Raw genomic sequence first — 72,089 nt, forward strand, 5'->3', positions numbered from 1 at the left:
GTCTCTGCCTGATGAATGGCGTGCACTAGTGGACATCCAGTGCCCAGCACCCGCAGATCGGCTCCTGCTGTGAGTATTCACAGCAGAAGGGGGCCACCGGCAGAGCGCTCACACGCCCCATAGGCGGAAGTGCAGAATCGTGTATCTATACGTGATTTTGCACAGGAGGGCCACCCTGTAGCAGTAAATGTGCTATGGGGCAGTTATAACTGTCATTCAGAAAAACTGTGAGTGTTTAACCACATCTCTGAGAGTAGTGGCAATGTCTTATGGATTGTTTGTATAACACTTGATAATCCTTTCTTCTTTTTAGCCTAGTACACATAGGCCGAATTTCAGCTGGTTCAATAGAAACAGGCCAACATTCGGCCCGTGTGTATGGCAGCCGGTCTGACAGAAGCCGGCTGCTTGGCCAGGTTCTGTTAAAGGTTCAAGCCAGCTAAAGGTCTGCCGATCGGCTCACAATCAGCCAGTGGCTGAGAGCGCTGACCGGGCTGTCCCCCTGTCAAATAAAACAAGAGAATAGCAAGGGAGGTCACTGTACTAACATTGGATTGTTAGTACAGCAGCTCTGATCTGAGTTGTCAGGTTTTTTTTGTTCAGCCCCCTAAATTGAATGGAAAAAAAATAGTGGTGTGTACTAGGTTTTAGGCTATGCTTGACATAATAAATTACTTGAAATACCTTACAGTGTGTTTGTAAGTGCTAGGTGAGTGAGGTGTGTCATCTTCAAGTATACAGAGGAATTAACAAAACAATTCAGCGTCTCCTCTTGGAGTAGCACTACAGCTGAAACCTAATTAACTCCTGTTTCTATGCTTTTATAGACAATTGTCAATAACGACTCTGATCTACATATACACAGCTATGAAAAAGTGATATACTGTTTGTTGTGTGAACTACCACTATACTTTATTACAAAAAAAAAAAAAAATCTTTTATCAAAAACTGTGGCATATACAAAATCACATTTGTGGACAAATCAAAATACTGTATTCAGTGGTGTATTTAGGTTTTGTGCTGCCCTAGGCCTATCTAAACTCGTGCACCCCTAATTTAAATATGACCCCCTTCCTGTCAAGGCCACACCCCTTCCTGTTTAAGACCCTTCTTGTCATTTGCAAAACCACATCCCTTCCTCTTTAGGCTCCACCTTTGCCTGCATGTGTGGGAGTGATGTCATCCCGTCCCCCCCAGCCACTTATATAGCCAGAGGCTGCAAATCTGAAAGGAAGACTGTTGGAAGATGTCAGCCGTCTCAGCGAGGCACTGGAGGGCTTAGTTCTAACTCCAGTCTGCCCCATAACATTGGCGCCAGGGCAGCCACCAGAAATTCTGGGACCCCTTACACAACTTTAGGCCAGCCCCCCCCCCCCCCCATGCCTAACCTAAAACATTCTCCAGGGCCTGCCCACTAAATCCACGCACTGACCATCCCACCATGTCCCCCTCCATCCCATGTCTTCCTCCTCCTCCTGTCCCATCTCACCCATCCATGTCCTCCCCCTCCAGTCCCATCTCACCCATCCCATGTCCTCCCCCTCCAGTCCCATCTCACCCATCCCATGTCCTCCCCCTCCAGTCCCATCTCACCCATCCCATGTCCTCCCCCTCCAGTCCCATCTCCCCCACCCCATGTCCTCCCCCTCCAGTCCCATCTCCCCCACCCCATGTCCTCCCCCTCCAGTCCCATCTCCCCCATCCCATGTCCTCCCCCTCCAGTCCCATCTCCCCCATCCATGTCCCCCCCTCCAGTCCCATCTCCCCCATCCATGTCCTCCCCCTCCAGTCCCATCTCCCCCATCCATGTCCTCCCCCTCCAGTCCCATCTCCCCCATCCATGTTCTCCCCCTCCAGTCCCATCTCCCCCATCCCTGTCCTCCCCCTCCAGTCCCATCTCCCCCATCCCATGTCCTCCCCCTCCAGTCCCATCTCCCCCATCCCATGTCCTCCCCCTCCAGTCCCATCTCCCCCATCCCATGTCCTCCCCCTCCAGTCCCATCTCCCCCATCCCATGTCTTCCTCCTCCTCTAGTCCCATCTCCCCCATCCCATGTCTTCCTCCTCCTCTAGTCCCATCTCCCCCATCCCATGTCTTCCTCCTCCTCTAGTCCCATCTCCCCCATCCCATGTCTTCCTCCTCCTCTAGTCCCATCTCCCCCATCCCATGTCTTCCTCCTCCTAGTCCCATCTCCCCCATCCCATGTCCTCCCCCTCCAGTCCCATCTCCCCCTTTCCATGTCTTCCTCCTCCTAGTCCCATCTCCCCCATCCCATGTCCTCCCCCTCCAGTCCCATCTCCCCCATCCCATGTCCTCCCCCTCCAGTCCCATCTCCCCCATCCCATGTCCTCCTCCCCCTCAAGTCCCATCTCCCCCATCCCATGTCTTCCTCTAGTCCCATCTCCCCCATCCCATGTCCTCCCCCTCCAGTCCCATCTCCCCCATCCCATGTCTTCCTCCTCCTCTAGTCCCATCTCCCCCATCCCATGTCCTCCCCCTCCAGTCCCATCTCCCCCATCCCATGTCCTCCCCCTCCAGTCCCATCTCCCCCATCCCATGTCCTCCCCCTCCAGTCCCATCTCCCCCATCCCATGTCTTCCTCCTCCTAGTCCCATCTCCCCCATCCCATGTCCTCCCCCTCCAGTCCCATCTCCCCCATCCCATGTCTTCCTCCTCCTAGTCCCATCTCCCCCATCCCATGTCCTCCCCCTCCAGTCCCATCTCCCCCATCCCATGTCCTCCCCCTCCAGTCCCATCTCCCCCATCCATGTCCTCCCCCTCCAGTCCCATCTCCCCCATCCCATGTCCTCCCCCTCCAGTCCCATCTCCCCCATCCCATGTCCTCCCCCTCCAGTCCCATCTCCCCCATCCCATGTCCTCCCCCTCCAGTCCCATCTCCCCCATCCCATGTCTTCCTCCTCCTCTAGTCCCATCTCCCCCATCCCATGTCCTCCCCCTCCAGTCCCATCTCCCCCATCCCATGTCCTCCCCCTCCAGTCCCATCTCCCCCATCCCATGTCCTCCCCCTCCAGTCCCATCTCCCCCATCCCATGTCCTCCCCCTCCAGTCCCATCTCCCCCATCCCATGTCTTCCTCCTCCTAGTCCCATCTCCCCCATCCCATGTCCTCCCCCTCCAGTCCCATCTCCCCCATCCCATGTCCTCCCCCTCCAGTCCCATCTCCCCCATCCCATGTCCTCCCCCTCCAGTCCCATCTCCCCCATCCCATGTCTTCCTCCTCCTAGTCCCATCTCCCCCATCCATGTCCTCCCCCTCCAGTCCCATCTCCCCCATCCATGTCCTCCCCCTCCAGTCCCATCTCCCCCATCCCATGTCTTCCTCCTCCTCTAGTCCCATCTCCCCCATCCCATGTCCTCCCCCTCCAGTCCCATCTCCCCCATCCCATGTCCTCCCCCTCCAGTCCCATCTCCCCCATCCCATGTCCTCCCCCTCCAGTCCCATCTCCCCCATCCCATGTCCTCCCCCTCCAGTCCCATCTCCCCCATCCCATGTCTTCCTCCTCCTAGTCCCATCTCCCCCATCCCATGTCCTCCCCCTCCAGTCCCATCTCCCCCATCCCATGTCCTCCCCCTCCAGTCCCATCTCCCCCATCCCATGTCTTCCTCCTCCTAGTCCCATCTCCCCCATCCATGTCCTCCCCCTCCAGTCCCATCTCCCCCATCCCATGTCTTCCTCCTCCTAGTCCCATCTCCCCCATCCATGTCCTCCCCCTCCAGTCCCATCTCCCCCATCCCATGTCCTCCCCCTCCAGTCCCATCTCCCCCATCCCATGTCCTCCCCCTCCAGTCCCATCTCCCCCACAGTGTTGGGCCACAAAACAGTAGAGCAGCAGAATGTGACCCCTGGGTCCCCAGAATACAATGTAGGACAGCAGCACAGTGTGGTCCCAGGGGCTACAGCATACTATTAAAATGAGGCAGAAGAATATGGCTGCCTTCCATAGCCTTGTGCATCCCGTGGTTTTTCTTTCAGTTTCCCGCTGACTGAGAAGGACTCACTTACCGGTGGCTCGATCTTCTCTTCCAGTCCAGATGTCAGATGACCTCCACTCCTCTGGAGAGAGACGCTGCGGCCTGCTGAGGTGACTGCCTGGTCGTCCGTCCGTCCGTCCGTCTCCCTGCCGATTCCGGTGTCCGGTCTGCTCTCTCCAAGTCTCCGCTCCGCTCTGCTGTGCCGGCCGTCCACCGCACTGACTCGTGACTGACGTACGCGACGTCAGCGGGGTCACGGGTCAGCATCAGATGTCCTGGATGATGATTGGTCCAGGCTGGAGACTGGACCAATCACAGCCAGGACATTCCGAAAGTGGGGGTTTCCTAGCGCTGTACCCTGCGCCCAGGTTACGCCCCAGAAGGCAGCCAATCGGCGCCTCTTCTGGGTCGTAAATCCCACCCCCCCACAGCCTCCACATAGGCCGGCGAACACAATTTTTTTTTTTGGAAAACTTTATCGATCTTTTTGTAATTTTTTTTTTTTTTTTTTTTTTTTTAATTTTTTTTTTTCCTTTTTTCAGGGGGGGGGCGGCGCCCTGGCGCCCCCTATGCACAGGCCGCCACTGCTAATAAATATATATAAAGGATAAAAATAATATTATCACTATCTCCACAGAACTGGTGATAACCATATAATCCTTGAAAAAGGCTACACAGTAGCCGAAACGCGTTGGATAAACACGCTTTGGACCTATAGTTGGAACTCTGTGAACAGATTTTTCCAAGCAACAAGCCTGGAAAAAACAGAGAACAACGTCCAAAAACAAAAGTCACCCCTTTTTCACCTATGTCACGGATATTTTTCCAAAACTTTACCTTCCTCTAAACACACTTTGGGTCTATAACCCAAACACTTATGCACTGGATATAAGTACAAAAAATTGTATCCTAACATTGTATATAAATAAATATTTCTGATTACTTTTTATAAATTGTATGTAACTCACTTGCCCGTAAAAGTCCCACCCCACTTCTTGGCCCGAGGCACCAAGCAATTTCCCCCATTTTAGCCTTGACAAGGGTAGGGATGACCTCAGAGGAGAGACCCCTGTCCCTCAGGACCTGGGTCTCAACAGCCAGGCCGTTAAAGCCAGCGACTATAAAGCAGGATGGAAGATCGGACCCTGAGACAGGAGATCTTCCCGCATGGGCAGCCGCCACGGAGGCGCCACTGCCAGGTGAACAACGTCGGTGTACCAGGACCGGCGTGGCCAGTCCAGAGCCACCAGAATCACCAGGTGCGGTTCCGAGGCTAACCTGCGGAGAAACCTGGATAGCAACTGGATCGGGGGAAAAGCATACATCAGCTGATACTGATGCCAAGGGGCCACTAACGCATCCGAGGCGTCCGCCAACGGATCGCACGTTCTTGCCACAAACCTTTCCACCTTTTGGTTTAACCGAGATGCGAACAGATCCATGTCCGGGGATCCCCACCTCGCACACAGCATTTGGAAGACCTCCGGGTGCAGGGACTATTCCCCCTGGTCCAGGGTCTGGCGGCTCAGATAGTCGGCCTGCCAATTTTCCACACCCGGAATGTGAACTGCTGAGATCGCCGGGACATGAGTCTCGGCCCAAGACAGAATGTCGGCCACCTCCCGGGCCACCCGAGTACTCTTGGTGCCCCCTTGGTGGTTGATGTAAGCCACCGCGGTAGCATTGTCCGTCTGTACCCAGACAGGACGGCCCCAAAGACGGTCCAACCACTGGAAGAGACAGAGTTTTATCGCTCGCAATTCCAGCACATTTATCGGGAGGGAGGACTCCTCCTCTGACCAAGTGTCCTGGACAGACAGGTTGCCCAGGACTCCACCCCAGCCCGACAGGCCGGGATCCGTGGTAATCACCGTCCACACCAACGGACGGAAGGACTTGCCTTCCGCCACCGACGGGGACTGGAGCCACCACAGAAGAGCCAATCTGGTCTGACGACTCAAGGAGACACTCAAAACCAGAGACTGAGGCAGTCTGTCCCACCGGCGCTAGGATCTCCATCTGGAGAGCCCGCGTGTGAAACTGAGCAAAGGGTATCGCCTCTAAGGCCGATACCATCAACCCCAGGTCCTGAGTGACGAAGACGGGTTGTCCCTGAGGGACCTGATCTTGTCCTGCAAGGTCCGGAGCTTGTCCTCCGGCAAGAACACCTTTGCCTGAGCAGAGTCCAGAATCATTCCCAGATAGGGAAGACAAAGCGATGGAGACAACTTCGATTTCTGAACGTTGATGGTCCATCCGAACTCCTGGAGTGTCTGTACCGTAGTGGACAGATCGCGAACTAGGTCCTGGCTGGCACGCGATCTCAGAAGTAGATCGTCCAGGTAACCCAAGACCGCAATGCCCTGAGCCCTCAGCAGGCCCAGAACCGGCGCCAGCACTTTGGTAAAAACCCTTGGTGCCGAAGCGAGACCGAAAGGTAACGCCATAAACTGGTAGTGGTCCTCTGCGATAGCAAACCGAAGGTACCGCTGATGACCCTCGAAAATGGGGATGTGCAGGTACGCATCCTTGAGATCTATCGAGGCCAGGAATTCCCCTGGGCCCAGGGAGGCCACCACCGAACAGAGAGACTCCATACGGAATTTCCGAACGCGCACAAAGCGGTTCAGCGCTTTCAGGTCCAGAATAGGACGCACTTTGCCCTCCTTTCTGGGCACAGTGAACAGATTGGAATAAAACCCCCGAAACCTGTCCCGATGAGGCACCGGGACAATCACCCCCTGAGCAAGAAGGTCCTGAACCGCTCGGTGCAGGTCCTGCAGATGCCCCGGAGGCAAATGAAGATTTGAAGGAAAGAATCTGTCTGCCGGCCAGGAAAAGAATTCGATCTTGTACCCTGATCTAATGATTTCCTGAACCCACCTGTCCGATATCCGGAGCAGCCAAGGCTGGAGGAAACAGCGCAAACGTCCCCCCACCCCTGAAACGGGTGAGGGCGCCCCTTCAGGCAGAGGCGGACTGACCCGCCGAGCCGGCATTGCCCGACTTCTGCTTACCCGCCCAGGGCTTCTTCTGGCCGCCCTGGGCCTTGAAGGGCTTGCCCTTGGATTGGTTACGAAAGGACCCCTGATTGGATCTAGGCGCAGAACCCCGCTTGCCTCGAAAGGACTTGTTCTTCGGGCAGCATGGTGCTCTTGCCCCCCGTAACGCCTTTTACCAGGGTATCCAACGCCTCGCCAAAAAGGCGAGAGCCAGCTTAGGGAAAATCAGCAACTGTTTTCCGTGAGGACTGGTCAGCCGACCAGCTCTTCAGCCATATCAGTCACCGAGACACTAGACAGGCGTGCTACTAAGGGGGCCTCATTTAAGGCCACATCACACAAATACATGATTCCTTGGTGGATTTGATCCACCATTTCCAGTCGGGCAGGCGGAACATCATCAGCAACGAGGTTGCTCCTAAGCACCTTGGTCCAATTAGCCACCGCCTGCGCCACCAAAACGGACGCGAAAACAGGTTTGAGCAACGAGCCCGCCACCATATAGGAATGGCGGGCCAGAGAATCCAACCGCCGGTCCGTGGGATCCCGGAAAACCGGGGAATCCTCTGTAGGAATCAAGGTAGCCTTGTTTAACACGGCCACAGTGTGATCCACCTGTGGAGGCACACACCACCGTGATTCCGTAGCCGGTGCAAAGGGATAAAGCAATTTGAACCGACTAGGTACCAGGAATGGACGTTTTAAAGTGCGCCACATTTCATTAACAGTGTAATGAAACTCAGCCGGGCAGGGAAACACCTGCGCCGACTTGCGGGTCCTGTGCGTCCCAAATGAGGACACAACGTCCGGAGGACTGGGCTCATCCTCCAAATGCAGTGTTTCCTGCAAAGAAACAATTAATTCATCCATGGTCGCCCCCGTTCTTCAGGCGACACCGGGGAGGAGGTATCAACCCCCTCCACCTCTGCCTCCCCCTCAGACCCCAGTGGGTTTAAGGATGAGCGGGACCCTGAAAAGGGCACGCTCACAGCAGCAGCAGCCATATCACCATCTTAATCAGAGGACAGAGACAATCTGGGCCTCTTTTTAGCAGCACGTTCAGCCATCAGCATTTCCACGTTTGACACCAAGGTCGCCACTACAGCGGCCAAATCAGGTCTCAGAGGGGCCACAGGAGAACTGGGGACCTCCACAAGAGCTGGGGGGAATTTGCTGTCCTGAGAATCCATTGCCCAATGTGACAAAAAAACAACAGTGCAAGGTGCTTGTACTGTCCCTTTAAGAGCGCTGCGGAGTGCGCAGCCCACCTCTACAGCTACAGTGACAAAGACCCCCAAACAGGAGAAGAAAAAAACTGAGCCAGAAGTGACAATACAGAAAGATATTGAGAGCGATAACCTGCAGAGCTCCGCAGAGCGTTGCCACTGCTGTCCAGCATCAGAGGAAAAGGAAGTGCTGCTAAAGTAGGCTGAACATAGAGGCTGCATGACCCAGGGAAAATGGCTGCCCCATAGGAATTGCATGGAAAGCTCCACAAACATGGCCGCCGAACATGAAGCTGGAACGATCGCTCTGCGACTGCAAAATGGTGGCGGATGGCGCCAAAACCAGCATGTAGTTTGCCCATAAAGAAGACAAAACATGCCTGCCCATACTTAAAATGGCGGACTGCACGGATTCGCCCACTGCGGTCGCCACACACTCAGTCTGTACCCCCACAGACACCGAAGTGATACAGGGAAGGGGGCCCCCACAAACACACAGCGCCGCAGCGCATGTACAAGCGATCCCTGCAGGGACCGCATCAGGGAGGCACACAGGCACAGACATGGGGAACACACAGCAACACAGACTGCCACCCCAGACAGAGGCCCCACACAGAAGTACTTACCTGTACCAGATGGCGTGGGGAGCCTCTCAGAACGGAAAGCCGCTGTCCTCATCTGACAGGGAATGCCGTTATCCAGGGACATTGCACTGCAGAATCGCAGATGCGTCCAGTGAGGTAGCCACCTCACGGCTGCATCCCTGCTGCGAGCAGGGATGGGTCATTCATAATGCCAGGGCGAACCATAGCTGAACGCTCGATGGCGGGCTGGGGGTCCATCTGACCCTCTGCCCTGAAGAACCAGGGCGGTCAGTCCGAATCCCAGCACCGCATGATCCATCTTCTTCCGAAGAGTCGACTAAAACTAAAGCTGACAAAATAAACAGCTAGTAAAGTAAGAAAAAAACTGAAATTTTTAAAGAAAATCAAATAAAAGATTTAGGCTGAGACTGTAGCCCCAGCACAGGGAAGCCTAACTACTCCTGACGCTAGGCAGATTAAAACTGAGTTGGGAGTGGTCACTGCAGGGGGGTATTGACCAGATGGGACAGCCCCCATGGGTGTGTATATGCTAATGACTTATGTTTTTGACTAAGTCTATATGCCTAGCTACTCCTGCGGAGCGGAAGTCAATACCCAACAGTGATGACTTAGAGGAGGCGGCGACTGTCGGAGGACGTAAGAGAAATTGGATTTTTGACTTACCGTAAAATCAATTTCTCTGATGTTCATTGATGGACACAGCTCCTCATCTTCTTCCCTGTTGGGTTATGCTGCCCCCTACAGGAGTAGGACACTAGGCAAGAAAAAAAAACTTGACTACGCCTATGGGGCAGCCCCTGGGGGTATACTCCCACTCTGGGCTATAGCCACTCAGTGTTGTTACAAGCAGTGTCAGAAAAAAACCAACTCTATAGAGGGGTGGGTGCTGTGTCCGGATGGATTTTACAGGAAATCAAAAATCCCATTATCTCTTTCGTTCATTGACGGACACAGCTCCTTATCTTCTTCACCGTTGGGACGTCCCAAAGCAGTGTCAAACATGAGGGGTGGGAACAGCAAGAAAAAAATTCCCAAGGCTAAATCATAGCCTACCAGGTAATATGGAGCTCAACCATAAACAACTGGGGCTCACCTGAAAAAAAAACAATACAAACTCAAAGAGGACCAGGTCTTCTAAACAGCAGCCTGCAAAACCTTGCGGCCAAAGCAAGCATCCATGCCAACACATCCACCTTGTAATATTTTGTGAAAGTGTGCACAGACGACCAGGTAGCCGCCTTGCAAACCTGCAGCACTGACGCCTGATGACAAAAGGCCCAAGAGGCACTAAGCCCTGAGTAGAGTGAGCCTTAACAGGGAAAGGAGGAACCTAACCCTTAATTGAATAAGCCTGAACCACTGTCTGTCTGATCCATATGAAAATGGTTGCAGCAGAAGCCGCCAACCCTTTACGAGTTCCTTCAGCGAGTACTAATAATGAGTCTGACTTCCTGAAAGACTCCATAGCTGCCAGGTACAGCCTGATTGCCCAAACCACATCCACGGAATGCAAGGCAATTTCCTTAGGATGTTTCGGCCTGGAACAACGGACGGTGACGAAGAACCACCAGGTAAAGTGAACGACAAGACAACGCAGGCAGCTCCAACACCCTGCACACAGTAGTAATAGCCACCAAAAAGGCCACCTTCTGGGACAACATAAGTAGGGGAACTTCCAGAAGAAGGGAGGTTTCTGAAGCACCGACAGCACCAAATTGAGGTCCCACAGTGGCAATGGAGATCACACTGGAGGAGCCAAGTGTCAAAAGGAATGTGTGGCCAATGGTCATTGAAAGAAAACCACCAAGGCCAAAACCTGGCCCTTGATGGTACTCAAGGCCAGGCGCTGCTCAACCCCCTGTTGGAGGAAAGCCAATATCCGAGCCACTAAAAAGGAGCAAGGGTGAACCCCAAGAGATTCACACCACGCAATGTACATCTTCCAAGTATGATGGTAGATCCTAGAGGTAGATTTTCTAGCTTTTAACAGTGTAGGAATTACCAATTCTGACAAACCTCTATCCTTTATCACCTGGCTTTGAACAGCCAAGCAGTTAAAGCCAGAGGCTGTAAAGCAGGGTGGAAGATTGGCCCTTGGCACAGCAGATCTTCCCTGAAAGGAAGTCTCCACAGAATGTCGGCGACCAGCCGTACCAGATCGGTATACCAAGACCAGCGAGGCCAATCTGAAGCCACTAGAACGACCAGAATCCCTTCTGCCTTTATCCTGCACAGAAGTTGGGGCAGAAGTTTGAGAGGGGGAAAGGCGTAAATCAGATGATACTGAATCCAAGGAGCCACTAGGGTGTCTGTGGCGTTGGCTAGAGGATTCCGAGACCATGTCACAAACCTCTGTACCTTCCTGTTTAGACGAGACCACCTCTGGATAAAGTGACCATTCCCCCTGGTCCAATGCCTGTCGACTGAGGTAATCCGCTTGCCAATTTTCCACCCCTGGAATGTGTACAGCAGAGAGAGCTGGAAGGAATTTTTCTGCCCACCTTAGAATTCCAGCTACTTCCCAAGTTGCCGAGGCACTTCTTGTGCCTGTGCCCCCTTGGTGATTGACATAGGCCACAGGCGTGGTATTGTCTGATTGAATATGTACCGGACCCCCTGAAGAAGAAATGTCCAATGAGCCAGACAAAGTCTGATCGCTTAGAGTTCCAGTACATTGATTGGCAGTATGGACTCTGGCAGAGTCAAGACCCCTTGAGCACAATCTGTGCCAATAATACCTCCCCACCCTGACATGCTGGCATCTGTGGTGACAACCGTCCAGTACAGGGGAAGAAAGGATTTTCCCAGTTGAAGTGCCGGAGAACAAGGCCACCAGATCAGGCACCCTCTCGTACCCCGGCTCAACAGGATTGTCAAGAGCCTTCCTGTTCCATTTCACCAGGATCTCTTTTTGCAGAGATCTCGTGTGGAACTGTGCAAACAGAACCGCCTCGAAGGTAGACACCATCAAGCCCAGCGCCCGCATGCGAGCTCGGAGGGATGATCGTCTGCTGGTCAACAGAAGCTGAATTGCTCCCTAAAATTTCTGGAGTTATCGCAATCCCCCACTGACGCAACAATGCTAGCACCGGGGCCAAAACTTTCGTGAAGACGAGACCAAAGGGTAACGCCACAAACTGATAATGCTCCTCGCCCATGGCAAAGCGGAGAAAGCGTTGGTGACTTGATGCCGGTAGAAGCGAGAAAATCACCCTGATGTAGGGACGCCACTACCGTGCAAATGGACCCCATTTGGAACTTCTGTACCCGCACAAAGCAGTTTAGCGCCTTGAGGTCCAGAATTGGATGTACCTTGCCTTCCTTCCCGGGAACAGTGAACAGGTTTGAGTGGAACCCCTGAAAATGTCCTGAAGTCTGGATTGGGACAATCACCCCTTGAAGAAGCAAGTCATGCATTGCCCCAAAAAGACCCCTTAAGCGATCTGGGGACAGTTTGGAAGGGAAGAATCTTTTTGGACGATAAGACCGAAACTCGATCTTGTAACCAGACGGAATGACTTCATAGACCCACTTGTCCTGTACCAGGGAGGTCCACGGATCCGAAAACCAGCGACAACGTCCCCCCACCCCAGATACAGGTAAGGATTCCCCTTCATGAAGAAGAAGACTTGTCTGCAGGTCTGGAAGGCTCTTCCAGACCTGCGGACAAGTCTTCCTCTTCACGAAGGGGCGTCCTCATGGCTTGACAGACCAGGGCCGCTTGGAACCTGCAGTGGATGCCCTGAAGGGCTTAGATCCCTTGTCTTGAGACCCTGAGGGATGAAAAAGCCTCTTATGAGCCGAGAAGAACAGCCCCCCGTCTATGACGGGGCTCCTTGCCCTTGGAAGCCTGTGGAAGAAGAGTACTCTTCCCCCCTGTGAGGCCCATAATGATGTCATCCAAGGAAGCTCCAAACAGGCTATCCCCCACAAATAGGAGATCAGATAAGGCCTTCTCAGAGGTCTGGTCCGCCGACCAGCATTTTAGCCAGGTAATACGCCGAAGGACCACTGCTGAGACTAGAAAGCAAGGGAGCCGCATCCAAAGAGGTATCACAGATAAACTGTAGCCCCTGGACCAACTGATCCGCCAGCTCTGCAAAAGCAGGAGGAAGCTGTTCCCCATCCAGGTCCCAATATAAAAGTTTGGCCCACTCAGTCAGAGTTTGCGACACCATGGCAATAGCAAAAACTAGCCTAAGCGCCGACCCGGCCACCGTGAACATATGGCGGGTCATCAGAGCTTCCGACCTCCTATCAGCCGGATCCTTGAAGGCCGGGGACTTCAGTGCATCCACCAGCATCTTTTCATGCACGGCTAGAGGAGCTGAGGAATCATCCTCACTATCTGAGCACGCAGGGTGTGTGGACGCAGACCCAGAAGGGTAACTCGCATCCGCGGCAGCCAAATCATATTCAGGATCTGATGAGACAGATGAGGCAGGTGAAAGCAGGGGACGCCCAGGACCGCCATCAGTGTAGTCAGTGATTGTTGGGACCCGGAGGGCCCCGCAGCCTCTGAGAGGTGATCAGGTGGGGAAATGTGCTTTAGCGACTCCATTAGGGAACAGGGGGACCCACACAAAAAGGTGTTTAACACTGCTATGGACACCCCCACCGCGCTGGTGGCACTACAAGGCCCAGCACAGATGCACCATCACTGCTATAGCAGAGCAGAGAGAGGGAGAGAGAGCCCCACAAAAGCTCACCATCATCGATCAGGCACTCACAGCACCAAACGAACTGCACACCATGCGACGATTAGGAAGAGAAAGATCCAGGAGTCAGCACTAGGGAATGAGGAGGGGCTCCCACTGCCGAATCACTGCCCATACAGCCTCAAAAACATGGCCGCCACTATTTCCAATGAGGAAACCACAATATATAGCAGTCGAACCATAGAACAAAAGAGCTACAAGAAATCGGTGGCACCAAGCTGCTCCCGGGGGCCCCAGGACCCCATGAGCACCGAACACGATCCCAGCAAGAAGGGAGGGCCCTGGCCAAAAATGGATCATCTGGTCACAGGCAGGATGCTCCCCCCCCCCCCCCAACACCAGCTTGACACCCCAGAACTAAAAAGGAATGGCCACCCCATGGGAGGGGAGGTGTGGGCAGATGGGGGGTAGCAAGTTCGGAGAGGACCACTGATAAAACGGGGCGGGGGGTGCAGGGGAAGGAGGGGAGCCCAGGGTGGGACCATCCCAGGGAGGGGCCCACGTCCACCCCAAAACCCTCTGGGGCTAGAGGGGGACAGCTACTTACCATACCAGGAACAGGGTGGACACCGCTTCTGACAGACCACCGCTCCATCGGAATGTGGGTGGCTGTTGGCTAGAAGGAACACCGACTCAGGCCGAGGCTAGGTCGCACGCACCCCTCTTGAGACGTTTAACTCGCAGGCCAGCCCCCGTTTAGTGGGGCTATGTTGCGGACGACCTAGTGCGGAGCTGAGGCCTGTGCGTGCTCACTGGCCAGACTGGGGGGACCCTCTGGATCTAGATTATCCAGTTTGCTGATTGTAGCTTCTCACAGGAAACAAAATAACAAAGATAGAAAAAATTCCATGTAAAAGGAAAAAAATTGCCAGGACCAGAGATCCCAGCATGGAATTAGGTCCTTACTCCTGACTAGGCAGAAAAAGACCGGAGTGGCTATAGCCGAGAGTGGGAGTATAATCCCAGGGACTGCCCCATAGGCGTAGTCGTTTTTTTTTCCAGCCTAGTGTCCTACTCCAGTAGGGGGGCAGCATAACCCAACAGTGAAGAAGATAAGGAGCAGTGTCCGTCAATGAACAAAAGAGAGATTAATTAGGTGAGAGAATATTTAATGATCGAACTATGCCATGTATTAATAAGAGATATAAATTCACCTCTATGTTAAAATAACCTATATTAGGCAAAAAGGTCACCTGTTGTATACAACATATATACCGCAGGTGACCTATAATAGGTTAGATATAAAAAGGAGTATATCAAACTATGTCCTTAGTGTTATAACACCAACCAATACTTGGTCTTGAAGTAGGGATATATAGGCTATGTATGTAACAGTATATATATCTGGTACTTAAAGGGATGAAATGAGGATATGATATATGTTAATACTGGGGAAGGAGTGTATATAGTAGTTTTAAGATTGAGACATAGTTTAATATACTCCTTTTTACATCTAACCTGTTATAGGTCACCTGCGCTATATATGTTGTAAAGACCAGGTGACCTTTTTGCCTAATATAGATTATTAACATAAAGGTGAATTTATATCTCTCAATAATACATGGTGTAGTTCGATCATTAAATATTCTCTAATTAATTTTTCTTCTATTTTCTATCCAGTATGTTTACATATACTTACATAATTCTGTATACCTCGTGTATATAGTCATTATATTCCGATGTCTTTCCCATTTTTATAAAATTATTTTACAGTTCTTTTAATATTAAATGGATATATATGTCATTTGGGATATAGATTTTCAGTATATACCCAAGGGAGGACTGGGCAATTGCCCCCTGGGCCGCTCTGATGCCCCATAAAAATGCTACACTGCTTCTGCCACAGACATGTCTAAAGAATTCCTGGTGAAGAGAAGTAAAAGGACAGAGCGCAGGCCTTCTACCAGTATGGATGGTGTAAACTCTGTCTGAGCAGAGGCCGGTTCCATGCCCCACTGGAGACACTTCTCCCCCAGCCAGCCCCGCCTGAGCTGTCCTAGCTCCCCCCAACCGCCCCCCCCCCCTGCTGGCCAGGTCAGGAACCCGGATTCAGCCGGTAAGCAGAGAGTATTTGGAGCAGGGCTTCAGCTTGGAATGGGGGTCAGGAGGAGGACGGGAAAAAGGAGAGTGGGAGAGGGGCCGAATCGCTGTACCATGGGCCTCTGGTTTGTACTTACCCCCTGGGCCGAAAGTTGCCAGTCTGCCCCTGTATAGACCCCTCTTTTTGTTTATCCATCACTAAGTATGTATCCGCTTTTGTTCTATTGTCTTTATTTTTATTGTTTTCCTGTGACCAAAGATTAATTAGTGTATCTATTGACTGCTAATATGCTGGCATCCTTTCTATTTAAACATGGCTTTCCCCCGTCCCTGCATCACTTGAGAAAGGAGCATGCATGCTCTGTACGAGTCTCGCGCATGCTCTGAAACGCATTGTTTTTTTTTTTCCCCTATTGACGTCACACACTTGTCGGAGTTGTGTTCCACACCGATATTCATCCAGCTTCAACCCAGAACCACTCGGTCTTGCTGGCGAGTTCCCTGGCATACCGCGGTATCACACCATCCTGGATCAGAAGCGTATTATCCTGTTATTGGATCATCACCCACAGATGAGCCTTTTTATCATGTATTCTATGGGAGTTTTTACTTGGCTGAACACTTAAATTGTACAATAAATATTACACTTAGAGGCGCTCTTCTGTTCTTTTATGTCATATTCCAGAGTCGGCCTCGCTCCAGAGAAGAGCTTTGCCCTTAGAGATTGTTTGCTATCCATTGCCTATTAAACAGGTAGCTGATATATTCAGTGGACTTTGTGAAGGACTTTTTGGACTTCCCTATTTTTACTTTTAATATTAATCTTGTGCGTAGCATTTTACTCTTTTGTCATATACCAGCGAAAGAGTAGTTTGAACGCATTTTCTAGGGTGAATATATTTTGGGAACACTTAGAGGAGGTCAGCCAGATGTTATTTCAGGCCACTTGGATAAGGGTCTTACCCAGATCCGCCTCCCACTTTGATACATATGACAGCTGACCCAACCTGGAGGAATTAACCAAAGAGGATTAGGCTCTTCAAAAGAGTTGCTTCAGGAGGCTCGAGCGTTGCTTAAAGCGTTGGTTACCCCAACACTTCATATTCCTGATATGTGCCTGCTGTACCAGGTACTTACATAGTTACATAGTAGGTGAGGTTGAATAAAGACAATAGTCCATCCAGTTCAACCTGTGTAGGTGTGTGTGGCTGTAATCATCTCGCATACCCCTGAATGTTCTGATCCTTGAGATGTACGTCTAGAAGTCTTTTGAAAGCCACCATACTACCCGCAGAAACCACCTCTTGTGGTAGAGAATTCCACAATCTTGTAGCCCTAACAGTAAAGAACCCCCCACGTTGCCTGAGGTTAAAACGCTTCTCCTCTAATCGCATTGTATGCCCCCGAGTCCTCATGCAATCCCTGCGACTGAACAGCTTTTCTTCTAAGCCTAGATCCCCATTGAGATATTTAAAAATTGCTATCATGTCCCCCCTCAGCCGTCTCTTCTCCAGGGAGAATAAATCAAGCGATTGCAGACGCTCCTCATAATCAAGGTCCTCCAATCCCCCAATTAGTTTAGTTGCCCTTCTCTGGACCCTCTCCAGCTCCAACACATCCCTTCTGAGGACTGGTGACCAGAACTGGACAGAATACTCCAGATGCGGTCGGACCAGAGTTTTATAAAGTGGAAGGATTATAGTCTTATCTCTGGAATACATCCCTTTCTTTATGCATGCTAATATTCTGCTAGCCTTGGCAGCTGCTGCTTGACATTGCATGCTGTTGCCTAATCTATCATCAACCAATACTCCCAGATCCTTCTCCATTTTTGATTCTCCCAGGGGTTCCCCTCCTAACGTGTATTGTGCTTTTATGTTTTTAGTCCCCAAGTGCAAAACCTTACACTTCTCCACGTTAAACCTCATTTGCCATGTCGTTGCTCACTCCGTTATTTTGTCCAGGTCATACTGTATGAGAAAGTATCCTGTTCTCTTTGTATCGCTTCCTGTATGTGAAATCCCTTGCGTTCCTGCTAGTCCCCTTGCTTTCCTATTAAAAACTGACAACACTAAGCAGTAAAGCACAGCATGGTCAGTTCTCTAGCTGTGCTGGGAACTCAGCCTGCTCTCCTCCAATGATCAGACTTGTCATGACACGCCCTCCTCTGCACAGCTATTCACTGGGAAGCTGAGTCTACGGCCGTTTTCTTCCCCCCCCAACAGAGGGAATTTGATAACTTATAAAAAAAGGTATATATATATATATATATATATATATATATATATATTTTTTTTATCTATACAAAAATGTTTTGCATTTAATTTCTGTTTTAAACTGAATGGTTGTTTTACAAGGTGATTGTTTACAATCACTTTAAAACAGTGGATGTGGTGAGTGATCTGGAGGTGACGGTAGGCTTCGGCGGCTGGTGTCTGTCAACGTTCCCGAAGAGAGATAAAGCATTTGATGCCATCCAAAGATAAAAGCTCAGACATACAGTTTTTACCCCACTCCCTTGCCAGCAGCGAAAGGCCAGAAAAAATTGGGGTGTTTTAAGAATACCTGACGACAGGAGATAAGGAGAGATAAAGTTCCTGGAATATTTTAGAGAGTCCCAGCATGAAGTAGAGATGGGTCTTGGATCCAGGGACGGAATGTAGAGGGTGTCCAGAGGTGATTGTATATGGGAAGGGGGGGCACATTCAGAAAGTGCACCCAAAGAGGTATTTTATTTTGGAAGCAGCGTGGAACCTCCTAATTGATTGGGGGGCAGGGACATTGTGGCTGGATGTGTATATATGAACAATGTAGATGAGAAACCTATCCTACCCACACCCAACAACTGTACTTTCATTTGCTCCATCAGCTCATTCCCCACAGTAATGGCCTTTTGTTTCACTTGACCCTCCCTTATAGATTGTAAGCTCTAACAAGCAGGGCCCTCTAATCCCTCCTGTATTGAATTGTATTGTCTTCCCTCATATTGTAAAGCGCTGAACAAACTGTTGGCGCTATATAAATCCTATATAATAATAATGTCAGTGGGTCATTCACTACCCTGGCTCTGATGAAAAGGGTTCGCCCTTGAAACGCGTCAGTAATTGTGGACGCCGCCTGGTCTTCCTGCAGTACCGATGGACTTGATTAGACCTCCAGGCAGTTGGTCCTACTTGCTATGATATGCATTTTTACAATGTGTTTTGTGAGTATATCTATTGCTGTTTTTATCTTTAATTAAACTTCACTAAAGCAATGCACTAGGTCGGTGTGCCTTTCGCTTTTTGTTTTCAGGAGGAGCCATGTGACATGAAATCTGACCCTCCCACCAGAGGGTGACACAAACTAGGAGGAACTATGACACGCAGTCTGTCCTCCCACCACAGTGTGACACCAACTAGGAGGAACTATGTGACACGCAGTCTGTCCTCCCACCACAGGGTGACACCAACCAGGAGGAACTATGTGACACGCAGTCTGTCCTCCCACCAGAGGGTGACACAAACTAGGAGGAACTATGACACGCAGTCTGTCCTCCCACCACAGTGTGACACCAACTAGGAGGAACTATGTGACAGCCAGTCTGTCCTCCCACCACAGGGTGACACAGAGTTTGTTTCTCCTACCTTAAAGCGACAGGAATGAGAGAACTTTGTAGCATACCTCCGCTTATTCTTTATGTGTATTGTAAGTTGGAAGCGCTTAGATAAGACAAGCCATGGATAATTTACATTACCCTAAAGCACATGTGTCAAACACAAGGCCTGGGGGCCATCCAGGCCATTTCATTTGGCCCTTGCACCTCTCCTGCAGCTTAGCCCCAGCTTCTTCCTAGCAGAAGCACAAGTTATGTGGGTGCACTGTGATGTAAGGGTGTAGGACTCTTGACTTCTGATGGTGGGGGGAGGGCTCTTGACATTTGATGTAAGGGAGGGTGGGGTGCTCTAGACATTTGCTTAGAAGTATTATGAGAATACTAGGATTCCATGGCAGTTAAAAAGGAGGGTCGCACACCACTGGTATAATCCACAAGAAACTTTATTGGAGACTTTAGACAGAACACCATGACAGAATCACGTTCTCTCTGAGCAGTCTCTAGTAAAGTTTCTTGTAGAGCAGGGGTGTAAAACTCAATTTCATGGGCCGCATCAGCATTATGGTTCAAAGGGCCGATTATATCTGTAAGATTAGATGTCCAAAGCACCCAACGCCCCCTTACATGAGATGTTAAGAGCCCCCCCACACCATCTGAAGTCAAGTCACCCACCCTTCCTTATATCACAATGCACACCCTTACCTTGTGCTGCTGCAAGAAAGAAGATGCGGATGGATCTGGGAAGAAGTGCAGGGTCTGGAGGAGAACCAGAGGAGGAGTCAACTTCCCAAGTCTGCTGAATGCTGAGACCAGGGGAGGCAAAGGCAAAGTGGTGTTGCAGCTGCACAGAGAGGTACAGGATCTGTAGGAGGAGCTCTGCTCTCCTCTCTACTGCAGACTGCTGAGAAGGGGGGGGGGGTGGGCAAAGAACCGTTCTGCAGCTGCAGAGAGGAGTGTTGGATCTGGCTAAGGAGTTCTGTCCTCTCTGCTGCCGACTACAGAGACAAGGTAGGGGCAGTGACAAGGTGGGTGCCGCAGATGCAGGAGTGGTGCGACGGCCACATGAAATGGCCTGGGGGGGGGGGGGGGCGGGGGCCGTATTCGGCCCACGGGCCTTGTGTTTGACAACTTTGTTGTAGAGGATACCAGCGGTGTGCGAGACCCTCCTTTTTTCAGAATTGCAGTTGATACATTTATATAGTCTTACAGATACAACTGGCCCTTTGAGGGCAACTATAAATGCTGATGCAGCCGAGCCCGCAATGAAATTGAGGTTGACATCCCTGCCCTAAAGCAAGCCATTACCAGTTGAATTGACCAGATTGCTATAGACTTTTAAAAAGGTAAAGTCTAACTGGTTTCCATGTTGTATATCACCAATGTTTCATTGCAATGTTCAATAGGTGTTTAGAGAAATGTGAAATCTACAAACGGGCAAATCACCATAAATTCAGCAACAACGGAAAAATTCAGCTGAAAACCATTTTATAAGAAACTCTCTGTATAGGAACCATTGCGTACATGCACTTCAAAAAAACACACAAAATGCAACCTATACACATTCAGCTTTTGTGTTCCATTAAGTTATAATAGAGTCAGTCTTTAAGAACTAGAAGAGCCTGCATGAACCAGACCCCAGCTGACATAATTCCAGAGCAGTATAGAAGATGGAAAATAATGGGACTGCTATGGAAATATTCATCTTTTTCCTTATACCAGTCTATCAGTGGGTGGTGACAACACCGCATTCATTACACAGGACTGCTACTGTCTGAGTCTGCAGGTGGTTTTGCAGCGAAGGCTGCTGCAATGGCCGCCCTCTCTTCCTCACGCTGCATTCTCTTCACAGCCTTTAGCTTCCTCTTCTCGTCCTTCTCTATATCTTTCACCATCTCCAGAAACTTAGGGCTGCGGGGATCCACGGTGACACCAAACCTCTCACGGGCGATCATTAACAGACGCTGCTTTCTGGCTTTTTCCTCCTTCTCCTTCTGCCGTGCCTCTCGTTTTCCTCTGCGCCAATCTTCCACCATCTTGGGCATCTTTGCCATGTTGGCAGCAATCAGACGTTCCCTTTTAGAAATAAAAATTGTTTGACATTAGTGCAGTCCCTAGGCTTCTTCCAAAGTCACGTGCACAATGCAATAATAAAAAACAATGGCGGGCAATCTGGCGTTAACAGACACAGACATCGCTAGTGACACTTACACAGTGATCAGCGGTAATACTGTACACCATACTAATGGCACTGGCTAGGAAGGGGTTAACATCAAGGGGCAATCAAGGGGTTAACTGTGCGCATAACAAAGGTAATTGTGCTGCTTTCATGTATTGATCTGGTTGTCATTTCTCCTTGCTTTTCAGGAAGAAGAAACTGCCAGATCAATGTTCCTATGTACACAGCAATGTTCATTTTGGCAGCAAATTTCAATTTAGTTTTAGTCTTAGTCTTAGGACTAAAATGGCATTTTAGTTTTAGTCCCATTTTAGTCTTCTGCAAGTGTTTTAGTCGTATTTAGTAGACTAAAACTCCAGTACATTTTAGTCGACTAAAACTCATTTTAGTCATCTATAATCGAATGGGTGTAGTTCAATTGTAATTTGTAATGCATTATTTAAGCATTTCTCTACAATTTCCAAACTCATTATATACTACTGCTGGTCCTGGAGTGAAAAATCTAATATGTTACTGCCAAACGTACCAACGCCTGGTTTAATGATCATGGTATCACTGTGCATGATTGGACAGCAAACTCTCCTGACCTAAACCCCATAGAGAATCTGTGGGATATTGTCAAGAGGAAGATGAGAGACACCAGACCCAACAATACAGAAGAGCTGAAGGCCGCTATCAAAGCAACCTGGGCTTCCATAACACCTCAGCAGTGCCACAGGCTGATCACCTCCATGCCACGCCGCATTGATGCAGTAATTCATGCAAAAGGAGCCCCGACCAAGTACTGAGTGCATACTATACTGTACATGGACATACTTTTCAGTAAGACAAAATTTCTGTTTTCAAAATCCTTTTTTTTTATAAATTGGTCTTTTGTAATATTTAAATTTTCAGAGATACTGAATTTTGAGTTTTCACTAGCTGTAAGCCATAATCATCAAAATTAAAAGAAATGCTTGAAATATGTCACTCTGTGTGTAACGCATCTATATAAAATATGAGTTTCACTTTTTGTATTGAATAACTGAAATAAATTAGGTTTTTTGATGATATTCTAATTTTATGATATGTACCTGTATATATCTTTATTTACATAACTGCAACCCACCAGGGGTGCAGTTACCCGACAGCTCGGTCACTGCGCTGGGAGCATGTAGCAAGCACAATCAGCACAGAAACCTCAGCCATAACTTTATGCCCACCCACCTAATACTGAATAGCTCCCCCTTTTGCTGTAAAAAAAAAAAAAAAAAAACAGCCCTGACCCATCATGGCATGGACTCTGGAACCAAGCTTTAAGACCAGTAAGTTGTGAGGGGAGGCCTCCATGGATTGAACTTATTTTTCCAGCACATACCACAGATGCTCGATTGAAATGATATCTGGAGAATTTGGAGACCGAGTCAAACCATTCTTAAACCATTTTAGCAGTGTGGCAGGGCACATTATTCTGCCGAAAGAGGCCACTGCCATCATGGAATACCATTTTGTTGTACTTGGTCACCAACAATGTTTAGGTAGGTGGTACGTGCCAAGGAACATCCACATGAAGGCAGGAGCCAAGGTTTGCGCAGCTCTTATAACAATTTTTTGTTTTCCTTAATTTTTGGTCTTTTTGCGCTTGGCTACGGTTGAGCCCTGCATTATGTTATGGCTCTTCTGAGTGTATGCAGCTTGTGAGTCATCTCTGCACATGTGCGTTACATTGTCAGCAAGAGATTAAAACCGAACCCCGTGTTTACTATAACTTTTTAAATCCAAAAGGTGTTTATTAAAAACAACAGAAAGGAAAAAAAACAGAGCAGAAAACAGAAGGGAAGGTTTACTATAACTTTAGTTTGTTGGGGGGCCAAGCTGGCCAAAACAAACAATTTCCTTTGCAGACAGATGTGATTGCTGGGGAGTGCTGTATAAATTGATAGCCTCAGCTACACACAGTATACAGCGCCCTGTTCTGGCAGTGGCATGAGAACTTCCCATCCCCCACACACAACAAAATAGAGTCAGGCCTAGAGCTGCAAAAAATAAATCACAGGAAGCTTTGTATATTACGGTGGAATACAAAACGTTGCATCTTTGCACTATGACGCAGATCCTTCACATCTCCCTCTCCTCTTGGGCTACGGCACATTTTTACACGGATCAAAACCACATGGTAATGCAGCACTGTGTGGCACGATGATAAAAAAAAAAAGTTGGGACTTCTTTCTCTGCATTAAACTGAATGGGGCGCTCTACCTGCAATGTGTGCGTCTCACATCACAATCCCGTCCTTACATCAACGTGCTCAGTCCCCCCTTTACATTACTGTTCCCAGCCCAGCCCCCATTACTATCCTCAGTCGGCCCCCCCCCCCCCCACATTACTGTCTTCAGCTCCCCCCCCCCCCCTCCACTGCTGTATTCAGTTTCCACCATTGCTGTCCTCAACCCAGCCGTTACTGTCCCCAGCTCCACCCCCCCCCCCCCATTTTTGTCCTCCTGCCCTCATTGTCCTCAGCCCCTCCAGTCCTCCTCATTACTTTCCCCAGCTTTACCCCTCATTATTGTCCTCAGCCCCCCCCCCCCCATCCTCACCCCCCTCATTACAGTCCTCTTCCCCTTAGTATTAGCCTCATCCCCCCCCCCCATCTTCCCCTTAGTATTAGCCTCAGCCCCCCCCATCCTCACCCCCCCTCATTACAGTCCTCTTCCCCTTAGTATTAGCCTCATCCCCCCCCCCCATCCTCACCCCCCTCATTACAGTCCTCTTCCCCTTAGTATTAGCCTCATCCCCCCCCCCCATCTTCCCCTTAGTATTAGCCTCAGCCCCCCCCATCCTCACCCCCCCTCATTACAGTCCTCTTCCCCTTAGTATTAGCCTCATCCCCCCCCCCCCCATCCTCACCCCCCTCATTACAGTCCTCTTCCCCTTAGTATTAGCCTCAGCCCCCCCCCATCCTCACCCCCCTCATTACAGTCCTCTTCCCCTTAGTATTAGCCTCATCCCCCCCCCCCATCCTCACCCCCCTCATTACAGTCCTCTTCCCCTTAGTATTAGCCTCACCACCCCCCCCCCCTCATTACAGTCCTCTTCCCCTTAGTATTAGCCTCACCACCCCCCCCCCCAACCCCAAATCCTCACCCCCCCTCATTACAGTCCTCTTCCCCTTAGTATTAGCCCCCCCCCAATCCTCACCCCCCCTCATTACAGTCCTTTTCCCCTTAGTATTAGCCTCACCACCCCCCCCCCCCCCAACCCCAAATCCTCACCCCCCCTCATTACAGTCCTCTTCCCCTTAGTATTAGCCTCACCCCCCCCCCCATCTTCCCCTTAGTATTAGCCTCATCCCCCCCCAATCCTCACCCCCCTCATCCCCTTAGTATTAGCCTCATCCCCCCCCCATCCTCACCCCCTCTTCCCCTTAGTATTAGCCTCAGCCCCCCCTCCATTATTGTCCTTCTCCCCTCATTATTATCCTCAGCTCCTCCATTACTATCCCCAGCCCCCCAACCCCCCCCCCCCCTTACCGTTTACTGTCCCCAGCCCTCCTTCCTCCTCATTCCTATTTTCATCTCCCCTCACTCCCCCCATTACTGTACCAAACTCTACCCCCCCCATAAAGGTCCTCTTCCTCCCCTCAGTATTGTTCCCAGCCCCACCCCTCATTATTGTCCTCCTCCCCTCAGCTCCCCCTTCCCCCCATTACTGTCCTCACCCCCCACCCCTTCCCACCGTCCTCAGTGCTCCCCCACCCTCCAATCCTACCTTACACAAATAGGGCGGAGGACGGGAAGCACAACAGTTCTGGACAGAGGGCGGGAGCTGTGAGCTAGTAATTGGCTGATAGAAGCGTCCTGCATTCTAGAAACCAATCACCTGCTTAACAGTCCCCCCCCCCCCACATCCATCCTGGGCTCCTGCTATCGGCTCTGAGAATGACAGTGGCAGCTGGGCAGAACAGCTCCTAAATGGCGGACCGTGATGGTCCAGATGGAACAATGATTCTGTCCGAATGTGGACCGCGGTCTGCCAATTAGTGATGCCGATATATACATTTTATACAGCACTCCCAGCAATACTACACATCCCTTCATCCAGCCATGAACCCTGTCCGCTGAGGAAGAGACAACAGAAAGTGATCAACGCTAGATACAGTACAGTTGTCACCCTGGGACAAGAATTGCTTTGGGTTGTCACTTCCTGTTTTGTTTATGGGACAGGAAGTAAAAGGAAATCCCCCTTAGGGGACACAGATGACAGAACTAACCCCTGGCAGGGGGAATAACCCCCCCCCATTCCTCTATAGAAAGGCTGTGATGTGCCCCCCCCCCATTGCAGGCTGTGTGTGGCCCCCCCACATTGCAGGCTGTGTGTGGCCCCCCCCACATTGCAGGCTGTGTGTGCCCCCCCCCCATTGCAGGCTGTGTGTGCCCCCCCCCCCACATTGCAGGCTGTGTGTGGCCCCCCCACATTGCAGGCTGTGTGTGGCACTCACCTCTCCTGCTTCTTCCTCAGCTCTTCCTTCTCTTGGGCCTCCACTCTGCTCAGCATTTCCCCCAGACTCGGGTACCATTCCTTCTCCTCCTCCTCTATCTTCTGCAGCTCCTCAGGCCTCGGCCACAGCCGCGCAGGCTTCACCCCGGAGGCGCTGCCATACCTGCCGTACAGCTTGGCTTCAAAGGCCGGGCCCTTGTGCCACTCCTTCGTCTTCGGGTCGGCGGGATCCGGGATGTAGAAGCCGCTCAGGTTCAGAGGCACCGGCCTGGCGTGATAACCCGCCGCCGGCCACGGTAAGGTCACGGCCCGCAACCTGGACCAGCACCGCTGTATGGGCAGCGCCATGTTGGAAATCTCTCTGACAGGTTGGGGGCCTCAGAGTGTGGCGGAAGTGTCCAAACAGCGCTGAACTCTATGTGGGGCTTAATCGAGGCGTCCTGTGTGGTGCCTGCGTTGGGCAAGAAGGAGGGTGTCCTCGGCTATGCCTGTTGTGCACACCTGTGAGATTGGTGCTGATGACACTGATTGGCTATATATTGGGACAGGTGTGAGCAGGTAGAGTGTGTGCTGAACAGATTGGGATTGTAAGTACCATGGGAAGCACATGTATCTATTCACCAGCAGAAAGTCTGAAGGCTCACCTGTGTGGGGGGGTTGGAGACCCTAAAACTGCTTTTATTATGTTTTTTTTTTTTTTAAATTTAGTAGGTATACCTTTTTATTTGTTTTGTTAAATCATTTTAAATATATATGTGATCTGAGTGGTGAGCTTAATAAAACAAGCATCCTTTAAATCCAGGGTCTCCAAACTTTGGCCTGCCGCAAGAGTTTAACTGGCTATTTTGGGACCCTGATGTAAAGGGGGAGGGGGGCTGTGATGGGGATCATATTGTAATGGGGCCCTGGATATAAGGAGGGAGGTGGTGGGGGTATGGACATAGGAGAACCCTAATGTAAGAAGGGGGGGCTCCGGTGGGGACTATAAAGAGGGACTGTGGTGGGGAGCATGATGTAAGGGATTGGGGGGGTGGTCTTTCGGGGGACCCAAATGTAGAGGGATAAACTCTAATTGGACCACTGATATACAGGGAATGCTAGTGTAAGTAGGAAACTCTAACAGGTTTTCTGCTATGGGGGGGGGGGGGCATGTACAGATTGAGGAGCACCCTCAGTAAGGGGGGTTAGTCCAATGGGGGACCCTGTTGTAAGGGAGAACTCCAGTTAGAGCCACTCTAGTGGGGGCCCTGGTGTAAGCAGGGGGAGTGGTGCTCCAATGGGGACTGTAAAGGGGGCTCTGCTGAGAACTAAGCTAGGGGGGGGTGGGGGTACAGACTGAGGAGCACCCTCAGTAAGGGGGGGGGGGGTTACTCCCAATGGGGACCCTGATGTAAGGGAACTCCAATGTTGGAGCCACTCTAGTGGGGGCCCTGGTTTAAGGAGGGGGAATGGTGCTCTGATGGGGACTGTAAAGAGGGTTCTGCTGAGAACTAAGCTAGGGGGTGGGGGTACAGACTGAGGAGCACCCTCAGTAAGGGGGGGTTACTCCCAATGGGGACCCTGATGTAAGGGAGAACTCCAATGTTAGAGCCACTCTAGTGGGGGGGCCCTGGTGTAAGCAGGGGGAGGGGTGCTCTGATGGGGACTGTAAAGGGGGGCTCTGCTGAGGACTAAACTAAGGGGGAGGGAGACCCAGGACCACTTGCAAACTTCATTGATCAAGGGTTAGTTCCCCCATTGGTGGTAAGCAGTGTTTTCCTGTATAATGTTGGTGGTCAGTTTGCTCCCCCCTTTCTAGTCAGTCTCCTTGAACCCCCCCCCCTTCCCCATGTACCCACTTGCTGCTCAATGTATATCCTTCCTGCAGCTGACCCTGATGTAAAATGGGAACCCTAAAATAGGGTCACTCTGGTGTAGAGGGGGTGACTTTAATGGGACCCTTGATGTAAGCAGGGTATTCTAATGGGGACCTTGATATGGGGGGAGGGCCCTTGATAAGGGGGATACTGATGGCAACTTTAATGGGGACCATGATGAGGACTGAAATGGAGGGAACCCAGGGCTGCTTACAGATTTTAGTGAAGTGTTGTTGAACATGGCCCCTGGTCCCCCCCCCCCTCTCTCCATGTACCCACTTGCTGCTCATTGTATCCCCCTTTCTTGTAGTTATAGTACATTTTCAAACTCTAGTGTAGTGTTGTCACTGATTAAGTGTATGTGTGTGTATGTGTGTGTATGTGTGTGTATGTGTGTGTATGTGTGTGTATGTGTGTGTATGTGTGTGTGTGTGTGTGTGTATATATATATATATATATTTTAAAGCGGAGCTAAAAGCAAAACTTTTCTTGATAGCGTAAGGGAAGGTTAGAAATCCCTGTCAGGGTTTTCCATCTGTCCCATTGGGGAGATTTCCCTTTGCTTCCTGTCTCATAGCCAAAGCAGGAAATGAGAGGAAATCTCTCTAAAGTGACGGCATCCCGGGGTGTTACCAGAACTAGTCTCCCCATTGGAAAATTTCTCCTTTATTCCTGTTCTGATGACCCAATTTTTTTTTTTTTGAATAGTTAACAGGACAAATGGAGAGGTAGAATATAGCAAACGGGGGCACAGGCAGCAAACGGAACCAACAGGGATTCTAATCCCTCTTCACTCTGTCCAAAACAAAGAGTGTTTTTTGCTTTTAGTTTATACCTGAATTTTAAAGATGTATAGTATAATTTAATACGATATAACTTTTATGGGGAAGTGAAGGTATCACTCCTGTAAAATATAGTTTAGATGACTGCTATATAACGGTAGGGAAGCAGTGATGTAATACTGCTATTTTGCCATACATGTCTCCTATTGGATAATAAAAATGTACTCCTTAGGACACGTTGCATATTTCTTCGGTTAATGTTCAGTATAGCAATTAGTCATGCCATCATCTCTGTCCTGCCCTGGATAATTAGGAGCTGAGTGGTTGCACCTGTTTGTAGCCCCTTTTCTTGTACACAGGAGTCCCCATGCTGTTTCTGTGGGCAGACAGTTGTTGCCTCCACCCTCTATGGATGAAACTGTCACCTACTTGTCTATGGGCTGTGTATACACTGCCACAGGCCAGAGTGTCAATTCTCTGTACACTTGTGTGTTTGTCCTCTGATCTTCTCTACACAGATCACCCTGCAGGCATCAGAATTAGATTGTCAGTTCTTCTCAGTATCTACCAGCTGAAATGCTTATGGTGGAATAGAACCTTAACGGGTCTCCATCGCTATGAAATAAAACCTTCAGGGGAAATCCTATCACTTAAATGGCCATACATGGATAAAAAGTCAACTAGTTCTGTTCAACCAGCTGAATTTTGATCCATGTATGGGCTAGCTGGTTGTATATAAGTTGATCTACCTGTGTCCAGCAAGCCTGTTGGTTTCATGCTGCTGGCTATTGCTGGCAGCACTGATCATTGTATTCGAACAGCGAGGATGGCTTCTGCCGGCAGCAGAATACAATAGCACAGTGTTCCATTCCCCTATTCACATCGAATGTGTGGATGGGGTAGGTAAACTGTTTTTTTTTTTTTTGTTTTTTTTACATGATTTTTTTACTTTTTTTTTTTTTTTTTGGTCATCTTTTAGGCTTTAATTTGATGGTAAATGTAAAGCCTTTCTTATAAAGGAAAACTGGCCTTAACTTGAGAAAAGTAGCTTTGTTGGTATTGCCATAACCTACTGCCAAAGAACAACCCAAAATAAACTCTACACGTGTGATCATTCAATTTTCACATCCAAGGTACGACCCAGGAGCACTGGTATGCATCTTGCTTTTTTTGTCTAAAACACAATGATCTTGGGGTGTCAATAATTTGCATACGGTAGCGTGAACTGCCTGCGAGTTGAATGTGATGCGGGAACCCAAGGTGCATTCGCAGGGTTCCTGCATCACCTGTGCAAACTGGAACTTAAGGAAAAAAGAACTGTGGTAAGTCTCCAGCTCTTTATATATATATATATATATATATATATATATATATATATATATAATACTGGAGACTCCCTACAGTTTTTTTTTTTTTTTTTTTTTTTTTTTTTCCCCTTAAGTCCTGGTTCGCACATGCGATGTAGGAACCCTGCAAATCCATCACATTCAACTCGCAGGCAGTTCACACTACCGTATGCAAATTGACACCCCCAGATCAGTTTGCATATCACAGTGCGAACTGTCAGTTTGAACATGAATCGGATTGCATAGGTGTGAACACCCATGAGATCCGATTCCGGTGTGGACCCAAAAAAGGGTCCCGTGATTTGTGTCCAAATGTGGTGCAAATTCAGCCATACAAACTGTGTGGCTGAATTTGCATCGCACAGAAATCGCATGTGATTTGCAGAGCAGTTCGCTGTGAATTGCATGCGATGTGTCATCACATATGTGAACCGGCTCTTAGATTTGCCAAAACCATGAGGTCAAAAAACACTATCAATTTATCATCAATTATGCAATCAGGAAGGCCCCTGCACTATATAGTTGAAGGTAAATCGAACAACAAAAGTTGTATAGTGTTCATCCATCTTAATGCCTCATACACACGATCAGATAATCGGAAAACTTTTTGTTGCATTGTACCAGTATCGAATTCAAATGTGTACTAAATGTGTGGGGGTTTTTCTTTTTATTGCGGGATGCATACTGTACTGATTAACCGGTTGCCGACCGCCGCACGACTATATACTGCGGCGGTCAGGCAGAGTGACGTAGGGGTACGTCACTGACTTGCGAGCCGATTGCGGGCGCCCGCCCCGGCTCGTTCACTGACAAGTCAGTGCGTGTGACCGGCGGACCCGATCGTCCGCCGGTCACTCACGATCGCTCCGGTGAAGGGAGAAAGGCGGGCGGCTTATGTAAACAAGCCGTCTGTCATTCTTCCCTGTGTAAAAATGAAGGATCAGACGGTTCTACTATGTAGGACCGTTGATCTTTGTTTTTACACCAATAGCCATGTCCCTTTACAGTTAGAAGCACGCCCCTAGGACACACTTAACCCCTCCCTCTCCAATACAGTGAACCCCTTCCTGGCAGTGTCATTTTTACAGTAACAGTGCATATGTATAGCACTGATTACTGCAGTAATGTCACTGGTAACCCCAAAAGTGTCAAATGTCAGTCAAGGGTCCAATCTGTCCGTCGCAGTACCGCAAAAAAAAAAAATCGCAGATCGCCGCCATTACACATTAAAAAAAACCACCAAAAATTACCAATCTTTCCCTTTCCCCCACTTTTGCGCAAACCAATCAAAATACGCTTTTTGCAACTTTTTTTTTTTTTTTTTTTTTTTAACCAAACATATGTAGCATAAAACAAATTGGCCGAAAACGTTAAATTTTGATTTTTACATTTTTTTTTGGGGGGGGGAATTTCATATAAAAAAATGTGAAAAATATTGTTTTTGCAAAATTGACACTTTTTTTTTTTTTTTGTTTATAGCACATGATCAAAAAATCACACAGGTGATCAAATACCACCAAAAGAAAGCTCTATTTGTGGGGGGAAAAAAAAGGACGTCAAATTCGTTTAGGTACAGCGTCGCACGACCGCGCAATTGTCCGTTAAAGTCATGCAGTAAAAAATCGCAAAAAAAAAAACCTGGTCTTTTAGCAGCCAAATCCTCCGGGGCTTAGGTGGTTAAACGATTGTCGTTCACTAGGCCAGTGTTTCTCAACTCCGGTCCTTGGGGTCACTAACGGGCCAGGTTTGCAAGATGACTGAAATGCATCACAGGTGATATCATTTGCTGCTCAATGGTTGCACTATTCTAGTCTGCATCTCCCCAAGGTAATACTTAAAATCTGGCCTGTTAGTGTGCCCTGAGGACCGGAGTTGAGAAACACTGCGCTAGTAGGCTATCGTACAACCAGTTTTCGTGTTGTCCCTTCAGATTTTGTTGGACAAAATGTCATGATCGGCTGTCGAAAGCTGTGTACTAAAGATCAGATTATCGTGCGATCAATTCAAAAGCGTTTTTTGAAAGATTATCTGATCGTGTACGAGGCATAAGGCTTTAGAACCACTTTAAGCAAATGCACTACAAACCACACAGGTGTGAACCAAGTCAGCCTGGGTTCAAACAGGAGTGGTGCAGAAAACCGCATATGATTCGGACAGATATTGCACTGCATTCTTCAATTTTCATGTGATTCTTTGCAGTGCGATTGAGTCCTTTCATTTTGTTTGGATGCAAATTGCACCCCAAAGGTATCAGTTTCGGGTATCGGAGCATTTTTGAGTGCTCATGCAAATGCATGGTTGACACCAATATTGATATTGGAGCAACCCTAGTTAATAATCTGGCAGATCTCCTAAATGTTTGTTGGCCAGCACCACACAGCCTCATATACACTGGTACCCCTGTGTTTAGCATTTTTTCTAAATGCAGAAGATGCCATTTGGGATGTATAGACAACTTTTAGGCCTCGTTCACAAAAGGTTTACTATAGCTTACACACATGGTGTTCCATGCATCCCCCATGCAGGCAGTCCTATCAATGTCTACTGGGACGAAGCGGCTGCATGGGTGGACACTGCCCTCAATATGACAGCCATGGGGGTGTGTTTGCATTCTGGGACGCACACGGGACACAGATGTCATTTTGGGACCCAGCGGCTGTGTCCCTGCAGCTGCTGCATACCTATTGACATCAATGGGACTACCTGCACAGGGATACAGTTAGCAGCCCAGCGATGGGTTGTTCCAGCAACTGGACTACTTTATTACAACAGACTGCATAGATGTTAATGGGGTGTTGGGGAAACTCAAACTGTTTGGCTTCTTTCACATGGATGGTCGGAGGAAGCAGAAACGGGTGGCTGGGCTGCAGTTTACCATCTAGCTGAAGTCTAATGGCTCAATCAAACTACCTTTTTTGCTTTCTGAAGAGTGTTAGGATTGCTCTTCAGGGAGCATTTGATAGGTGATGAGGTGGCATTGTATCTCCTCCCAATCACCTGATTTAACCTTCCACTAGCATGCCGCTGCTGCCGCAACTGCATGTATTGCACAGGGTTGCAGAGTGGACCCATTCACTTGAATGGTTCACATTCCATCTGCAGAAAGTGGCAACTGGTATAATACCTGCTGTGATGCTTTGCGTCCACATGTGTTGCCTTTGCAGCCGAAAGGGGTATCTATTGGGGTGTAGTAAAAAGGCAGCTCAATCATAACTGCCCCTAAACTGCTAGTGAGAATGAGCCCATTAATACAGCAAGAGGGTGCCTTTCACATGCCGCAATGGTTTGTGTTTTGGTAAATTTACCGTAACATGATGGGCAGTGCCACCTGTGAACTTTACAAATTCAGCCATTATGTTGTTGCTTGTTATGAATTTGCTCCTGCTGAATTGTATAGTCACTGGCTGGTTCACTTTAAACCTTTTTTGCTGCCACGAATCTATTACATTGGTAGCAGTATTGGCATGAACACAAGCTCCTGGCCATTATAGTGGGGTCTGGAGAGACTATTTGAAGGTAGTTCACCTTCAAGGTAAGCTTTATCCTTTTTGTAAAAAAGTAGTGCACTAGTACCCATATTTTCTAAGCTTTATCCTTTAACTCATCCATTCATGCTTGTAAACACCTGTTCAACAAGCACCCATCATGGTTGGACCAGAAAATGGCTTTTCTCCTGAATGCTCGATGGCTTATTGACAGGTGGACTTTCTGCTTGTGATTGCTCTGAAATGACCAGGAAGGGAGGTTTGGGGACACATCCTGATTGTTGCCAGTGAGTATATGTAATGGTTTATTTATAGGTGAGACCTGGCAATCAGTGGCTCTGGCGCATAGGCAGTGGGCCTGAACCAACCAAGTCTAGACATAAAGAACCCCCAACTGGCACACCACATAATTGGTTTCCATTTGAAGGGGGAACTGATATGTGGGGGGGGGGGGCTTGATGTGATGAGGGAAATTGAAGCTCATCACTCTGATCTTCAGATGAATGTAACAGTAGATAAAGTAACAATGCTGCTTGGTGTCTTTCTATCTCCCCAATGAACAATGTTTATAAACCATGTCTCTTTGGATAGGAGATATACAAATTAACATGGTCTCTAAAATTGTATCTCTAGGTCTCCTATGAACAAGGTTTATAAACAGTGCTATTTTGTAGCTCTCTCCCCTATTAAAATGTTTATAAAGGCTTCCATGGTGAAGATTTGAAGGTAGGACTGCTGTGATGTGGGGGAGGCTCTGTTGATGGTGCCCCCCTGACTTTACTGCACCCCCCAGATCAGCACTGCAGCTTAAGTGTTTGTAAACTACAGCAATGACCACCTCTGATTAAATGGAGCCAATAAGTAAAATACCCAATACCATGCAATATAACGCTGGCCCTAGATTGGTCTATACATAGCCATCCCAGCGGAGCATAAGTGCAGATCTAGGCTTGCCTACATCTAAATGAGACTGGTTATAAACTGCCCATAGACCTAGATTGTCTTTCTTATGATCAGTGAGGTTTTTTTTTTTTTTTTTAACATGAGCTTTTTTGGCAGATTAAAAGCATTTTTATTAATGTCAATGCCTGAAAACAATATGATTCAGGTGTGAATGGAGCCTAAGGCCCCTTTCACACGGTCCGCATTCTGTTGCGGACCGTGCTCTGCTCAGCAGGGATCGATCGCCAATATCCGCTGAGCCGGCAGATGACAGCTCCGTCTCTGCACTATGTGCGGAGAGGGAGATGTCAGAGCCCCACTGCTATCTATGGGGAATCGGATGAGAGCGGACCGCCTGTCCGCTCTCATCCGATCCCCAGGGCGGATGGAAAATAGGGTTTCCATCCATCTGGATTTCACGGACAGGATTGGATGCGGGTGTCAGCGGACATGTCACCGCTGACCTCCGCTGCTCCATAGGGCTGAATGGGGCATCCGATCAGATCCACCTAAAAAAACTGACAGGCGGATCTGATCGGAACGCCTGTGAAAGAGCCCTTAGAGCTGTAGTCATTCAGGGACATATGCCTGGAATGCAGGCATTCTGCCTCCCTGAAAGCATACAGGGTTCACTTAAATCAGACTGTCATAGATTTTTGCAGACTGCTAGCAGTGGGGCTGGACACTGTACTTGTGCCTCCTGGGTGCCCAAAAACGCCAGGATTGGACATTGATGGCATAAACGCCCAGGGTGCATGTAGCTGAAGTCTATTTGGCTGTACCAAGCATCAGCACACTCTGCAGGTGTTTGAACTGCGGCACAAGCATCTGGTAGAAACCATTTATCTACTGGACCTAGTGCATGCTGTATCCAGATAGAATCCACCCATGTTTCTGTAGGCTGCTCTGGGTTCAGACCTTAAACTCTGCACAGAAACCAATTTAGCTTCCATATTTTGTCAAAGCATAATTGACAAGCTAAACTTAGTACCTGATTGGCTATTATGCACAGCTGCTCCACTTTTAAAAAATCAACCCCACTGTGTCACCTGTCATTCATGAAACTCAAACAGGACTTGTTGCCTGAAACTATCCAGCAGACCTCAGTAAAACAAACCTTTCTCTTGCTCCTTTTGTAACAGGTGTGGCGAAGGTGGCAAATTTCCCTCTACGTCAAGCCTTTTCTCTTCAGCTTCTTGGTTCATCTGGGTATATAAAGCAGAGCATCGCTAGTATCCGAGGAAAGAACTTGGAACCTACGACCGTGGGGCTCTAAAGGCCCTTGGATCCAGCTAGACGAAAGGGGCTTGATCCCCAGATTGAACAATCCTAAACCAATCGTACCCAACAAAAGATGTTCTTGCTACAGGTTGTAATTCTCCTGCTTCCTGCCATAGTCACTTCCACTCCATTTGCCAAAGATGGGCCAACGTTGATCCGTTTGGACACCCACCATGGACGATCTCGCTTTAGTTCCATGGCCGAGGCTCATGGTGTCTCCCCTCTCGCTTTCCTAAATTCTCCTTTTGTCAGGAGAGTTAAAACGGAGCCTGAGAAGCCCTTGTCCCAAGGAATGCTGGGTATGGGGTCCAGGGACAACATGAATGAAGCAGCCTTACGGAGAAAAATGGTGTGGGAGAACAACATCAAGAAAGAGAGGACCAGGTCCCATCCAGACCAGGTGCTGCCACTAGGACAGGAAGCACTGAAGAGGTCGAGGTGTAATGCTCTGCCCTTTGTCCAGGTAAAACATTTGTGTGGGTTAACTTGTGATTTGTAGCAGCATATTTCTTACTGTTATGTGATTGGTCAGACCTTTTCTGAAGATTGCAGAGTATCCTGGGATGTCTTCTGTTGGGGAAAGCTCAGCCTGTAAAATATCCTCCTGCATGCTGGTTCTGGGGCAGTGGCATTTGTCTATGCTGAATGTATTCAGTGCTCCAGAACTGCAGCCCAGGTGGATAGTTTTGCTGACTATTAAATTTGTGAAAAGAGCTTGTTAATCTGATGGGTCCCCTTTAGAAGACATGGGGGGGGCTGCCATTGTTCTCATTCTGCAAGTGTCGTTTACTCCAAGTTTGTCCTTTTTCACATGGAACTTGTATACAAATAGGGATGTTTAACTGTAACGATACTTGTTCCTGGTCACTGATGCAGACCAAAGTGTACCACAAACAAGGTGTGTGTGTGTGTGTGTATATATATATATATATATATATATATATATATATATATATATATATATATATATATATATATATATATATATATATATATATATATATATATAATATATATTAAAAAAATTTTTTTTTCTGATTACCTTTAAGGCCCTGTTCACACAGGGCCTAATATACTGCATGCAGGGCTGTTTACCCACACATGGATGCAGCGATATTCTGTTCATCCTCGTGCAGGAAGTCCCATTGATGTCCGTTGGGACACATCTGCTGTGTTCCAATGTGAGACTGAATGCAGACAGTGTTTCGGAACTAGACTTGCACCCGCGTAGGACCATAGGTGTGCTCACATGGGGTGCCAGGTGTACCCTGCTGCCTGGCTGCAGAGAAAGGGACTGGGGAATCTGTCCTCAGTCCCCTTCTCAGTCTAGTTTGGGGCATCTGTTTAGACCCCTGATATGTCACCAAAGCCCCCAATAGGGCTCCTAAGAAAGCAAAACAAAATTAAATGGGACACCATCTCTTCCCTACGTGTGTGTGCTTTTGAAGAACACACCTATTTTTGTGACCCACAGCTGTCTTTACAGCCACTGTGTGCCAATTGACGTCAATGGGACTGCCTGCACAGGAACATTCTCCATGTGGGTAAACCCTGCCCCAAACAGGCATATGATATGGTAAACACTTTATGAATGAAGCCTAAGACAAGCTGTCCAGCAAGTGTCAGAGGTTTGAGATAAACCATTTAAAGCCAAAACCAAAGTCGGGTATGCTTGCTTCTGGTCCTGTGCTGGCTCACATTCTCACTCTCCCCCCCCCCCCCCCCCCCCCACAATTTCTGTTTTTCACTAATGTAAGTTCACCTCACTCTACCCTCTCCAAAGGGTGTTGGTACTATCCTGTGGTGACTATGTTGCTCCTCCATAGATGGTGGAAGAGTGAGTGTAGACCCCCTAAGGTGGGAAGTGTTGCTGGTCCAATCACTGGGTGAAAAATAAATGGGGGGGGGGGGGGGGGGGCTGAACAACAAATGCAGGCCACTATATCAAGGGATTAGTAAGGTGCATTATATATTTTTTTGGGGGGTTTCAATTCATTATATTGAACCTGGTTGGTCCGTGTACTAGCTATACAGCTAGCATGTTCAGATGGGGGGGCTGTCAATGAAAGCCCTATTTCCTTAGGAAACGTTCCCTTTTTAAAGGACTATAGGCAAACCCCCCCCCCCCCCTCCCCCCTTCATTGATGGGTAAACAGGACAAATAGAGGGTGAATCTGCATAACGGGACAGACGGCAATAAAAACTGACACGCATTCTCATCCCTCTCCACTTTATCCAAAACTGTGTTGGTCCCCCCCCCCTTTTTTTTTTTAACTTTAAATCGCAACCAAAGTATGTCTGACACCCAAGATTAAATGTGAAAATAATTTATTTTTTCTTTATTTTTTACGCATTGCAATCAATAAAATGACTTGCAATCGGTCTTTGGACTTGCTAGGGAGTTGGACCACTCTAGTTCAATTCCCTCCCTCAGTAAAAGTCCCCCCGCCCCCCATAAATGCCACATCATAGCCCTCTCTCCTTCTGAGAGTGTTTAATTGCTGGCCCAGCTCATCCACCCCCTCCCTACACCTCCCATTTATGTTTGCTGCTGGGGTGGGGGAAAGAGGAGTCCTAGTGACACATGGCACCCATCAGCAGTTTTGGGGCTTTTGGATATCTATGCAGGGAAGGCTTCAGCTAAATATGCATAAAATATATTGTCTGCACATAACTTGTTGAAGAAATGTGGCCACAACAAGGTCTCTTTAATATTGCACACTAAACTATTCCTCAAGCCAAGCTTCATTGTGGTAAAGGAAACATGTTTTTGGGTTCCACTTAAGACTGCTCCATCCAAATCTTAAACTCCAGTATGGCCCTAGTCGGTGCATTTTGCACCCCCCCCCCTTACTAAATGAGCCCTAATTTCATATTTTCTGACCCTCCAGGAACTGGGATGGAGAGACAGCTTGTATGCTATATTTTGCTCATTTTTTCTTTTTTCTTTCCAGAACGTCTTCAGGGAAAACTGCGCTCCACTGCGAATCCCTAACAAATTCTGCTTCGGCCAGTGCAACTCCTTCTATGTCCCCGGGTGGCCAACCAGACTGTCCCAGCCTTGCACTTCCTGCGCCCCCACACAGGCCAGACGCATCTCTGTCCCTCTGCAGTGCCGTGGGGGCCGGCTTTCCTGGGAGGAGGTGATCATGGTGGAAGAATGCGGCTGCGAGACCAGATTGGATCAAGAGGTCGGCAGCGGTGAAGGCTTCCTGCCCGTATTCTAAGATGGCAGCCTTGTAGACTGATGAACGCTGTCTGACACAGGGCCTTGGTGATGGCCTCTGATTAAACAGAATCCTTTGCCACAGGAAAAGTGGGACTAATTTAACGACCAAAAACGGCGACCGTTTTTTAGAATGTGTTAAACACAATTTTTTAACTGACTTTTGTACATGGGATACGACGTAGCTCCCCTCTATGGAAGGGGGCAAAATTAGCGTAAACTCTGGAACCGATGACTTTTTGCAATTGCGGTTTTTGCACATTCCCTCCTGCAACCAGACTGCTCAGAACGGATGCGCCCTCTAGTGTCCATTATAGCTAACGCATTGGCTCTGGGGTGTTTTTTTGAGCAGTCAAACTTTTTTTATTAAGAATTTTATTTTTTTATAGCATATTTGTGTGCAGATAATCTCTAGGTTGGTGTTGGGTTATAAACCAAATGGTACTGCTGCTTTTAAACTTTATCATTAGCCCTAGTTCCTATGCTGCTATCTACTGGTATCCCTCTGTGCTACAAGGAGGGACCTGACATAGGGCCCACTGATGGGAAACTTCCGTAACCTAAAACTGTTCTCCCCATGCAGGGCAGATAACAGGTTTGATTTGTATGTTCAGCCCAATCTGTTAAGTTTGTTAGAACAGGGAAGGATTAGAAACCCTGCTGGGGTTTTTAATGCTATCCAGCCCTCCATTAGAAAGTGGTGTGTGTGGGGGGGGGGGGGGGGGTTTATTTATTTTTTTTCTGCTGTTGGCAATTGCTTTACCTAGGGCTGCACCGATGCTGGTAATGGTTTATCGCTTTCAATACTAAGCGTTTGCGCGTTTACTTATGCAAATGCTCGGATACTTGAAACTGATACCGTTGCGGTATACAAATGCATGGGCTCAAATCGCACTGCAAAGAATCGCATGCAATCTGAACAGGAATCTGGTGTGATTCCTGTCCAAATCGCATGCAGTTTTCCGCACTGCTGTGTGATCCCAGGCTGAAGTCACTAGGCCAAGCCTGTGTTCACACAGGAGCACTGTAGTAAACCACATGCCAATTGGACAGGAATCGCGCCACATTACTGTTTAAATCGCATGTGGTTCTTTGTAGTGCGGCTTGAACCCATTCATTTTGTATGGGCTCAAATCCCACTGCAAAGGTATTGGTAACGTGTATCTTGGAGTACTTGACCAATTTTTCTTATATTATATATGTATGTGAAACTACCAGTGCAACCCTAGTTTAACAGAAAATGTATAAAAACCTGCAACAGGGACACAGGGCTTCTTGCATTCCTAATACTATGAAAGAAGCCTTTTCTTCCTAAAAAGGGGTACCCCCCCTCATTGCCTGCTTGGTAAAATGTCAGTAGGACAGGAAGTGGGAGGGAATATTTCCAATTGGGTCCAAGATGGCAGTAAAACTCCTGGCAGGCAGGGGTTCATACTCTTCCCCCCACGACACTCCAAAACGGTTTTGCCTGCACATACACTCTTTCCTCCCCAGCAGCATTTACTCCTTCCAGTGTTCCTATGCAGATTATCTTAGCTGCTGAGGGAACTAAGTATGGTAGAAACACGTGACTCCATGACAAACTACAAAGTATGAGTGCTGTCACATGTCATGTAGAATGTGCCAAGGGTGGCCTCTTCTGCCTCCCAGAAGTCAAAGGCCTCATGCACATGTATTTCCAAGCCTAGGAGCCACATGCACTGTGTACAGCTGCATTATTCCCCCCACCCCTCTTTTCGAAAGGCTTTCTTTTGCTTAAGGCTAGGCCTGCTCCCACCCATGTAGCAATGCTGAGGCCTGATGGTAGGTCCCTTCAGAACGCCATATTCTGAGGGGCCTGCTGCATACTCCAGTGGTTACCAGAGAGTGAGTCACCAGTTGCATGTGGTTCTGAGCCAACTCTTTACTCCCCGGTAGTCACCAGGTACACTCATAACCTCCAGTTTACACAAGGCCTAGTCATAACGAGGGGCCTGTGTCAATGGGCTCTTTTTTTTTTTTTTTTTTGTGAAGTGGGTCTTGCATCTCCATATAAGCCTATGGGAATGCAAAACCCTCTTGAAGCAGGTCCAGAGGTCACATGCACCTGTCAGATACCACTCAAACTAAACCCATCAACACAAGTCCAAAGCCCATAGGCAGGCCTAAAACTGAGGCTGGTATACCATTGCTTGGGTTCAGGTTGGCCCAATGAGCATAGACCACTATTGTTAGAGTTGACCATGTGGACCTGACTAAGAAATGGGTGAAAAGTTGTGAAAACAGAGTCTCTTTTTCTCGAATTTGAATCCAATTGTGAAAGCCTTCATAAATAGACCCTTTAGACTCCATTCACACCAGCGCGACTTGTCAGCCTGACAAGTCGTGGTCCATTGACTGCTATAGGAGCGACACAAGTCGCTACGACTTAGAAAAAGGGTCCTGTACTACTTTGGGGCGACTTGCATAGACTTCCATTATGTGAAGTCCTTGCAAGTCGCTCAAGTCATGGTGCATGGGAATGCACAAGTCGCCCCCGAAGTAGTAGGATTGTGCCGCCCCAGTGTGAACCAAGCCTTAGGGGTCTATTTATAAAACATTCAGTGGATAAATGTCTCATTCAAGCAAGCTGGGCAAAATGTTCTATATTTTCTGTAATGGAGTAATTCCTATAATTGTAAACTCCATCTAGTGTCAAATGCAGTACAGGTTTCTATAATACTTCAATAAAAAAAAAAACTTCTACACTTTGACCACTAGAAGGATTGGATCATGTGAATTATTCTAGTAAAGGAAATGCAGGAAAAACATTCAGCCCACATGAATGTATGTGATCCTCCGATGAATGCGTCTTATTATAGGGTCTCCTTTTGGGTTCTTTTATTTACAATTTGCCTTTTTTAACAATTGCCTTTTTTAAAACTCTTCCACAACATTATTTCAGTACAGCTGCTTTATTCAAAGTGCCTTTCAAATAACCTTTAAAACCCTCATTAAGGTGAACAAGCTGATGCCAAAGTAGTCTGCAGTATTGGTTGGCCTTTTGGTTTATTCTGATTTGGGTTGCAGCAGCTTTATGACTTGAGCATGTATAGGATAAGGGTCTACTTTGAGGGGTAGTGATAGTTAAAAAATTTGGTGTGCCATATTTGAACCTACTTTGAGACTTTTTCCATCTTCTCATCCTGAGCATCGATCTAAGCAGATGATTGCTGAGGTCATGAGAAGCACAAGGAGAACCTTTTAGTGAATGGAACTTTGTACCTTCAATTATGTCGCATGGGATTGTGTATATTTTGCTGGTGTTATCCTTGGCAGCCAATCGGATCATTCCTTCTGTTCTCTAACCTGGACTGTTAAACATCTGATTGGTTAGGAACTTATTTTTTTTCCCCCCCACTTATTGAGGCCTATTGACACTGACAACTTGTGTGCTGAAGGCTTTGAAACCTCTGGCAGGTTCTAGCTATCTTTTCTCCTGAGAGATTTCTGCTTGCCTTCTTTTCTTGTGGCCTATTTTGTTTTTAGATTTCCCTTGATTCTGTCCCCTTGACAATGGTGACAAGGACTGCAAGTGAGAAGGAATCTCCCAAACAGGGTTCAGGCAGCAGTGCAACCCCCAAGAGGTTGGAACCTCCAAAAAACGGTGGGAAAGGTTTTAAAAATAGTCAATGAGTTCCATGAATTTATCTACTTTTATTTTTTTTGTGTGCTTGTCTTAAGTACATTCATTGGGGTGTATATAGGGGAGGGGGTGGCTGTCACTTTTTTAACCGACTTCGAGATTTATGTAATCAGCTTAATGACCAAATATGTCTTTATCTGAATGTGTTTTATTGACAATAAAACAGTTTTTATTCACTTTGCATTCATTGACTCTTGGTAATTATTTGTACACATCTTGGGGCTCTTTCACATGGGCATCAGAGTTGTATAAAGTACTTGAAACCCATACTTGATTAAAAGTACAAGTGCTCTATCAAAAAGTGACTTGAGTAGAAGTACTAAAGTATTCAACAATTTTTGTACTTAAGTATTGCAAGTAGTTTTTTTTAAAAAATTTTGCTACTCAAGTACTGAAAGTAAAAGTACAAGTAGTTTTGGAAAATTGCTACTAAAGTACTAAAAGTACAAGTACTGTGTTATGTAGTGTTAAAGAAAGAAGTCAAAAGTTTGAACATCACAAAACTATTTCAAATGCAGCTTTATTTATACATGCAGTACATTTATTTTCGTATGCGCTGATAATACACATGTTTTGAGCTTCATGAAACCTGCCATCTACTGTTCTGGCAGTGGTAATTTTTATAATTGTAACGAGTAACTATGCAGCACAAAGAAAATATCGGAGTAGAAGTATTGAAATCATCGAAAAAATATAGTGCACTAAAAGTGGAGTAGGAGAAAAAAAATTCTACTCTAGGAAAGTACAGATACCGCCTTTCGGTACTTAAGTACAGTAGTGAAGTAGTTCTACTTCGGTACTCTGCATCTCTGATGGGCATCGAGGAGGTGGTAGTAATAGGTGGCTCAGCTACAATTCTTTACCTCCCTCCCGCACCTCGACCTGAATTTTAGACACTAGTCTGACAGGGCAGCTTTGTAGTACAACCAGGACCATACTTTTTTTTTTTTTTTTGAGTAGAAAACTGGTTTGGCCCTGCCCCCTCTTAGTTGGTTAACTGACTTTGACAGCAGCGTGAGCCAATGGCATCACTGCTGTCTGTCAATCCACAGGGAGTCTGAGCGGGCGGCTTGGGTACTTGTCTAAATCACTGGATTGAGATGAGGCTCAGATAAGTATTAGGGGGGACTGCTACACACTGAAGATTTATTAAAAGCATAGCATGCATGAAGATTAAAAAAAAAACATGCCTTTAGAACCACTTTAAACTAACAAGTTTATAGTTACTTGGTAAAGACTTTGATCCCTCCTAAAATATAGGCACCACTTTTAACCTACGCCAATCCAGTGGTACTATACCAGTCGTTGGAGTCCCTTTCTAAATTTTTATTGTTTTAAAACCATGGCTTTGAAATAACAAAGCTCAATTTAGGGTATGTGGGTGTATACCATCTGGACCTAGTGCTTTGTTCACCTTTTTCTGTATTTCTGGACCATATAAATCGAGCCGTTGATCATTTGGAGTTGTCAATACATCCCCATTATGGACATGCAGCCCCCCATTTAGACCCCTTTCACACTGGGGCCAGGTCGCCGTACGTCACCTGCCATAGAGTAGCTGTGGACCCGTTCTAATAGGAGCGACACAAGTCGCTCCGACTTGGAAAAAGGGTCCGGCGCTTCTTTGGGGCGACCTGCATTGACTTCAATGATATGAAGTCCGTGGCGGTCACCCCGGCAAGTAGCGTTGCCCCATTGTGAACAGGGTCTAATGCTCCTTTTTGTAAATGGCTGCAGAAAGTATTTACAAAATCTGGAGTGGCTGATGGGTCAAAGAATGCAAATGAAAGGGCCTACATTCACAGACCTGACCTTTTTATAATTAATAGATTTGAAGAATTTTTAGGGTTTGTCCTATCTAATGCAATCTGTCTGTTTTTGAGTTGTTGCCTTCCTCTATTTCCATCTTGCATATTCTGTTACATTCATTGTAACATTTAAAAAAACAAAAAAAAAACAAAAAAACACTATGGCCTCTTTCACATGGGCGTTCCGTATATCACCCCATCTGTTTGCGGGTGATCTACGGACATAATGCATGTCAATGGGATTGCGGATGACCATCCGCTGACATCCGATTTGTGTCCTTTCAGTTCTGTTCCGTTTTTGGAACGGAACAGAACCCTATGGACACAAAATCGGGTGTCATCCGCAATCCCATAGACATGCATTATGTCCGTATAGGGATGATATGCGGACATATGGACCGGATGACACAAATGTCGTCCGTGGGAAAAAAAAAGTGCCGGAGCGGATTGCAATGCGGTCTGCTCCGTGTGAAAGGGGCCTATCATGGTTTAAAGTCCTTTTCCTAGTTATAGCATTTCCAACTTTGGCTGTGAGCCACAGGTTTATTTTTAGCCTTTTAAACAAATTGCCCATGGGAATATATTTTGCAGTGTTTGTATAGTTTTTTTTTTTTGGATTCCCACTTCTGTTTTCATTGATGCCAATATTCACTCCCAGTCGAAGTCTTGAAGAGCAGCCCTCATCCTTGGAAAGTTTGCTCTCTAAAGTGGTTTTTACTTCCAGTATGAGCATGTTGCTTACAGCTAACATTAAATGAAATCCTGTTATGGTCACTGCTACCAAAAGCTTTTTTTATGAACGTTTTTGAGATTACCAGGTCCAGCAGAGCATCATTCCTTGTTGGGCCCTCCATGAACTGTGACAATACAAAAGGACAGTGCAAAATGGTTGTGATTGGCATAAAAAATGTGGCGATGAATCACCAAAATACCATAAATGTATAAGACAGATGTAACCTACACCCTGTGCAATAAATATCAACAAAAAGCAACCAATATTATACACCCTGTGCGGTGAATAAAAAAAGTCCATGAAAATTGTAATAAGTCAATCAAAACATAATGCATAAAATCCAAAGTGCTTCAGCAGGTAGCCAGTGAAAGATGGTCCACAAACGGTGCTGGAAATTCTGTGCAAAATCATGGTGTGGTGAAAAAAGGTGACTTTCCTCTCCCCCCCCCAGGATATTCCACTTACCGGACAAAATGGACCCCTAGACAATATTGTGTAAGGGTCATACAGGCTTAGTCCAGTAAGGAATCTAGGCAATTATCCTTTAGGCTGATTAGAACCACCTAGGGACCCAAGAACTCAGCAGGATAGGGACCATCTAATCAGAGGCGTAACTAGAACCTTCAGGGCCCCGATGCAAGAAACCATGAAGGACCCCCCAGACCCCTGGCCGGGGCCCTTCCCTTCAAGCCCGGGGCTCTTCCCACTAATCCTGGGGCTCTTTAATCTCATTGCATGGCCTTTTATTATGGTCCCGCATCAGGATCCTTTCACAAGTTCTGCAGTGGGCCCCCTTCCTGCAATCTTGGGGCCTCCCCACAGTGGTGAAATGCCAGGGCCCGGTCGCAAGTGTGACCTTTGAGATCCTAGAAGTTCACCCACTGGTTTGCTACCGGGCCCCTTGGAGCATGGGGCCCGGTAGCGATTGCAACCCCTGTAGTCACGCCCCTGCATCTAATGCTGCCCTTCTTTATAGTTTCCAGAGTGAAGGAGGTGACATCAAGTTTCACTCTGGAAACTATAAAGAAGGGCAGCATTAGATGGTCCTGCTGAGTTCATTGGAGGTCCCTAGGTGGTTCTAATCAGCCTAAAGGATAATTGCCTGGATTCCTTACTGGACTAAGCCTGTATGACCCTTACACAATATTGTCTAGGGGTCCATTGTGTCCGGTAAGTGTAATATCCTGAGGGAGAGGAAAGTCACCTTTTTTCACCACAACATGGCAGCATGATTTTGCACAGAATTTCCAGCACTTTAGCACCGTTTGTGGACTATCTTTCACTGGCTACCTGCTGAAGCACTTTGGATTTTATGCATTATGTTTTGATTGACTTTATATTACAATTTTCATGGACTTTTTTTTATTCACCGCGCAGTGTGTATAATATTGGTTGCTTTTTGATATTTATTGCACAGGGTGTAGGTTACATCTGTCTTATATATTCATATTTATAATTTTATGGTATTTTGGTGATTCATCATCACATTTTTTTTTTTTTTTTTTGCCAATCGCAACCATTTTGCGCTGTCCTTTTGTATTGTCACGTTTAAGAATCGTTTTGATTTTTTGCACAGCAGCACTTTGAATTGCACTCCAGCACCACCATAGCGCAGCATTAATTTTCTATTTCACCTCCATGAACTGTACTATAAAGATGTCTTGTATTAAACGTTTGCCTTTTAACTGGTCCTGTAGTGCCACTACTCCAGTCAATTTCTGGGTAGTCTAAATCCCCCCCCCATTTATCACCCTCCCCAGCACCTTCGATCTGTGCAAGGAGCTGAGGCTCCGCTTCCTCATCACTGGGAGGTCTATAACAAACTCCATTGATACACTTTGTAATACACACCCATGTGCAGTTCCACCTATAATGCTTTAGTCCCATCACACTCTCCAACTAGGTCATCATTCATTCACACTCACTTTTGAGATCATGTTCCCACAGACACCACTGCCTTTCTGTTTTAACCAACTTAAGAATAAAAACACTGAGGCCTCCACCCATGATGACATTGGGAGTCTTTGATATGGTAAATCATTACAGATTTGTTTAGTGTGGATGGGGTATTAAGCAAATAAAGGGAAACCAGCAGGTAGCCCTAGGGAAGTTGTATATGGAGAACCAACAACAGTATATGAATCAGAAAATTAGATTCTTTTATAGCACTACTCCCATGGGAGCTGCTGGTTATGGGTAACCATTAGCAACAGCATGACAATTAGGCATTTTTCAAGTGATTATGGCTCAGTCAGGAAACAGTCCACTAGCTTTGGGTTTTATTTGGAACTTGGATGGGAGAAGGGAATGAGTGGGATACTTCAACTTTATACACTATGCACAATATACTGGGACAACTAGAAAATGCTGAATAGGGCTGGGTAACGCTAGTCACGGCTAGGCCGCTGTTTCAGTTTGTCATGAACTGAATGAATTCCCTGAGGTAATCTTTACTCTGAGGCAACTGTACTGCTGAACAACTTCAGGGTCCTTCCTGGCACCCCTTTGTTCCTAATCTTCAGGGTCAACTACACGGCACCCCCTTTTCCTTGTGTGAGCTTGATCCCCTGACTTCTCTGGAGTGGTCTCCTCTCTTAGGCGGACCCCTAGGCAGATCTCCTGGTACTCATGATACTGGTTTTCCCAAGATGATTCTGCCAGCAGCTCCACTTGTCGGCACTCTGGATCCTCTGCAGCTTAGCTCCACACTTGGTGCACTAGGCCGACTGCCTGAACCACCTTCCTCACACTTGCAGGAGGAGAAGCAGCCATCCACCTCCTCCTGGGGCTTTTTTGAGCCCGCCCAAAGACCCCCTGCCTCACGTGCTCTCTGTTTTTATCCCCAATCCCATGATGCACTTCTCTAGGTGCCAATCCACTGGGACAGATCTTAAAAGCTTGTGTTTCATTGGCCAGGTTTCCTCCACTGTCCAACAGGCCTCCCCATTGGCCAGAGCGGGGACACTCCCTCAGACCAGATAAATACACACTGAGCACAAAGAGCAGGCCTAACTAAAGATCAGGCTCCCCTGATAAGCAGCAGGAGCACTAGCACTTGTCTAAGAGTCTAACATTTTGAAATTAACAGTCAAAAATGATATAGATCTAAACCCCCAGAACCCTCAATAAAAACCAAGCGAACAACGTTGTCACACTATATACAGCAAATTCGGGCCCCACATACACACGCATAACCAGCACACAGCAAAAAAAAAAAAACAGTCCACCTGAGGACAAGGCAGTCTAGCCTGGGAGCATTAGGTTGGGGGTTCCGAGTTAGGACAATCTCCAAGATACAATATGGCGGACTATCCCTGGCTTAACAGGTCTGCTTGCAGGAGTCCATTATCCTGATTCAATTCGCTAAAGCTGGATGACTCAATATTGCCAGTCCCGAATCCTAAATAGCATGAGAGCACATCACCTTCTATGGGGGTGTAAGTCTCTTGGTGCCCGCAAGCTTGTGCTGTAACCCACACAACTGTCCTAGAATGATAAGTTGGCTGCCTATAAGTGGAACATTGGTAAATCAAGAAGAACCTCCTGATAATACAGAGGCTAACCAGCCTGTTAGAGTGCGCAGTCCAGGTTCTATGGAATCCTGAGCTGCTAGTGCAGTCACAGTTAGACAGAAAAGCAGCCGATAAGCCATATGCATGGGGGATGGAGTTACAAGGGTGCCCGGAGGCTCTCGCCACTCCATTGAACCAGATGATATGACTCTCCATCTCCCTAAATATCCATGGAACCTGAAATTGCCTGATGTCGCGGCTGAAAACTTTTTCTGGTCAGGCGTTGCTCGTGGTGGGCACTGAGCCGTGGTTGCGTGCTCCCACTAGCCGTTACTCCATTACCGTCCACTTGTAGCGGATGACGGAACTGGCGTCATACAGCAGGTGAAGCGCATGCTGAACTGCAGAGCCCTCTGTGCGGCTTATGTCAACGCGTTTCTCATATGTCATGTATGCTTCGTCAGGACACATATGAAGCATATGTGACATATGCGAAACTTGTTGACGTGGCCCCCCCCCCCTCATCGTTCCCCATGCAACCTACCAATAGGGGCTGACCCATGTCTGACCCATTGTATTTTTATTCACCCTCGGCCCTCAATCCTAGTTTAAATACTCCTCCAGCCTTCCCATACAACTCCCCCCCGCACTGCAGACCCCTTCCATTTTGGTGCAAACTATCTTTAGCATATAGGTTGTACCCCAATGAACAGTCAGCCCAGTGCCTTATAAACCCAAGTGCGTCCTCCTTACACCAGGTCTTTAGCAATGCATTCATCGCACTGATCTCCCCCTGTCATTTCTGTGTTACGCATGGCACAGGCAATATTTCAGAGAATATCACATTGGAGGTCCTTCCCTCCAACTTGCAGCCTAGTTCTGGTCCAACATAGACCAAGACAGCTGGGTAGTGCCCAGCCCCTCCCTGTAATTTATTAACCCGGTCCACCACATGACGAACCCTGGCACCAGGGACACAGCAAACCATTCGGTTGAGGTGATCCTGGCGACAAATTATTCTATCAGTTCTTCTGATTATTAAATCTCCTATTACCACCAACTGTCTAGGCCTACCTGCCCTACCCTCACCACCCCTACTAGATGGGCTGCTCTCCTGGCTGTTAGGGGTAGCAGTGACATCTAGGGCTGCCACCTCTTAGCTTGCCACCCCCACATCTTCAACCAACTTGGAAAATCTGTTAGGGTGCTCAAGCCCAAGGCTGACCTTCCTTTTCTGCGAGTCCCTACCACTCCCTGATAATCCTACCTTCTCCCTCCAACCTCCACATCAACCCTACTAACAACCTGCTCAGTGAGCAGAGAACCCCATTTAAGGTTGCCAGTTCTCCCCAATTTTGCTCCTCCAGACCTCTAATGTGAGCTTCCAGAAGGGCAACCTTAGCGGTTGTATACAGCATACCTCCCAACTTTTCGCAATAGGAACGAGGGACACCTTTTACTAAAAGTATGTAGGCATAGGACACCCCCCCTGCTACACACTCTTAACCGCTTGCTGACCGCCGCAAGTAGATATACTGCGGCGGTCAGCCCCGGCCAGGCAAAGTGACGTATATATACGTCACTAGCCTGTGACCGGTTTGTGAGCCAATAGCGGGCGAGCGCGCGCGCGCTGAGGCGCGTTCACGGAGGACCCGATGTCCGTCGGTCACACTACGATCGTCGGTAGAGCGGGAGAAAGGCGGGCGGCTTATGTAAACAAGCCGCCTGTCATTCTCCCCTGTGTAAAAATGGAGATCAGACGGTTCTACTATGTAGGACCGTTGATCTCTGTTTTTACACTAGTAGCCATGTCCCATCACAGTTAGAAACACGCCCCTAGCACACACTTAACCCCTCCCTCTCCAATACAGTTAACCCCTTCCCTGCCAGTGTCATTTTTACAGTAACAGTGCATATGTATAGCACTGATTACTGCAGTAATGTCACTGGTAACCCCAAAAGTGTCAAAAATGTTAGTCAAGGGTCCGATCTGTCCGCCGCAATGTCGCAGTCCCGCAAAAAAAAATCGCAGATCGCCGCCATTACTCGTTAAAAAAAAAACCACCAAAAATGACAAAAATCTTTCCCTTTATTAGTAAACGCGATAACTTTTGCACAAACCAATCAAAATACACTTTTTGCGATTTTTTTTTTTTACTAAACATATGTATCATACATATGGCTGAAAATGTTAAAAAATTTTGATTTTTACATTTTTATTTGGGAATTTCATATAAAAAAATGTGAAAAATATTGTTATTTTTGCAAAATTGACGCTCTTTTTTTTTTATAGCGCATGATCAAAAAATCGCACAGGTGATCAAATACCACCAAAAGAAAGCTCTGTTTGTGGGAAAAAAAGGACGTGAAATTCGTTTAGGTACAGCATCGCACGACCCCGCAATTGTCCATTAAAGTCACGCAGTAAAAAAATCGCAAAAAAACCCTGGTCAGGAAGGGGGTAAAATATTCCCGGGCTTAAGTGGTTAAAGGAGAATTATACAAAAAAATGATTAGTAAAACCCACAAGTGCTTTTTTTTTATTTTTTTTATTATTTTTTTTTTTTCTTTTTACCACTACTATTCCTTTATATTGGCTTTTGAATTTTACCAATGCAAAAATGTAGAAATTCGAGGAAAGGTTTGGGAAACACTTTTTTTCATAGATAGAGTGCATTTTATAGACAGCTATATAGATCAGACCAAAATGAGGGACAAATGAGGAGGAAAGAGGGACTTTCTTCCAAATCAGGGACAGTCCCTCCAAATAAGGGACAGTTGGGAGCTATGGTATACAAGTCTACCTTAAAATACAAGCTACAATATATAAACTTGTAATGTAGAGCCCTTCTTGATTTCTTGTTTGGACGTTCTATAAATATTCTGACAGCGTTGCCTTTTTTAATGGAAGACCTTGCTAATGTAGCATTTTTTTTGACATCATAAAAAACCTTTACCTGTATTTACCACAGGGTGGCGCCAGGGCACCATAAAACTCTGTGCTGACCTCACACCGGCATTGCTTGCCCCATTAGGAATGACAGACTTCCTAGCTGCAGGCTCACTGTAATGCTTGGAAACTGGATGCAGCTCTGTGTGTTTTGTGTGCGTGTTAGTGATGGGGTTCCCATGTGTGTCGGTGGGATACCCAGTGCTGGGACAAGGTAATTTGGTGCCCAGGGCGAAGATGGAAAACTGCGCCCCACCCACCCCCCGTGTAAAGAAAGATTAAGTTCTGTTTAAAACAAGAGAATACTTAAAACAGCTCCCAATTTACGCAATAATAACAGACAGCATTCGCATCAGTTTCTGCAACAATATTCCAGAGTCAGGCAGGGAAACAAAAAGATAGGCAGGGGAAGCAGAGCCCAGACTGGACTGACAGTGTGATCGGGTCCAGCCCTGGGAGGAAGGGACATGAGTGGGGTTGTCCCCAGACACAGCATAGGACAATGGGTGGGTTCTCTCCTCTCATAACAGGACCCCTCACCTATGGAGGAGCTGCGCACTGTGAGAGTGTACACTGTCCTCAGTCGTACAGACTGTGCCCTCCATGTACACATCACCTTCAACCCATGTCAGTCCGCTCCTCTTCAACTTGACCCTTTCCATATGAAGGAGGAGGAGTGGAGTGAAATTTAGGACTGAAGCCTCTCATGGGGCCCCCTGATGGCCCTGGGCACTGCCCTGGTGCCCTAAGTGCCGGTTCACACTGCGGCGGCACGACTTTGGCGCAACTTGCACGGACTTCATAAAATGAATGTCTATGCAAGTCGCCCCGAAGTAGTACAGGACCCTTTTTCTAAGTCGGAGCGACTTGTGTCGCTTCTATTAGAATGGGTCCTGTACTGAACAATGGGAGCGCGACCGACGCGACTTGTCAGGCTGACAAGTCGCGGTCCAAGTCGGATCAGTGTGAGCCGGCACTAATGGTCAGGCCATTCCTGGATATCTGTACAGTGACTGTTATTCCATAATACTGATATCTGTAAACTGAGTGCCACTCAGTGTATATATATAAGTGTTATATATATAAGGAATAGCACTAAGAGTACAGATATCAGTGTTATATATTGGGAATAGGACTCATTAAGTGCTATTCCCTATTTATAACACTGATCTCTGTACAGGGTGCTAATACCTGTGACTGTACTCTGAGTGCTATTCCCTATATATAACACTGATATCTGTACACTGAGTGGCACTCACTATACAGTTATCAATACACTCAGTCAGTGTATACAGAAATCAACACTCGATAGATTAACGCATAGAGCAAAGTGATATACTAAAAACTACTGGGCAGAAGGCTGGCCATCACACACTAACCTGCTGCTGTGCTGCAAACAGGTTGCTACCAGCTCCAAGACCGATCCGGTCTGCAGTGCACTCTCCATGGCGGGGATGTGGATTGTGGCCCCGCCCCTGAGTTGAATTTCCCGGGGGAAGAAGTGCCCAGAGAGGCTAGTCTACTGCTGCAACTACCGCTGCTCTCTCATCCCCACCAGCGCCAGAGTCCTCTCCGAGCGCTGCAGAAACCACCATCAGGGAGGGGCGGACTGAGCCTCTCATGGGCAATGCCCGAGCGCCCTAATGGTCAGTCTGCCCCTGTGTGGGATACACACTTGGTTCCTCCTCTAGGTTTCAGCCCTGGTATCGGTCCTCTGCCATCCCGCCTCCGGCCGGCGTCTCAGTGACGTCACACAAAGCCGGCGCTGTGAACTGTGAGTGAAGGTCCTGTCAGTATCTCCACTGACAGGGAAGGGCTCTGCTGTTCCAGGCTTGTACCGAGTGCAGGAGCGCACTCGGTACATATAAAGCCGATGGTGTGTACAGTCACACACACAGACAGTGTACTTTGCCGGCACTTCATCTGCGCCCCCCCTCCTCTATTAAATGGTACCGCCCAGGGCACCCGCCCCCTTCCGCCCACCCCTTGTACCGGCCCTGATTACAAGGAATGTTTACATTCCTTGTATTAGAAATAAAAATTATCAATTTTTAAAAAAACGGTGTAAAAATAAAAAATAATAAATAAAATAAATAGTAAAAAAAAAAAAAATTAAAGCGCCCTGTCCCCGTTAGCTCACGCAGAAGCGAACGCACACGGAAACCCCGCCCACATATGTAAACGGTGTTCAAACCACACATGTGAGGTATCGCTGCGATCGTTAGAGCGAGAGCAATAATTTGAGCCCTAGACCTCCTCTGTAACTCTAAGATAGCAACCTGTAGAAATTCCGTGAGCGTGCGCAATTTTGAAGCATGACATGTTGGGTATCTATTTACTTGGCGTAACATTATCTTTCACATTATGGAAAAAAATTGGGCTAACTTTACTGGTTTCTTATTTTTTTTATTAAAAGTGAATTTTTTCCAAAACAATTGCGTTTGGAAGACCGCTGCGCAAATACGGTGTGATAAAAAATATTACAATAATCTCCATTTTATTCTCTAGGGTCTCTGCTAAAAAAAAAATATATAATGTTTGGGGGTTCTAAGTAGTTTTCTAGCAAAAACAACTGATTTTAGCTTATAAACACCAAATGTCAAAAATAGGCCTAATAGGCAAGTGGTAAAGAGTAACATGTTATGAATTTATTTACTCAAAGTAACATCATCTTTCATATTAGTAAAAAAAAAATTTGGGCCAAGTTTGTAAATTGATAGAAAGAATACAGATCCTCCAATCATTCCCAGCTGAGGAAGGAGCCATCTAATTAACTGATCAGACCTGCCGTTGCCATGGTGCCGCATGTGATCAGTTACAGCAGCAGCCGTTTGAAAAAAATGCAGGTTGGGGCGAAGTGCTGCCATAAGCACACTGGTGACAGTTATCAGTTAGCTGGATGCACCAGCTCATTTGCATATCTTCGCAAAGGATTCTGGGTAATGAATTTTGTCAGCTCAGGGTTGGTAGAATGCAAATAATTTAAGTTTCTGGACGGTTTATAGAGCCGGAAGGATTGGGAAGCGATATACAAGCCAATAAGAAAGATTTTAATGTTGGTTTTGAGTTTAAAATGTCAAATTTGAGTCTCCATAAGTTGGAAAGCTTTGTAAATGGGGGGTATAAATACAATAATGGTTTCATTAGTATTCAGTGCAGTTGGTAGAGCATGGGCCGTGGATGGCTGATAGGGTAAACCATGGTGGAATGATACCATGTGCCTACACAGACGTTGGAGGTAAATTTCCAGTGACTTAACAGCACAGCCGTGTTGGAATGATACAATGTGCAAGCACAGAGATCACCAGGGAGCCATGGTGGAATGATACCATGTGCAAACACAGATGTTGGAGGAAAATTTCCAGTGACTCAACAATCCGTGGTGGAACAATACCATGATTCAAGTCACCAGGAAGCCGTGGTAGAATGATACCATGTGCAAAAACCCAACAAGACAATTCCCAGTGAACTCAAAAAGCCATGGTTGAATGATGATACCATGTGAAAAGTCAGATGTTGGAGGAAAATTTCCAGTGACTCAACAATCCGTGGTGGAACAATACCATGATTCAAGTCACCAGGAAGCCGTGGTAGAATGATACCATGTTAAGCACAGAAGTCACCAGGAAGACAATTCCCAGTCAACTCAGCGGTGCACCATGTTGGAATGATACCATGAAAGGGCACCAAAGAGCACTGAAAAGGGGCCCCAACAATCAATTCCCCACACGGATGGACATCTCACCTCCTGCCCAACTTTTTTTTTTTTTTAAATACACATTTTAGGCCTGATGATTACTTAACCATTTCTGGACCGAGCTCATTTCTGACACGTTGTTTACAAGTTCAAATCTTTATTTTTACCTAGAAAATTACTTATAACCTCCAAACATTATATATATTTTTTTAGCAAAGACTCTGGAGAATAAAATGGCGGTAGTTGCAATATTTTTTGTCGCGCGGTATTTGCGAAGCGGTCTTTCAAACGCAATTTTTGGGAAAAAAATGCATTTCACTGCTTTTAAAAAAAAACTAAACAGTAAAGTTAGCCCATTTTTTTTTTTTTTTGGTGTATTGTAAAAGATGTCACGCCGAGTACAGTGGTGTATTTAGGTTTTGTGCTGCCCTAGGCCTGACTAAACTTGGGCACCCCCTAATTTAAATATGACCCACCCCTTCTTGCCAAGGCCACACCCCTTCCTTTTTTTGACCCGCCCTGTCATCTGTAAACCACAGACCACAACCACAGTCTATCAGTGCCCAAAAGTTCAGCCTCATCAGCGCCCATCAGTGCAGCCTCAATAATGCCCATCAGTGCAGCCTCATTGATCCTCCTCTTCTTGGGTCCTTCGCTGACTCTCCTGGCCCCTCCCCCAGTGTAAAAATAAAAAAATGTAAAATAAAATAAACAAAAAATTAAAAACACCCCTATCCCGTCGTGCTCGCACACAGAAGCAAACGCATACCTAGGTCGGATCCACATATGTAAACGGCGTTCAAACCACACATGTGGGTTATCCTAGCACTGGACCCCCTCTGTAACTCTAAACTGGTAACCTGTAAAAAAAATGTTAAAGCGTAGCCGCACCGCTGAGTCTGGGGTGGGATGGTCAGGGATATCAAATTTTTTTTATAAAAAGTTACTGACCCTTCCTTGTATTGAAGTTTACACCAATGTTATCAACTACTGCTTATTAATTTGTGTATCGTTATTCTTTACAGATTAATAAAAATTGATTGTAAAAAAATATATATATATAATATACATTATGTTATTATTATGATTATACAGGATTTAGTGACAACAGTTTGCGCAGCGCTATACAACATTAGGGCAACACGTTATACTTACCTGCTCTATGCAATGGTACTGCACAGAGCAGCCCCGATCCTCCTCCTCTGGTGCCCCCTGCTGGTGCTCTCCAGTGCTTCCAAGGTGTGTGAAAGTGCACAGCCGCCTGATCGTTTCCAATTTTAGCAAAAAAAAAAATTATTTTAACTTGTAAACAACAAGTTTCAGAAATAGGCCCGGTCCAGAAGTGGACTTGAGGCCTCATTCACATGGATGCTTACACCCGTAGTCCGTGAATGGGCCATGTCTTTAACCACTTGCCACTTAACCACGTACTGCGGCAAAGTGGTTAGTTATCGGCCAGCAACGTAGTACTACGTCGCTGGACTCCTCCCCCTGTAGGCGGCGCTCGCGCGCTGCCGGAGGCGCGTTCCCGCTGTTTTCATTCACAGCGGGAGTCGGGCCAGGGGGGGAGCGGCGGCGATCGCCACTGCTCTTCCCCGATCGTTGGGGAATCTAGTTTGGAGATCTAGTTTGGAGATCCGCCCGCCTGTGTAAACAGGCGGATCTCCTCAGTGACCCTTAGTGACAGATCGCAGTGTTCAGCATAGCTGAACATGCGATCTGTCCCTGACTCACTCAGTCACCTCCCCCCACACACGTCAGTAAGCACCAGGCATACATTAACCCCTCCCTCTCCAATAAAATTAACCCCTTCCCTGCCAGTGTCATTTTTACAGTAACAGTGCATATATATAGCACTGATTACTGCAGTAATGTCACTGGTAACCCCAAAAGTGTCAAAAATGTCAGTCAAGGGTCCGATCTGTCCGCCGCAATGTCGCAGTCCCGCAAAAAAAAAAAAAAAAATCGCAGATCGCTGCCATTACTCGTTAAAAAAAACCCACCAAAAATGACAGAAATCTTTCCCTTAGTTAATAAACGCAATAACTTTTGGGCAAACCAATCAAAATACGCTTATTGTGATTTTTTTTTACCAAACATAGGTAGCAGAAAACAAATTGGCCAAAAATGTAAAAAAATTTTGATTTTTACATTTTTTTGGGGGGAATTTCATATAAAAAATATTAAAAAATAATTTTTCAAAATAAACGCTCTTTTTTTGTTTATAGCGCAAAAAGTAAAAATCGCACAGGTAATCAAATACCACCAAAAGAAAGCTCTGTTTGTGGGAAAAAAAAGAACGTAAATTTTGTTTGGGTACGGCGTCCCACGACCGCGCAATTGTCAGTTAAAGTCGCACAGCGCCGAATCGCAAAAAGTGGCCTGGACGTAAGACAGCAAAATCCTCCGGTGGTAAAGTGGTTAACCACTTGCCGACCGCCCCCCGACTATATACGGTCAGCCCCTCCCAGGCAAAGTGACGTACCAGTACGTCACTAGCCTGGGAGCCAATAGGGGGCGAGCGCGCGCCGCTAAAAGACACGGCTCATTCACAGACTACCGGGGTAAGCTCCCCATGTGAATGAGACCTAAATGTGTCAGTCTATCCAAAAGTCGAATTTTCAGTTATAGGTGGAGCTTAATGGGCTCAGTCACCCCGGGATACTTGGATTTACCACCAGCAAGATGAGCAAGTGAAAGCATTCAAGAAACGCTTCGAGTTACAAGATGCATTCCTCTCCCATGTTGCAGTCATCTTGGTTATGTAAAGCATGTATTTGAAAATATACCAGCTTGGTGTACATTATTTATTGTTAAGTGCAGGGCTTTTTTTAGCGGGAACGTGGGGGAAAGCAGTTCTGGCACCTTGTTGCCATTTTTTTACTTAAGAGATAGGATAACCGGATTATAGCAGATCTTTGATGGAGGACAAACTCACACAGGCACCATGCTTTAGTTTTCTCAGGAACACACACTGCAGTCTCTGCTGCCTCTTTTTTCTCTTTTTTTTTTCTTTCTTAGTGAGTGCAACTTTATTTAAACACTTCCTGGTTAACAAACAGACAACATATTCATATCACTGTAGATCAATGGATAAGCTGTATAAGGGCATATAAACAAAATGTCATATATCTTAACACCCCCACTTGCTCTTATACTGCTTATGAAAAATAGTTTAGTACAGTTACATCATTTTACTCTCTATACTCCAAAAATATAACTCACAAACCTATCAAGCTTAAACTTTGTTATTGGTTTAGTCATAACATCAGCTACCATTTTATCTGTAGAACAATACTCAAGATCTATCTTGCCTTCACTCAGAATAGACCTAAGGAAATGGAATTTAATGTCAATATGTTTGCATCTTTGATGGTAAACTGGGTTCTTTGCGAGAGCTATCGCACTCTGATTGTCTTCAAAAATCTTCACTGGCTCAAACTGACATTCACTGTCCAATTCTCTCAGCAGTTGTGCAAGATATAGACTCTCCTGTGTGGTTGCAGCTAATGCTATATATTCAGCTTCACATGAAGATAGTGCAACTGTTGGTTGTTTCTTTGATTTCCAAGAAATCAGAGGTCCATTTTCAGTCAGGCTAAAACAATATCCTGTTGTGCTTCTCCTATCAATCTGGTCTGAGGCCCAACTGGCATCACTATACGCCTCTAGTTTTAACTTCTCTTTACATTTTCTGTAGCATAGTTCAAAATTGACAGTTCCTTTCAAATATCTCAGTACGTGTTTGGCCGTGATCATGTGTTGTACACTTGGTTGTGAAAAGTGTTGTGACAGTTTGCTTATAGTCCAACTCAAATCCGGTCTTGTACACGTAGCCACATAAATCAAACTGCCTACTATCTCCCGATAGCTTTTTACATCTGCAAGTTCACTTTTGTCGTCGAAATCTAATTTTTGTTCACAAGGAGTAGATCTCGGTTTACAATCTGACATACCAAATCTTTCTATCATTTTCAAAATGTATCTCTTCTGATTCATCTTCACCGTTTCATTAGTCTGTCTAAAATCAATGCCCAAAAAATAGTTCAGTTTTCCAAGATCCTTCATTTTGAATTTTGTCGCAAGTGTTGACTTCACATCATTGAGTAGTTTTTCATTGCTTGCAGCAATGATGAGATCATCCACCCATATTAGTAATATTGCTTGTTCATCTCTGTTCTGTTTGACATAAACACAATGGTCTACAGAATTTTGTATAAATGCATTTGAACATAGATAATCATGTAGCATCTTGTTCCAGTTTCTTCCCGATTGCTTAAGACCATACAGTGACTTTTTTAGTTTGAGAACTAGCTTTTTATTTGTGTCATCTTTGATCTCAAAACCTTCTGGTTGGTCTATATATATATCACAATCAATTGGGGCATGTAAGTAAGCTGTCTTCACATCCATTTGATGCAAGATTAAATCATATTGTGCTGCCATTTGCATCAAAATGCGTAATGAAGTAAAATTCGCAGTTGGAGAAAAAGTTTCCATGTAGTCGGTTCCCTTTACTTGATTATAGCCTTTTGCCACAAATCTGGCTTTGTACGTTTCAGTTCCATCTGCATTGCTTTTTATTGCATACACCCATCTACCCCCCACTGAATGTTTGCCTTCTGGTAGTGTGGTCAATTTGAAGGTATCATTCTCCTTTAGTGACTCCATCTCATCTTTCATTGCATTTAACCAACTTTGTGACTGGGGTGTTTCCATAGCTTCTCTGAAGGTCTGAGGTACATCATGTGCTCTATAGCAGTAATCTATGTTCATTAGTACCTGATCATCACCAACAGATTCTAGTACATAGTCATTTAAATACTGAGGAGTTTTTCTATTTCTTGTAGGGTATCTTGTACCATGGTCTTCATCTTTGTCCTCTACAATCTTCTCTAAAGAATCTGGGGTCTCATTAGTCGTTGGACCTGATACAGGAATTACACTCCTTTCCTCATAGAAATCATCATTATTGTCCAACAGCTCAGTCTGAGTTTGTTTCTCGATTACATCCTTTTCAATGAATTTTACTAGTCTGTGCTTGAAGACTTTGCCAGTTTCAGGGTAATACACTAGGTAAGAAGGACTATTTTTGTCATATCCTACAAAAATTCCTTTTGTGCATTTTGGATCCAGCTTTTTCTTATCGTGTTTGTATGCAAAACATTCTGACCCAAAAATCTTCATTTTTGATAAGTCTGGTTTCTTCCCTGTCAGTATGTTGTATGGCGTTTGCTTCAAACGATTGTTAAAACATCTATTTCGAATCATAGCTGCTGTCATCACTGCATATGTCCATAACTCTTTTGGTACTTTGCTCTCTATTAGCATACATCTTGCCATCTCTATCAGTGTTCTCCAGTTTCTTTCAGCTGTTCCATTTTGATGTGGTGAATAAGGTGCTGAAGTCTCATGTCTTATGCTCTTCTTTATGAGTAGTGACTGGAAGTCATTCGATGTGAATTCGGTACCATTGTCTGACCTCATTCTCTTGATGATCCCATAGGGGGCAGTATCAGCGATAAACTTCTCTGTGGCTAGAACTGTGTCACTCTTGTTTTTCAGAAAGTATACAAACACTGCACCAGAATAATCATCAGTGAATCCTATGACGTATTTGAATCCGTCCTTTGCAACTGGCTCTATAGGACCTGTTAAATCTGTGTGTACTAGTTCAAGTGGGTATTTTGCACGGGTGTCAGGCTCCCTGTTTCTACTCTGAGCAAATTTCCCTTGGATACAAATCTCACAATTCAGGTTGGACTTATCAACCTTACCTTGGATCTTCATTCCATCTACTAGATTCTGTAGTTTCAAGATATCATCGTAATTACAATGACCTAGGATTTCATGCCATGTCTGAATATCATAACAACCGTAACAACTGTCATCGCATTCCTTATAGGTGTTCAAATAGTAAAGCCTGTTGTATTTCTTTATAACAAATTTTGTACCATTCTTATGGATCAGAATACTGTCATCTTGTCTGAATTCAACAGACGCCCCATTTCTTGTTGCTGCTTCAACAGAGAAAATGTCTTGTGGATATGTGGGGATAAACAATGCGTTCTGTAGCAATGTCCTCCTTTGTCTTCCCTTACTGTCCATTAGGTATACCTCAGCGTCGCCTCTCTTGAGTGCTACACCGGAAGTTCTTTTCCCATCTGCCAACTCCATGTAATGTTTCTCTGGCTTAAACGAGGTGTCAAATCTTTTAAATTTCTTGATGTCTGTGATAATATGCGATGTTGCTCCTGTATCTACCATCAGGCTTTTTGTTTTGGGATTGTTTAACTGGTCTTCACTTATTTTAAAAGCAAATGTTTGTTCTGTATCATCCACTACCTGCTTTACATTGTCTCGTGCCTTTCGTCTGCACAATGTCTCACTGTGAGTGGAGCTCTTGCAATAATTACACCACTTTGTCTTCCTCTTATTCATTCTGTATGGACATGCATTAGCTTTGTGACCTTTCCGATGACAACTGTAGCAGACAATGATGTCTTTCTCCCTTGTTGGTACAACAGGGGTGCTGATTTTCATTACATTATCAGTGCTTGTGCTGCTGTGATATTTTTCAGTGTCCTCAAAAATCCTTAACTGAGTTTTAAAGTCAGTAAACGTCATATCTTCTTTACCTTGTGTTATGTGGATTGCAAATGGTTTGAATGATTCAGGCAGGCCTTTAAGAATCATAGCCACTAATAGTCCATCACTGAGGGTCTCTCCTGCATTTCTAAGTGCTGTAATCGCTGTTTCTGTGCGTATGATATAGTCTGTGACACTTTCACATTCAGACTTCTGAAGAGATGTTAGTTCTGTGTATAAATTTATGATACGTGGCTTACCTTGGCCAGCATAATGATCTCTCAGGATTTTCAGCGCTTTTCTTCCATTATCAGTTGCTTCTCTCATTATAAGAGATAGACTTTTATCATCCAGGAATTGTATTAACTCAGCATAAGCTTCCTCATTCTTATTCCTGTCTTGTACAGGGTCTGTTCCGTCTGGTGGTTCCTGCAGGATCGTTTCTTTAAGATTCATCAAGCGCAGATGGCCTAGGAATTTTGTCTCCCACAGCTCATAATTTTTCTCATCTCCATCGAAAAGCAGCCTGTTCCATCGGCTTGTTCCCTCTCTCCTGGGCCCATAACCTGTTGCCATTTTTTTACTTAAGAGATAGGATAACCGGATTATAGCAGATCTTTGATGGAGGACAAACTCACACAGGCACCATGCTTTAGTTTTCTCAGGAACACACACTGCAGTCTCTGCTGCCTCTTTTTTCTCTTTTTTTTTTCTTTCTTAGTGAGTGCAACTTTATTTAAACACTTCCTGGTTAACAAACAGACAACATATTCATATCACTGTAGATCAATGGATAAGCTGTATAAGGGCATATAAACAAAATGTCATATATCTTAACACACCTCCAGTCTGAATGTATGCAATAGCAAAGGGGTGCTGGGTCAGTGGGGTGAGCTGAAGGGCCTATTGATGCTTGCTATTGGGGGATCTATTGTTGCTGGGGTGAACCTATTGTTGTTGCTGGAAGACATTTTGTTGTGGGTGGGGCTATTGTTGCAGCGGAGGATTTATTGTTGCTTGGGGGAACTATTTATTTACATAGTTTGTAAGATTGAAAAAAGACATCAGTCCATCCAGTTCAACCTATGATGCGTGTGTGTGTTTGCTGTTAACCGTACATTGTATACCCCTGTATGTTGTGGTCTTTAAGGTGCCCATCTACGAAGGGCCAATACAGCACTCCCCGTTAAATGGGTCTCCTGGAGGCAGACCACATGTGGCTTGGAGGACTGATGATACTTAAAGAGGAGCGCATGTTTAAATTTATTATTCAGGCCCCGCACATTCCAAGACAGCGCTTTAATTTGGTCCGCCATGGAGCAAGGGGGAGCATTAAACAGGAGGATGAAGCGCAAAGGGAGGGGAGCCAGAGGCCAGGCAGGAGACCAACCACGCCACCCCTCACACCCAATCCCAGTGAGGCACAGAGCCCAGATTTCGTCCCACAGTGAAAGACCATAAAACAGTGAAGCAGCATAGTAGACATAAAATTGTACGGCGTAACGAGGGTATGCAGCCATAAACAAGAAATCAAAAGTAGAAAAAGACAAAAATAACATAAGACTCCCTGTCGACCAGGAAGCAACCGTGCTTCAGGTCGACTTCATCCCCAAAATTTAACTCAACGCTCCACTGACTAGAAAAAAGCCTAGGCAGCAATCATCTGGCGCAGGCCAGGAAAATAAACCATTCAGTCGGTCAGACCACGGGCCCAAAAGCAGTCCGCGGGGTAGCAGCCCCACCCCGTGCCAGTTCAAAGGTCCGAGCCGTGGAATAACAGGCCAAAAGTGAAAAATAAAAGAAAAAGGCAAAAAACACAAAATATATAAAAGAAGAAGGGGTTGAAAAAACCATGAGCACGCTCTTCGGGAGCTCCCTAAGCAAGGGATCAAGTGCAGGGGTATGGCAAACAGTACAGGACAGGATGGCCAGTGCAGGAAAAAGGAAGGGGAATCCGGCGTCAAACAGTCAATAGGTATCCACCCGTAGTGAGGAAGACGAAGAGGGAGGCCATGTAGTGATCATGGGGGGGAAGGAGAGGAAGGACAAAAGGAGAGGGAAGATAGCAGGGGACCCCCAGAGTACCACCAGAGCCTCAACGCAAGAGCCAGGCATCAGCATCCTCCGGTGTATTGAAGAAGCGCACCACTCCGCCATGAGTGACCCGCAGGCAACTTGGGTAGAGCATGCCGTATTGCACTCCCTTCTCCCGTAGTCGGCGACGGACATCTGTGAAAGACTTGCGTTTCCTCTGTAGATCAGCCGAGAAGTCAGCATATAGGTGTACAGCAGCATTCTCAAAGCGCAGGAAAGGAGGTTTGCGGGCCTCGCCAAGGATCCTATCCCTGTCCCTGTAGTTCAGGAAGCGGACCAGGAAGGGTCTTGGGGGGGCACCCGGAATCCCCCTACCAGTGGGGACTCGATGAGCCCTCTCCACCACGTAGGTGGGGGACACCTCCATCATTCCCAAGAGATCCTTAAAGAAGTGCTCGGCGAACTCAGCCGGAGCAGCTTCCTCCGCTCCCTCTGGCAGGCCCAGGACCCGCACGTTGTTTCGCCGCATACGATTCTTGGCGTCATCAGCTTTGGCCATAAGGAGATCGACTTTAGATTGCAATCCGTCAAGGAGGTCAGAGTGTGTAGTAGAGATGTCCTCAGCGGCCGAGACCCGCTGCTCAGCCTCGGTGAGGCGCCCCCTGATCTTGTCCAAGTAGTTGCGGATGAGGTTGCATTCTTCCGCCAGATGGTCAATCCTCACCAGCAGGGACGTCTTGCTGTGTTCGATGGTGTGAAGAATGACCTCCGTGTCAGGTCCCACCGCAGGAGTCGATGCGCCAGGAGAGGAATCAGAGGCCTGAGTTGCCGCCATGCCAGCAAGAAGTGCACGAAGCTGCTCCACAAAGATGGCGTCAGAGCATGCGGCCGAAGGAGCCAAGGTCTTAGAGGTGGCCGGCGGGCGGCGTTTTGAAGGCATGGGTGAGTACCAGGGATGTACCGGATCACCGATGAGAGTCCCGGAGGTGAGTCTGATCGATATTTAGGTAGCAGGATGGGTGCTGCGCTCCCATCCTCCGCTCTACATCCAAGCCACGACCCACCTGTACACTGTTCTTAATATACAGGCATACCCCTCCCCCTTTTTTACCTTCTCTATCTCTACGATAAAGGGAATACCCCGGAATGGTCGCCATCCAGTCATGAGAGTTGTCGAACCAAGTCTCTGTTATCCCCACAAAATCTAAGTCCTCCTCAAACATCAGGAGCTCCAGCTCTCCCATCTTGTTAGCCAGGCTTCTGGCATTGGTATACAAACCTCGTAGTTTTGACCGGTTACATATATCCTCGTTTGATGTTGATTTTAGGCTGCTCTTGTGATTTTTCCCCATAGCCACCCTGGCCTTAGGTACTCTAAACACCTTACCACTAATGTCCCCATTTGTGCCCTCTGAATCTTGCTCCCCGCTGGCTAATTCTACAACTGTACCCTCCCCCCGATTACCTAGTTTAAAAGCCCCTCTAACTTTATGGCCATCCTCTCACCCAGTACGGCTGCACCCTCCCCATTTAGGTGCAATCCGTCCCTACCAAAGGGCCGGTGGCTGACTGAGAAGACGGCCCAGTTCTCCAGGAACCCGAAACCCTCCTTACTACACCAGCTCCTCAGCCACTCGTTAACTTCCCTAATCTCCCGCTGCCTCTCTGGTGTGGCTCGAGGTACAGGTAGTATTTCTGAAAATACTACCTTGGAGGTCCTACTCCTCAACTTAGCGCCTAAGTCCCTGAAATTGTTTAGGACTCTCCATCTTCCTCTGCCTATGTCATTGGTACCCAAGTGTACCCCACCCAGTAATCTGTCCACCCAATCCACGATGTGCTGAACCCGAGTGCCCGGTAGACAACAGACTGTTCGGCGCCCACGGTCTTTGTGACGGATTGCACTGTCTGTCCTTCTAATGATTGAGTCCCCTACCACCAGCACCTGTCTTTCCTTTCCCTTTCTCCTGGCCTCACTGGAGGAGTTCTTCCCCTGGCAGCTAGGGGCGTCGTTCTGCTCCAGCAATGCTGGTCCCTGACTGGTTTCCCCAACATCACGCAACGAGGCGTATTTATTGGGGTGCTCCAGCCCAGGATCGGCCTCCTTGCCTTTTTCCCCTTTACCCTTCCTAACTGTCACCCATCTACTCTGCTCTGACCCACCTCTGTGCAGGCCCCAGCCTGCACCTGACGGGTACGATCCCAGCTCTCCTTCAGTATGGACATACGTCTCAGTGTTGCCAGCTGCTTTCCTAGATTCAGGACCTGAGCTTCCAGGGAAACAACGTGCTTACACTTTGTGCATTTTTATTCGCCCTCGATCGCATGATCGAGGAACGTATGCATACCACAAGATGTACACCGAATCGCATCTCCACACCTGCCGGGCATTGTACCTACTAATCGAATCTAATGGGGATTCAGTAATTTAAGTCTATCTGTGTGGCTGTTTTCTAGCTTCCTAACTCTACTTTCTTACCCTCTGGTATGCCGCTACACTCACTGACACACCCACACACTCAGGTATTTACAGGTACTCACTGACACTCACAGACACTCGCAGGTACTCACAGACACTCAGGTACTCCAATTGTTGCCGGGGGGCTATTGTTGGGGGGGGGGTCTATTGTTGCAGGGGAGGATTTATTGGGGGGGGGGCGATTGTTGCAGGGGAGCATTTATTGTTTCTGGGTGGCTATTGTTGCTGATTGCAGGGTATCTATTGTAGGCCCCTTTCACACTTATGCGACACGATTTTACCGCGATTTTGCCAGGACTTTGTCGCGATTTTGAAAGCAATGGCAAGGCTATATGCCTTTAAAACGCATTAAAATCGTGGCAAAGTAGTGCAGGAACTACTTTGAAGTCGGTGCGACTTCAAAATGCACTGATATGAATGGGGCTCATTGAAAGTAATGGAAAACGACTTGTCATGCGATTTTGCGGTCCAAAATCGCGGGACAAGTCGCACTAGTGTGAAAGGGGCCTTACTGTTTTTTCTATTTTTGCAGGGAAGATTTATTGTTGCTGGGGGGATCTATTGTGGTGGGGGGGGGGGTCTATTGTTGCTGACTCCAGGGGATCTATTTTTCTGCTTTTCTAGTTATCATTAACAAATTCCATACAAATTACCTAGAACCACAACATGATATTTGTAAAGTAAAAGTATCAGGTTTTTTTTAGTTAAAAATAGCAAGCATGTAATATTTACCTCCTCTGTGCAGTTGGTTTTGCACCGAGCAGCCCAGATCCTCCTCTTCTTGGGTCCTTCGCCGACTCTCCTGGCCCCTCCCCCAGTGTAAAAATCAAACAAATTAAAATAAAATAAACAAAAAAATGAAAACGCCCCTGTCCCGTCGTGCTCGCACAAAGAAGCAAGCGCATACGTAGGTCGGATCCACATATGTAAATGGCGTTCAAACCACACATGTGGGTTATCCCAGCGAATGTTAGAGTGAGAGCAATAATTCTAGCACTGGACCTCCTCTGTAACTCTAAACTGGTAACCTGTAAACATTTTTTAAAGCGTAGCCTATGGAGATTTTTAGGTACTGAAGTTTGGCGCCATTCCATGAGTGTGGGCAATTTTAACCACCTCCCATCTGGCAATAGTATATATACGTCCTGAGTTTAAAGCTAAATACCGGTGTTATGGCAGCAGATAGCTGCCATAACCCTGGTATTTTTTTAAACTGCAGGCGATCGGCTTTCCGATAAGGGTGGTCCCAGCGGCGGATTCACCGCGAGATCACCCTCCGGGATGGCGGAAGGGGTGCCCCCCCCCTCCCGCCGCGTCCCGGTCCCTTTCCCCGCTTACCGGACCCGCCGGCAGCGGGGAAAACGATCGGGTCCCGGATCCTCACAGACAGGATGTCGAGTGAGGGCAAGCTTGCCCTCACTCGACTCTATTGTCTTGGAGGACCGGAGCAACGGCAAACGTCGTTGCCAAGCAAACGGCTTAAAGGTCCCTTTTTTTTTTTTTCCTTTCTATCTTTATTAGTGTACTTGTGAGATCTGAGGACTTTTTGACCCCAGATCTCACAAAAAAGAGGTCCTGTCATGCCTATTTCTATTACAAGCAGTGCTGGGACAAGGTAATTTGGTGCCCAGGGCGAAGATGGAAAACTGCGCCCCACCCACCCCCCGTGTAAAGAAAGATTAAGTTCTGTTTAAAACAAGAGAATACTTAAAACAGCTCCCAATTTACGCAATAATAACAGACAGCATTCGCATCAGTTTCTGCAACAATATTCCAGAGTCAGGCAGGGGAACAAAAAGATAGGCAGGGGAAGCAGAGCCCAGACTGGACTGACAGTGTGATCGGGTCCAGCCCTGGGAGGAAGGGACATGAGTGGGGTTGTCCCCAGACACAGCATAGGACAATAGGTGGGTTCTCTCCTCTCATAACAGGACCCCTCACCTATGGAGGAGCTGCGCACTGTGAGAGCAGGGCTGCTGTTAGAAATCGCGGGGCCCCGTACAGACTACCTGGCAGGGCCCCCCCCAAGAAAATATTAAAGATATATTTAGCTAAAATTACAACAAAATCACTATTATCAGACACAAATATAACAAATATAACATAACTCGCATAATTCCTGCTAAATCTAAAAAAAAACCTATGTTAAATAAAGAAGATGAGATGGAAAAAAATATACAGGCTGTGCAGTTGGAGCTCAGTGATCAGAGAGACAGAGAGAGAGAAACAAAGTTACAAATAAACTCCTGAGCAGAGATAAGTGCTGGGAGGGGGGGCCACACAAGGGAGGGGGATTAGTGAGGGACAACTGTCTCTTTCTCAACAGATAAAAGCTGATAGCAGGGAGAGGGACAGATCAGATTCAGGTGCTGGAGGAAGATTTCTGTATTTGTTGTCCATCACTAATCCCCCTCTCTGTGTGGGCCCCCCTGGGTGCTCGGGCCCCCTACAAGAGGGCTGGTGGTCCCCCCCTATCAGCGGCCCTGTGTGAGAGTGTACACTGTCCTCAGTCGTACAGACTGTGCCCTCCATGTACACATCACCTTCAACCCATGTCAGTCCGCTCCTCTTCAACTTGACCCTTTCCATATGAAGGAGGAGGAGTGGAGTGAAATTTAGGACTGAAGCCTCTCATGGGGCCCCCTGATGGCCCTGGGCACTGCCCTGGTGCCCTAAGTGCCGGTTCACACTGCGGCGGCACGACTTTGGCGCAACTTGCACGGACTTCATAAAATGAATGTCTATGCAAGTCGCCCCGAAGTAGTACAGGACCCTTTTTCTAAGTCGGAGCGACTTGTGTCGCTTCTATTAGAATGGGTCCTGTACTGAACAATGGGAGCGCGACCGACGCGACTTGTCAGGGTGACAAGTCGCGGTCCAAGTCGGATCAGTGTGAGCCGGCACTAATGGTCAGGCCATTCCTGGATATCTGTACAGTGACTGTTATTCCATAAAACTGATATCTGTAAACTGAGTGCCACTCAGTGTACATATATAAGTGTTATATATATAAGGAATAGCACTAAGAGTACAGATATCAGTGTTATATTTTGGGAATAGGACTCATTAAGTGCTATTCCCTATTTATAACACTGATCTCTGTACAGGGTGCTAATACCTGTGACTGTACTCTGAGTGCTATTCCCTATATATAACACTGATATCTGTACACTGAGTGGCACTCACTATACAGTTATCAATACACTCAGTGTATACAGAAATCAACACTCGATAGATTAACGCATAGAGCAAAGTGATATACTAAAAACTACTGGGCAGAGGGCTGGCCATCACACACTAACCTGCTGCTGTGCTGCAAACAGGTTGCTACCAGCTCCAAGACCGATCCGGTCTGCAGTGCACTCTCCATGGCGGGGATGTGGATTGTGGCCCCGCCCCTGAGTTGAATTTCCCGGGGGAAGAAGTACCCAGAGAGGCTAGTCTACTGCTGCAACTACCGCTGCTCTCTCATCCCCACCAGCGCCAGAGTCCTCTCCGAGCGCTGCAGAAACCACCATCAGGGAGGGGCGGACTGAGCCTCTCATGGGCAATGCCCGAGCGCCCTAATGGTCAGTCTGCCCCTGTGTGGGATACACACTTGGTTCCTCCTCTAGGTTTCAGCCCTGGTATCGGTCCTCTGCCATCCCGCCTCCGGCCGGCGTCTCAGTGACGTCACACAAAGCCGGCGCTGTGAACTGTGAGTGAAGGTCCTGTCAGTATCTCCACTGACAGGGAAGGGCTCTGCTGTTCCAGGCTTGTACCGAGTGCAGGAGCGCACTCGGTACATATAAAGCCGATGGTGTGTACAGTCACACACACAGACAGTGTACTTTGCCGGCACTTCATCTGCGCCCCCCCCTCCTCTATTAAATGGTACCGCCCAGGGCACCCGCTCCCTTCCGCCCACCCCTTGTACCGGCCCTGATTACAAGGAATGTTTACATTCCTTGTATTAGAAATAAAAATTATCAATTTTTAAAAAAACGGTGTAAAAATAAAAAATAATAAATAAAATAAATAGTAAAAAAAAAAAAAATTAAAGCGCCCTGTCCTCGTTAGCTCACGCAGAAGCGAACGCACACGGAAACCCCGCCCACATATGTAAACGGTGTTCAAACCACACATGTGAGGTATCGCCGCGATCGTTAGAGCGAGAGCAATAATTTGAGCCCTAGACCTCCTCTGTAACTCTAAGATAGCAACCTGTAGAAATTCCGTGAGCGTGCGCAATTTTGAAGCATGACATGTTGGGTATCTATTTACTCGGCGTAACATTATCTTTCACATTATGGAAAAAAATTGGGCTAACTTTACTGGTTTCTTATTTTTTTTATTAAAAGTGAATTTTTTCCAAAACAATTGCGTTTGGAAGACCGCTGCGCAAATACGGTGTGATAAAAAATATTACAATAATCTCCATTTTATTCTCTAGGGTCTCTGCTAAAAAAAATATATATAATGTTTGGGGGTTCTAAGTAGTTTTCTAGCAAAAACAACTGATTTTAGCTTATAAACACCAAATGTCAAAAATAGGCCTAATAGGCAAGTGGTAAAGAGTAACATGTTATGAATTTATTTACTCAAAGTAACATCATCTTTCATATTAGTAAAAAAAAAATTTGGGCCAAGTTTGTAAATTGATAGAAAGAATACAGATCCTCCAATCATTCCCAGCTGAGGAAGGAGCCATCTAATTAACTGATCAGACCTGCCGTTGCCATGGTGCCGCATGTGATCAGTTACAGCAGCAGCCGTTTGAAAAAATGCAGGTTGGGGCGAAGTGCTGCCATAAGCACACTGGTGACAGTTATCAGTTAGCTGGATGCACCAGCTCATTTGCATATCTCCGCAAAGGATTCTGGGTAATGAATTTTGTCAGCTCAGGGTTGGTAGAATGCAAATAATTTAAGTTTCTGGACGGTTTATAGAGCCGGAAGGATTGGGAAGCGATATACAAGCCAATAAGAAAGATTTTAATGTTGGTTTTGAGTTTAAAATGTCAAATTTGAGTCTCCATAAGTTGGAAAGCTTTGTAAATGGGGGGTATAAATACAATAATGGTTTCATTAGTATTCAGTGCAGTTGGTAGAGCATGGGCCGTGGATGGCTGATAGGGTAAACCATGGTGGAATGATACCATGTGCCTACACAGACGTTGGAGGTAAATTTCCAGTGACTTAACAGCACAGCCGTGTTGGAATGATACAATGTGCAAGCACAGAGATCACCAGGGAGCCATGGTGGAATGATACCATGTGCAAACACAGATGTTGGAGGAAAATTTCCAGTGACTCAACAATCCGTGGTGGAACAATACCATGATTCAAGTCACCAGGAAGCCGTGGTAGAATGATACCATGTGCAAAAACCCAACAAGACAATTCCCAGTGAACTCAAAAAGCTATGGTTGAATGATGATACCATGTGAAAAGTCAGATGTTGGAGGAAAATTTCCAGTGACTCAACAATCCGTGGTGGAACAATACCATGATTCAAGTCACCAGGAAGCCGTGGTAGAATGATACCATGTTAAGCACAGAAGTCACCAGGAAGACAATTCCCAGTCAACTCAGCGGTGCACCATGTTGGAATGATACCATGAAAGGGCACCAAAGAGCACTGAAAAGGGGCCCCAACAATCAATTCCCCACACGGATGGACATCTCACCTCCTGCCCAACTTTTTTTTTTTTTTAAATACACATTTTAGGCCTGATGATTACTTAACCATTTCTGGACCGAGCTCATTTCTGACTCGTTGTTTACAAGTTCAAATCTTTATTTTTACCTAGAAAATTACTTATAACCTCCAAACATTATATATATTTTTTTAGCAAAGACTCTGGAGAATAAAATGGCGGTAGTTGCAATATTTTTT

At 46.8% G+C, this 72,089-nt stretch overlaps 2 protein-coding genes across 2 annotated transcripts; one reads left to right on the forward strand and one right to left on the reverse strand.

The window, feature by feature from the left end:
* Positions 1–20,734: 20,734 nt before the first annotated feature.
* On the reverse strand, positions 20,735–26,227 carry GADD45GIP1 (GADD45G interacting protein 1). Its single transcript, XM_082256887.1, has 2 exons — positions 25,831–26,227; positions 20,735–21,250 (listed from the first exon to the last, which is right to left on the reverse strand). Exons 1-2 carry the CDS (start codon positions 26,175–26,177, stop codon positions 20,929–20,931), a joined length of 669 nt encoding a protein of 222 aa, XP_082113013.1. The 5' UTR covers positions 26,178–26,227; the 3' UTR covers positions 20,735–20,928.
* Positions 26,228–35,594: 9,367 nt separating this feature from the next.
* Positions 35,595–38,748, forward strand: LOC309552816 (DAN domain family member 5-like; the record flags this gene model as incomplete). Its single annotated transcript, XM_082253728.1, has 2 exons — positions 35,595–35,984; positions 38,476–38,748. The coding sequence occupies 2 exons, from the start codon at positions 35,595–35,597 to the stop codon at positions 38,746–38,748; spliced, it is 663 nt and encodes a 220-aa protein (XP_082109854.1).
* Between the last annotated feature and the right edge of the window lie 33,341 nt (positions 38,749–72,089).

The sequence above is a fragment of the Pelophylax lessonae genome (assembly GCF_965119305.1).
Source record: "Pelophylax lessonae genome assembly, chromosome: 4".
Lineage (NCBI taxonomy): Eukaryota > Metazoa > Chordata > Amphibia > Anura > Ranidae > Pelophylax > Pelophylax lessonae.

Excerpts from the sequence above, each read along its gene's own strand:
- GADD45GIP1 (XM_082256887.1), bottom strand. The coding sequence starts at position 26,177 with ATGGCGCTGCCCATACAGCGGTGCTGGTCCAGGTTGCGGGCCGTGACC. Across the intron at positions 21,251-25,830 it reads CTGAGGAAGAAGCAGGAGAG|GGAACGTCTGATTGCTGCCA; the intron begins GTGAGTGCCACA and ends TATTTCTAAAAG.